The 72,089-nt window shown below is 44.0% G+C and overlaps 1 protein-coding gene across 3 annotated transcripts; it reads left to right on the forward strand.

The window, feature by feature from the left end:
* Positions 1 to 8,838: 8,838 nt before the first annotated feature.
* On the forward strand, positions 8,839 to 51,666 carry LOC146173626 (uncharacterized). Of its 3 annotated transcripts, none has more exons than XM_084583751.1 (9): positions 8,839 to 8,972; positions 24,041 to 24,222; positions 28,635 to 28,801; positions 29,350 to 29,412; positions 29,890 to 30,020; positions 32,566 to 32,621; positions 36,705 to 36,813; positions 47,124 to 47,189; positions 51,416 to 51,666. In XM_084583751.1, the coding sequence occupies exons 2-9, from the start codon at positions 24,159 to 24,161 to the stop codon at positions 51,468 to 51,470; spliced, it is 711 nt and encodes a 236-aa protein (XP_084439877.1). In that variant the 5' UTR covers positions 8,839 to 8,972; positions 24,041 to 24,158; the 3' UTR covers positions 51,471 to 51,666. The 3 variants fall into 3 exon arrangements, with proteins under 3 accessions (XP_084439877.1, XP_084439876.1, XP_084439878.1); XM_084583750.1 differs by lacking the exon at positions 8,839 to 8,972 and adding an exon at positions 20,266 to 20,315; XM_084583752.1 differs by lacking the exon at positions 8,839 to 8,972 and adding an exon at positions 20,301 to 20,400.
* The last annotated feature ends 20,423 nt before the right edge of the window (positions 51,667 to 72,089 follow it).

Consider the following 72,089-nt stretch of genomic DNA (forward strand, 5'->3'; position numbering starts at 1 on the left):
AATATTCACAGGAAATCGCAGAGGTAAACGAAGCGTACCCTCTAGGGCTTTGTGTTTGTACTCCGCATGCTACATCGTTCTTTTCGCGTAGCTAAACTATTAGGTTCAAAGCGATGCATAGATTCCGCGAGAAATATGTACCTGCATATTTTTCATACCTGAAAGCTCATATTAGACATACATAAAATCTTAACGCAGGCGTAGAAGTAGACTTCTAGAGGCGGAGTCGAACCTGAAGACTATTATCAGCAATTGACCACAATGAAGGAAAAGACAGAAGTAGCTGCTGCCATCACTGCAGACCGCTAAATATGCTTTCTTTAGAGTATTTTTTTTTTTTCAGAAATGGTATTCTTATCTCTTTTCAGACATTGCCCCCATTATCCAGAAGATAGGATAAAAGAAGAAGCATGAACGACTTATTAACCACGCTATTGTCTTTTTTTTTGTGATAAAATAAAAGGTTTTTATTTGAATTCTTAGTGTGAGAAGGCCGTGTACGAGACATGAGAAAAGCACTGGGGCCTATGACACTATTCAGACGTCAGCATTCGGCGCTTTGGCCCCAATGCGAATAAGTGTCGGCAGGAACGTACACCTCAGAAATATGAACAGCTGTTTGTTTAACCTTATAGTGGCGGAATTAGGTACTCCTTAGGTAAGCGTGGCCAGGCTACAAGGTTGTTTCTCAATATATAGTGGAGGCTTTACAGAACCCCAAACTGAAGAGACTCGAAAGTTCAAGACAGGTCTAATACGCCTGCTTTTTACCTTACACACATTTAAGCCCTAAGGGTAACAACTACTTCACTACACGGATACTAAGGAGCTTGGATCAGTGGAATGTTTTGGCACACACTATAGACACCGTTTCATTGTTGCATTATATTGGCCTTAGGGAAACAGTATCTATAAATTTATTTTCGACTCTCCAAATGCTGAATAATAACGGTCAGCATGTCCTCAATTTCTTGCTTGGACGCTGGCAGCACATTACTTTCGAAACGGTGCTCTAGCTACAGGGCCAGTGCAGACAAGACTATAAAATCAAGATAATCATAGGCCTTGGAAATAAATACAATTTCATCAAGATGTTCATAAAATACCATACAATATTCAGCACCAGGCTCACAGTTGGTGTCAGAAAGGCACTTCACCCTTTTTACATGTCGAGTGCAGAACAAACTTAGAAGATAGACTTGATCACGCATTGCAGTGTATGGTCATTTCGATAAATATGTTCATAACAGTATCTTACAATATTCCGCACTGGCGGAAGTATAAAAGTGATATAAAGAAAGCTTAACTTGCCGTCTTGTTAAAGGACTATGCTAGTAGAAGGCGAACTGGACGACGCCATGCATGTGATATGGGATGTCAATGCACATTAAAGAACCGCAGGTGGAGGAATTTTCCGGAGCCCTTGACTACAATGTTTCTGACGCATCCGTGTCCAAGAACTGGTTACCATAAATAACCGAGGTGTTAGGTTACTTTAACAGTTCTTTTATAAAAAACACCTTATTTTCCTTCTTTATTTCGCAGGTAATTCACATATCTAATCAAGCGTCTAACCAAACATAATACATGCTCAAAATCAATTCCTGGCTTGTGATGAAGGAAAACACAAATGCTTAGATATACAGCACTGGATTAATGCAGTTTTGTGCATTCAACACGGCTATTCCCATACCTATATATCTTAGTCAATATTATATTTAAAAACTAGTGTTCACTCCAGGTATTGCTTTATGATACGGCATAACATCGTTTATAAGCTTTTGTCTTAGTTCAACACACACAGACCAGTTTTTGAGGGAAAACAGTTGGCTACATTGAGACTGTCGAGCGATCTTTGTTTACGGAAGCGAAAGCTTCACTTCTATAGGTAGATAGAGCCGTCGGGTATGCGCTTTTCACCTTGAGGGAGGTTTAGATGTTAAACTTCTGTGTTAAGCCTGATGGTCGCCATGTGCTTTGGGGAGCATAGTCACATGGCGACCAAGTGACCTCTGTCAAGGTTAAGGTCGCTTGACCTAGCGGTCACCGTGTGACTTTGGGCATAGTCACGTACTCCACCAAGTGGTCGTGACCACTATCAAGCTGAAGGTTACGTGACATGCCGTCGGGAGGGATATTAGAGGTCCAACTTCTGTTTTAAGCCTGATGGTCTCCATGTGACTTTGGGACACAGTACGGCAGATTATGACTAGCAGCTTACGGGTATCGCTCAAGAGGAAAGTATACAACAGTTGCATCTTGCCTGTACTCACCTATGGGGCTGAAACGTGGAGGCTAACCAAGAGAGTTCTACTTAAGTTGAGGACAACCCAGAGGGCTATGGAACGAAAAATGGTAGGGGTAACATTAAGAGATAGCAAGCGTGCAGAGTGGGTCAGAGAAATAACTCAAGTTACCGACATTCTAGTAGAAATTAAGAAGAAGAAATGGACATGGGCAGGACATGAAGTACGAAGAGAGGATAACCGATGGTCGCTGAGGGTAAGAAACTGAATTCCAAGGGAAGGAAAGCGTAGCAGGGGGCGGCAGAAAGTTAGGTGGGCGGATGATATTAAGAAGTTTGCAGGGGTCAAGTGGATGCAGCTAGCACAGAACCGGGTTAAGTGGAGAAATATGGGAGAGGCCTTCGCCCTGCAGTGGGTATAATCAGGCTGATGATGATGATGATGATGATGACGACGGCAGTGCACCAAGTGGCCAGTGACCTCTGTAAAGGCCAAGGTAACGATATTTAGAGGTCGAACTTCTGTGTTAAGCCTGCTGGTCGCCATGTGACTTTGGGGCAGTCGCATTGGCCACTACGGGGCTCATGACCAGTGTCAAGGGAGGGGTCACAATATTTAGAGGTCGAACTTCTGTGGTAAGCCTGGTGATAAAATGTGACTTCGGGTTATAGTCACGTAGGCCATCAAGTGGCTCTTGACCTCGGTCAAAGTCAAGATAACAAGATGTAGATGGCAAGTCAGTTCAGGCGTTCAGTCGTGTCCGACTCTTCGTGACCCTATGGACCATGTCACGCCACGCTTTCCGGTCTCTCACTATCTTCTTAACATCACATAGCTTCATCTGCAATGCCTCGAGAATGCCATCTAACCATCGCGTTCGCTGCCTACCCTTTCTCCGGCGACCCTCAACCTTTGCCAACATCAAATCTTTCTCCAGCGACTCCTCTCTTCTCATCAGATGACCAAAGTAGCTGAGCTTTAACTTTAGAATTTGACCCTCCAATGAGCAGTCAGGGTTTATGGTCGACAATATCGACTGATTTGATCTTCTGGCAGTCCAATGAACTCTTAAGAGTCTTCGCCAGCACCACAATTCAAACGCGTCAATTCTTCGGCGGTCAGCCTTTTTCACAGTCCAACTCTCGCATCCATACATCACAACTGGAAAGACCATAGCACGGGTTATACGGATCTTGGTTGGCAGACTAATGTCTCTGCTCTTTACTAGGCGGTCAAGGCTAACCATTGCTCTCTTTCCCAGAAGCAGGCGTCTCCTAATTTCATGGCTGCAGTCTCCTTCCGAGGTAATCTTGGCGCCCAAGAACAGAAAATCTGTCACAGCTTCCACTTCTTGTCCATTGATGCTCCAGGACTTGATAGGGCAAGATGCCATGATCTTCGTCTTTTTAATGTTCAGTAAACCCAAACTTCTCACTCTCTTCTTGTACGCGCATCAAAAGTCTCTTGAGTTCCACTTCACTCTCTGCCATTAAAGTGATATCATCCGCATATCTAAGGTTGTTGATACGTTTTCCAGCAATCTTCACTCCAGCTGAAGACTCGTCCAGACCAGCCTTCCTCATGATGCACTCTGCATATAGGTTAAATAGGCAGGGCGACAGTATGCAGCCTTGCCTCACCCCTTTCTCAATCGGAAACCAATCAGTAAGACCATGCCCAGTTCTGACTGTGGCCTCTTGCCCTTCATAAAGGTTCCTGTGGAGACAGATGAGGTGAATTGGAACTCCCATCTCTTGGAGAGCTTGCCACAATCTGCTGTGATCTACGCAGTCAAACGCTTTCGCATAATCAATAAAGCAGAAGTAAATGGGTTTCTGGAACTCTCTTGCTTTTTCCATGATCCAGCGAAGGTTGGCAATTTGGTCTCTAGTTCCTCTGCCCTTGCGAAACCCAGCTTCACGTCCGGAAGCTCCCGATCCACATACTGCTGCAGCCTACCTTGCAGGATTTTTAACATCACCTTGCTAGCATGCGAAATAAGCGCGATCGTGCGGTAGTTGGAACAATCTTTGGCACTGCCTTTCTTTGGAATGGGGATGTAAACTGACCTTCTCCAATCCTGCGGCCACTGCAGGGTTGTCCAAATCTTTTGACATAATGTATGCAGTGTGTTAACAGCGTCGTGGTTGAGGTTTTGAAGCAACTCAGCTGGAATACCCTCAATTACGCTAGATTTGTTCTTAGCAAGGCTGGCGAAGGCCCATTCAACTTCACTCTTCAGGATGCCCGGCTCGAGATCAGTAATCACAACCGTCCTATGTTGGGTTTGCACATCCGGGTCCTTCTTGTACAGTTCTTCTGTGTATTCCTGCCACCTCTTCTTTATCTCTGAGGCTTCAGTGAGGTCCTTGCCTCGTTTGTCCTTTATCACGCTCAGCCTAGCACAGAAGCTTCCTTTGATTTCTTTGATTTCTTTGATTGCCTTATACAGAGCTCTTGTGTTCCTTAATTGGCTGTTGTCCTCAACTGCTTGACACTGTGTGTTCAGGAAGGCATTCTTATCTCTCCTTGCTATTTTCTGAAAATCCGCATTGAGAACCTTGTATCTTTCTCTTTCCCCCATACCTTTTGCCATCCTCCTTTCCTCAGCTATTTGCAAAGCCTCTTCAGATAACCAGTTTGCTTTTTTGCATTTCTTTTGCTTTGGAACTACCTTAGTAGCAACTTCTTGTATTATATCACGAACATCAGTCCACATCTCTTCGGGCTCTTTGTCTTCTAGATCTAATTCTTGAAATCGATTTATCACTTCACAGCATATTCTAATGGAATCTGATCCAGATCATACCTGAAAGGCCTTCTAGTTTTCTGCGCTTTCCTCAATCGAAGCTTAATTTTGGCAACAAGAAGCTGATGATCGGTGCCACAATCGGCCCCAGGCCTTGTTTTTACTGCTTGTATAGCGCTTCTCCTTCTCTGCCGGCAAATAATATAATCGATCTGATTCCTGTACAGACCGTGCGGTGAAATCCATGTGTACAGGCGCCTCTTGTGCTGTTGAAAATGAGTATTCGCTATGGTCAGGTTGTTTTCTTGACAGAACTCTACTAGCCTCTGCCCAGCTTCATTTGGCTCACCAAGACCGAACTTGCCTGTAATTCCGGATATTTCTTCACTCCCGACCTTAGCATTCCAGTCTCCTATGAGAAAAACGACGTCTGATGATGGGGTGCGGTCTAAAAGGCATTGTAGGTCCGCATAAAATCTCTCAACGTCAGCTTCTTCAGCAGCAGTGGTCGGTGCATAGACTTGGATAACTGTTATGTTGAAAGGGTGACCTTGGTTCCGAAGTGAAATCATTCGGTCGTTTTTGGGGTTGTACCCTAGCACTGCTTTGCCCATTCTTCTGTTTACTATGAGAGCGACCCCATTCCTTCTCTTGGATTCGTGCCCACAATAAAAGACATAATGGTCGCCGGAGTTAAATTCTCCCATTCCGGTCCACTTGAGCTCGCTGATACCCAAGATATCAATGTTCAATCGGTCCATTTCTCGCTTGACGATATCCAGTTGACCTTGCGTCATAGATCTTACATTCCATGTTGCTATGCGATATATCTCCTTGCAACATCGGACTTTCCGGTCGCTTCCCGAACACATCCACAACTGAGGGTCCTTTTGGCTTTCGCCCAGCCGCTTCATTCGTCCTGGAGCTACTAGGAATCGCCCTTTGTTCATCCCCAGTAACATGTGGGACGCCATAGGGTTTTCTTGGCAGGAAATACTGGAGTGGGTTGCCATTACCTTCTCCAGTGAATCACATTTTGTCAGAACTCTCTGCCGTGACCTGTCTATCTTGGGTGGCCCTACACAGCAGAGTTCACGACTTCATCGAGTTTCGCAAGCCCCTCCGCCACGACAAGGCAGTGATCCATGAAGGGGGTAGATGGCAAACGTCTGTGTTAAACCTGGTGGTAGCCATGCGACTGGGGCATTGTCACGTAGGCCAATGGCCCATGCCTACTGTCAATTTCAAGTGAGATGACGTCAGTTTGATGTGAAAGTAAAGGGCGCTAGAGGGACGATAAGTGCATAAATAGGAGCTCCGAGCTCTTGCCTAGGTTACAACATTGCGCGAGATGGAGGAGGACGAAGACCTTGCTACAGTAATACATTTGAACGCGAAGAAAGCACTTCGGAATGAGGCCCTAAAAAAAACGGCCTGCCGAAGGGACCGGCGAAGAACGGGCGTCACGTTTGGAGAAACGCGCAATGTGTTTAATCCAAGTTTGGCACGAGTGTAGCCATGTACACGAAGCTTTCGCTTCCCTCCAGGGTTAATCAATGTTAAACCATCAGCTAATGTTTTCGTTAAGGGCTCTTCAGTGTATTTTCCTCTCAGTATCTGGCTGTAACTTCAAGGGCAAAATGTTCACATGAATTATTTTGGTAAATCAGGAGGAAATGTATTTTTGGCATCCGTGTTACGCATGCACTATCCTATCACAGAAATTATACTGCTTTTATGTATCCGCACCTCACGCTGTTATATCGTCACGTGCCGGGGACAATCCCCATGCAGAAATTGAGTTGACTAGCACGCAGATAGAAAGAGGGCGTAAAGCTCTGTGTTGAAAATAATGGTGGTGATATGTGTAAAAGTACATGCACGCATGCACACTACCAGAAGGGCACTAAGGGAGAAGATAACTATAATAAATAAAATTATTTATTAGTACACGCAGCCACAATATCCACTCTTTTTGTGCAGTATAAGCTTTCCTGTTTGCTTTGGCACTGAAATTAGGCCTAACATTTTAGTCGTAGATCTAGTGTTTGTAGCTAGTAGTTTACCATTCCAACGAGCACGCAGTTTGCCATGCACACGCCTTACCCTGTTTGTTGCAAAACGAAAATGGTGTTTATTCCTCATACAAAACCTGTTGCTAAGGTCAGGGGAGGTCGCGGCCGGCAGTAAGCAGGGCAACCGGGAAGAGAAAGGACGACGTATGAAGGCGAAACGCACAATGGGACCCTGAGGTGGCAGCGCGCCTCGCTATTATACCCCCTGCGGGGAGCATTTTTCTCGACACTCGTGATCGAGGGAAAAGGTATCCGAGGCATTTACTGGAAGCCCAGCAACCAGGCGCGATATTCAAATGTGCTTTGCACGGGCCCCACAGCTGCTTCCTCAACGATATGGCTCAGTTTCCCACAACAGCCAGGCCAATGTCCGAGGCCGGGTCGGCGTCCAGTGTCGAAACAACACATTAGCGGCTATTCAAGCTTTGCCTTCAGCCCAGCCAAAGACGACAGGTGATGATGAATGTTTGCAAATGAACATGAGGTTCCCGTGCCCTCTGCAACAATGTCGAAAATCCTGGTCGCCCGATAGAAGTTATAGGTGGGGGCAAAATGCTTCAAACTGTACTCGTGCACTCTCTAGATACTTCGACAGCGCCAGCCAAAAACAGGAGATGGGATGCAGCGTCCATGCGATAGTGCACAGGAGACATTTGTTTCAAGCCTGTACACGGGGTAATCGAGCGGATGAGGAATTTCTCACAAATGCATGGGATGCGCGTCGGTGTGTAGACTAGAGCTTCATCGCCTGAGCAAGGCATAAAATATATTCATCCATACTAGTCTCCAAGGACAGGGCGCATTAGGAAGCAAAACGGGCCAAGAGCTGAATTAACATGTGAAGAAAAGATAGAACGCTCTTCCCGGAAAACAGTGAAAAGTAAAGCGCTAGAAGATAAATGTTAAAGCCAAAAATAGAAGATAAGCATATTAAGCCCACTTGCCCGAAAATAGCAACCGACAAAGTTTGAAAACTTAAAAAATCAACCATATATCCCATATATCAGGATGAGCATACAGTGCGTCAGCCTATATACGCGTTTAAATCTACTCTACTCATTCCATCTTCCCAATGGCGAGCAAACTATACTTGCACAATTGCGGACAAATTTTGCAGTCCATTTTTATTTCTATGAATGAAGGTGTTATAATAATTTCCACAACAACAATGCATTATTTGTCAAAAGTACTCTCGGGCATTCTGCTTTTGTTTCAAATTAAAATAAACTATTTTCGGGTTATAACAATTTACTCTTTTCAAACCAATGTCATGTCATCAAAACTCGAAACATTTAAAGCATCCCCTTCTCATCGTTTATAATGCCTTGAAAAAAACAAAATTTCAACTTTCTTGTTTCATGATCTTGCTCGCATTAGCGAATTTATGCATGCAGCGACAGCGTCAACGAATTTTTTTCAAGTTTCCATAAATTGAGTCTTCACGTTATAAAATGTGTTTTAAAGGTGATTTTCTTTTAGAACACATATATTTCATTAAACCTTATGTTTTCCGTCCAGAAGACTCACACAAGCAACTTTTCGTACTTTTTATTTTTCAACGCTCGCACACAGTGTACTTTGGAATGTCTTTCTCCAGCTTATATTATCAGTGTCTTCAATCTTTTATTCAACACACTCTAGCTTACTGTGCAACTGTTATAACTTTTTAACTTTTCCTTGACTGTGATTGAACGACATTCCAACATGAATATTTAAATATCGGAGCTACGCGCCTGCTTGCAAGATTATTTGAAGCTCGAGAAGCTTGTTCATTTTCAGCCAATATCCCTTGCACGTCTTCAAATATGAGTTCGTTATGTACGTCTAATACTAGTCTCTCCTTCCAGCAGCACTCTTCCGCGTAGCGCTTCGGACGTAACGTGCAAGGCTTCCTTACTGATAGTAAGTTGTGTTGATTTTTTACCGTTTTCGAATTTGTTTATGCACTTCAGCATCTATTCTCATTTTTTAGCTTTCTGATTGTAAGTACTAAGAATTGTTTTCACACACTGTCGGTATGCTCTTCCGGCTAAGAAACTTCCCCCTGGAAGTCCCTATAATGAGAAGCCAGGAGAGAAAAATATTAGAATGAATATAAGGAGCGCGAAGGTGCTTGTGTCCTGCGGCATAGTGGCTAAGTTTATTATTACGAAGCAAGTCACTGATGCCTTTCCTTCACATGTCGTCTAGCACAACCTTGTCTTGTTGTTTATCTCGTATATTTGGCTCACTGCCATTAGACTGCCGCATCAGATAGTGCACGTAGGGTATTTAAAATAGCAGTTCACTCCCCGTACTCAATTCCCTGCTGAAGCTACATTATGGCTAGATTTTGGATACGCTCACAATAAAGCCTCGTCATAACGCGGAAAGGCGATATGCCTTAGTATTGGAAAACTATTTAAGCTATTTCAGTAAGCGCCCTAAACACCTGAGCAAATATTTAGTAAGTCCTTTCACACGCTGCGACGACGTATGTCGTTTCTGTGGGACATATATGCCGCTTCTTCGCGAACTAACGACCACTTAATGCCAAGCAACCAGCCCAACTTTTGTTGCAATTGGGCAGGATAAGTGGTCGAAAACCATTCTGAAATGCTTTGGTAAAAACGTAATTCGGCAATTCGTTTTAATATTTTCTTCATGAAACGTCTTCTATCATATATAACATGTTTCATGTCTTTACTGTTACGCGATCAAAGAAGGAATGCTGGCTTCCTGCATTCCTTCATATTGTTTTAGTCGGCAATTCGGAACTTTCTTCGTCAAAGCAATTGTCAAAACCAATCTTAACTGATGATAGCACTTCCGATTACTTGCGCCTGTTCCACGCCCATACTTTTCATTCAAGTTGATGTCGGTATTGCTCATCATCGTCTCTCCCTCCCCAGTCAAGTACCAAACTCGTGCGTCACTACTCAAGAGCAAAACAATACAATATCAATCATTAAGCATCTGAGAATACAGCTTTATTCCTCGTCAACTTATCGTAAATTCACGCTTGATTATTTGCAGCCGCTGCAGTATTATTTTTATTTGTTTTGCAGAAAGAAATGAGGTTGTATACTGCCCCGACAGCTAGCTACGCCGCATCTGGTAGCATTGAAGATTAGATTTAATAAGTTCGAAATTATTCTTAGCGTCATTTATATCATTTGGGGTCGTCACATTTTTTTGTTTAAAATAAGTGAGTAAATGCAAAACTATAAATCGTTAAGAATTATGCGTGTGCCTTAGATTTTCACTAACATGAGCTCAGCGAACATTGGTTTTGTCGATGCTTTGGATGGGGCCGGTTGGTAATGTCTCATAACTTTGGCATGCGCTAACGTAATACAGAAAGCATGACACCAAACGACGAGCGCTTGTCTCTCTTGTGTTCTGTTGGAGCGTCCCTACGTTATGGCGGTCTTTCTCGTTTGACAGATTTTGTGAGCTGTACCTTGAAGTTCCGCCGGCTAGTGCACTCATGGGTTTGAAATTTCATTCTTTAACTGACATGCAATTCTATAGGTTAGGCCATTTCTTTTGGCAGTGTTTATGTTTGTAAACGCTGCGAAGGTCTTCACGAATGATATGATTGATGTTCTCACGAAGGTTATCTCCACTTGTAGGTGTGGTGTCGTAGTGGCTTGTACACAGCATTTCAAGAGGTCGGCTGTAGAGTGGCGTCCTTGCTTCTAAGGTTCTTTCGATATTCGCTGCTTCCTGGCAGAACTCGGCAACACGTTTTGGCAGCTGACGAAGTAGACCTGCAAATGGCTGATCTTTCACACCGCGCATCAACAAGTTGACATTGGTTACCTCAGTCAAGTCGAGATCTGCGGAGCCGATGAGGCGCTTCATCTCCTCAACGTATGCCAGGACTGGCTCATTTGAGAGCTCCCAAAAGTCGTCAAAAGCTCCGCTTTGAATTTCTGCCAGTCCTTCAATGAAATCTCATTATTTTCGAACCAGGTTCGTCCAGGTCCTCGATGAGCAAAGTAGACTTGCCCGAGCTTCGAAGCGTCTTTACAGCCATTGAATGATACCTCGCTGTCCAATAGGTGTATAGGTCAATAGGCCTTGTTCTAGGTAAAACACGCTTGTTGAGCCTGAAATTGTTTATTTTTGTTTATTTCTATATTTCTATAGTCAATGACTGTTCTTTGTTCTTTTTCTCTACCTATCGTTATTTTGTGATGTGCTCTATAGCTCTTATACTGTATCTAAAAGACATGCTACTCACTGATTTCATTCTCTCCGGTACTCTTTTTGTCTCAATTTGTGACTATTTTTTCCTCAATTTTATCTCATGGATTATTTTTCTTCTTTGGTGTTCCATCTGTGTGTGTTAAACTTGCGTGTTCATTCTTTCCTTCTTATTTTTGCTGCAGCACAAGGACCCTATTGTTGTTCCTGCGCACATCAAATAAAGGTGGAATAATAATAATAATAATAATAATAATAATAATAATAATAATAATAATAATAATAATAATAATAATAATAATAATAATAATAATAATAATAATAATAATAATAAGAAGAAGAAGAAGAAGAAGAAGAAGAAGAAGAATAATAATAAGAATAATAATAATAATAATAATAATAATATCATTATTTGCAAAAACGGCTCGCACATTATCGAGAAATATCTATCTCTAGAGAAGATTTAAAATGTCCTTATTGGTACCATTATTGGCCTAACTTGAGAATTTAATCAATAATGTATTTGTTATTGTCTTGTACTGAAGGCTGACTGCATTCCTCGTCCGAACAAACTTTTCATAATGAAGCTGGGCGCTGCTGTTTCGATACTTTTTATCATATTAAAGCATCTTAGAGAGTGCACGGTATGCAGATAGGCTGTATGTTTCCAAAAGACCCTAGTTGACGAAATCGCACGATCGAACGTTTGAAAATTTTGCGCAACGACCAACCAAACCTTTCAGCCAAGAAACAAGCGCCACTACCGATAACCTTGCAACCCGATGTAAGTACCAACCTGTAAAATGGATTCTTTCAATCCGTTTGCGAAAGCGTGCAAAAATTATTTTTTGTTCCTGTCTGAAGAAGACTGTTGTGAACCAGGCACGAAGAAACCAACAAAAAATACATAAGCGGGCTTTTTCAACTTGAAACTTGAGTACTGAGCCTCCCCCGGAACAATACTTCAATTTCAAAGCAAGCGTTCCTGCTTGACTATCGACCACGCTGTAATGTCTACCTCAAACTCAGCGACGTACAAAGTCATGCTCCGGTTGGTTGTCAGAGCAGGAGCAAGGACGAGGCGCTGGAACCGGACTTTGAAGTGAGATAGGAAACCTTTATGTACAATATTTATGTACAATATGTACAATATGGTAGTCCCTGCCTTTCTTTCTCATCTTCCTCCTCCTCCTCCTTTAAATGGTAGCGTTTTTCGTGGGAGACTGACTAGAGCAACCGTCTCCGTTTTTCCGATTTACGACACACACTTTTCCGTTTTATAGGGTTGATCCTCTATGTCTCCCAGATGGAAAGGCAGGGCAGTTTGTGAGGGAGTGTTTTTGTCATCGCACTCTCCCGCATTCTCACACACACGCACAAGCACTGTTCGCACACACGTTGACACGTCCCTGTCTGGTTCTGGCTGAGGGTGAGGAGGTGGCCGTCTAGACGGCGTAGGTGGCGCCAGCCGCTTCTCTCCGGGCGTGATTGCATATGGGCTGACAATCGGTCCAGGTGTCGCTGGGCTGCAGTCAGCTAGACCACTTAGCACCAAAGCTATCCCCGTGGCTCACCAGTGCCGTCGCTTGGGTCACCAGCACCCGGTGCGGAGGCGCGGCGCTGCACCTCCTCCCCCCCCCCCCCCCCGCTCCTCTCCCGTTCTGTCCCCGCGATTTAAGCATCGAATCGCAACTTCCTTTCTACCTCCTGTGTGCTCACGGTTTGCGTTCGCTTTGCACCCAATCACACCAGTGCGAGTGGCATTTTTTTTTCTTTTTAACACTTATACGCAACGATAGTGCCCCACGACTGATAATTCCGCAAAACATCCCATCAAAAGCACATCTATCCGAACAAAACAGAAACGTTAGCACGTGCAAGTTGCGAGAAAATTCACTGAGCAAGAGGCTTAAGGCCGGTGAGTTCCCAGTATCAGATCATAACAACAAAGTGGCCTTTGAACTATGCAATATGTAAACATTAGGCGTGTGAATCACTGTAGCCGTATGCGCATAAATATAACAAGGACGTGAAGTGGTAAATGCTACAATGACTAAAACGGAGTAGCAATGCAACTTCGTATTCATATTTAAATACTATCAAAAATAATTAGCGAAAAAAACGTGATAACCCGTATAGAAGCGCCTTTCTGTGTCCTTCTTGGGTTAGTGCTTATTACGCTGATTACATAAATTCAGCGTAATATTAGGTTTCCAGCGTGTAATGAACAACTACACTTATGCCGGTAATAATGGCTCAGAGGAAAAAAAATGGAAAACACAATCATAGACTACGCACGTTATCACGCGTGCAGGAATATGCACAGGAATGACAAGTGAGAACTAGAGAGGCGAATCTATAACTCAAGGAGAACTGAAAGACAAAGCAAATAATAAAGTCGTGAAACAGACAAGCCGCTAATCAGGACCTTTAATGAACATGCCAGAAAACACGACACTTTCAAACGTCACAAGGAGCAAAGAATTATGTCTGCCACATATACAAAATTTAAAAGGCTTACAGGTAGTCCTCGAACGCATTCGTTAAACAATCAAGAACCGACCAATTTACAAAAATTTTGAACACTCACGGCCAGTTTTCTTCCATGCAAATTATAACAAAAATATCACAGTTATTTTAAAAGCGGACATTCACGCAAAGAGTGCAAAGCGAAAGTACAATCAAGAACTGACCGATAAAAGTAAAATTTCGGTGGTACGAATTCGGTTGATACAAATTACGGGATGATACGAATTCCTGAAATTCCTCGCCGCAGTGCATTGCGTACAGTGTGCAAAATTTCGGATGCTCCGGTCACTCTTCCGCGTCACTACGAGCTTGAACGCGCGAACTGCGACCGCAACCAAGGTATTTATACCTTGCCGCAACCTTGAGCACTACGCGATCGCCACCCGCGTTGTATACGCATCACGAGCAGTTTACGGTGATGCGTGATCCGCATAGTCGCGCGCTGTACGCTTAGCGAGCAGTCTGCGGCGCCGCTCGGCCGGCGCATAACCATGTTTTGTCCTGCTAAGCCTATATAGTAACTCTAGTCGTGCTGTAACGCACCGCGAGGAGTCCGAGGAAGCCCGTGGCGCGCATGACGCCGACGTCGCGATTGCCTGTCGCGCTGTGACCGCGCGACCGTAATAAATCTTCTCCGGCGTAAACTGCTCTGTGCAACTGCCTTTCCCATGATTCTGCATACTTATTCTCTTTCGTTTTGATGATACCAATGTTCGGGTTATATGAATTCTTTCGAGACCCCGTGAGATTCGTACAACAGAGGTTTTACTGTTACATAATCTTTGAGCACTTAAAAACCACTTTTATTCCTGTAAGTTGTAACAAAAAAAAAATCACGGTTACATTAAAAGCAGATATTCACGGAATGTAAAGAAAAATCGAAACTCAAATCAAACTTTGCTTTCCTAGTGTTCAGGACTGCAAAACTGCTGATCACTTGATCAGAATCGGTGGTTTTTGCCAGCTCACTTTCAATCGATAATAATGCCAGATCTGATAGCCTAGACTGACCCATTGTAGATCTCAAGTAGATTTTTTTTGTATTAGCTTCAGCTTAGAAAAAATTCTCTCACATGATGCCACAGACAGACTTGTCGTGAGAAGTAGCTACATCCGAAATGACAGGTTAGGAAGGGAGTCTATAAAATCCCACTCTGTAATGAATGTCAAGAAGCCCAATGCTGCCCAACTGTTGGCGAATCCGAGGGCAATGCTGGCCGAGGTGTCTCCTCATCCTTTCGACAAGGAGAGCGGTGTCAGATAGTCCGTCATAGATTTCGGTAAGTTCCAGAATATAAACTTTCAGCTCTTCCTCAGTTGAATGAAGAAGGCTGTTTGCATCAACTGGTCCAAACATAGTTGCCAGATCTCGAATCGCTTTTGAATCCCTTGCAGAACTCGGCATAAAATCTATCAGTGCCCTCCTCATTTTTTTTCCAGTCAGCGCGTAGTGATCAGATTTGCCATCCCCTAAGCAACAGGCATTCCGTGTTTTTCGGCGTTTTGAAAGTGTGAGGCGGATGTGTGACTGGGCCGAGGAGCGAGAAATGTGCAGGAGATAATTGAACCAGACAAACGACTGAGAGATGCTGCCAGCGGTCCTAGCTTGGAAAAGGAGAGTGACGTGCACATAAACAAGAGGCGATGTGACGGCTCAGCCGCCGCCGACGGGTGTCGCCTAACGCGCTCCTCTGCAGGGGCTTCCGATGCGTGTCGGGTTAATGCTGGTCTTTCAGGGTTCACACACGTACACAAGTGCGGTCCAACGTTAAAATGGCGTGGAGTCTCTGGAATGTGTTTTCAAGCGCTCCTCACAAGAAATAATTTGTTCTACGATAAAGTCCCACTTGTCATTCAGTGTCTCCACCAATCCGCGCCTTTTCGAGTCTTTACACAAAATTTATTTCGCCCCCGTCCCTTCCCCCCTCTAACTACTGCACCCCCCTGAGCTTTGCACCCGGTGCGGACCGCACCCCCCTCGCGACGCCACTGTATTTTACCTGATTGCCCTTATGGAGGAGATCCTTACGATTGACTTTCACGCAAGAGCTTTTTTTGCTGCCAAAGCTTGCCCACTTATTAAAACGTTTACCGCTGCATAATACTCGGTTTTGGCCCAACAATAAAGTTATTGGGTGGCAGCGCCAACACCTATGCGCGGTGAGCGATGGCGAGTAGGATCGATTTAGGCGGCCATCAATCAAACATTTGAGGCAAGGACTACAAAATAAATCAAGGAAGTAAGCTCCAAAAACAAGGCGAATACCAGCACTTGTTACTGCTTTTGGGCAGAACTCCCGACATCCTTTCCGACAAAAAACAAAAATGACGATCACATGCGCTGCTGCCTATAAATAAAATAAAAATGTAAAGGTACAACCTGAAAGGAAAGGAAACTTCGGAGTAATGTTTTAGACTTCCTTTCAGTGAATTGTTTTTTTTTCAGATTAAGTGCCTTATACAGAAGGGGGGGACTGGAGGCGTCTGCTTTTGTGTAAACCTCGTGATTATTACAGACTCGCAATAAGCTTGCAGGTACTATGCCAATGGCAAGGTCAAGGTGGACGCTTTCTGAATTCTGACGAAATAAGCAAACCTAACATTACACCCGGTACCATGTTTTTTAATCTTTACGCATAACGTGCGCTGGATTACTGATGCAGTTTTAGCTAGTTTGCTGAATTTTTCGGACATCCTTAGCGTTTTATAACTCTGAAATGCTCTTTGCGCCAATATATATATATATACCTCTGATCGTTTTTAGATTATGAAAAGACTTTTAAAGGCTGACGTATGCACAAAGTAATTTACAATTCTTCAAGTAAGTCCTAAAGCTAATTGTCATCATCTAAGTTTCAACTGCTCTATCAAAATGAGCGAAGTTAAAGTGTCTACTCTCAACGGAAATAAAGTACAGAATCAATCATAAACCACTGAGAGCATGGAATGTCTTTTTTGCCACATTGTCGTCATTAATCAAAATAGAAAGTCAAACCCCGGTGTATGGCTGTGCTTCTAAAGCATTACAACACTTTAAAAAATACATTGATATTGTTCAATTTAACGGTAACTAATGAGATTGCCCGTAGCAACATAGACGATAATCTGTAACATTCCAACTGCTTCAGGAAGATTTTTTCAACGAACTGTGGTCCAAACGTTTTGTAAATAAATACAAAAAGTAACTGAATGCGAACAATGCTTCGAGTATCTTATATTTGAATAACAGGAAAAGATCTTTTTTTTATTTTTCGTTTCGCATACCATCTCTAGTTTCATATTTTATTAGCATTTGAAATTTCATTTGAAATGGACATAAAAATTCATGGCTCGCCGCTTTTTCCGGACATGATTTGAGCGAGAAACTGCATTGATATATATTTTCAACCATTTCAAAACGCCAACTGAAGTAAACTTTTTCGGATTCCTAAAAAACTACGAAAATAGGCACAGTAATAGTTTTCAGTGGTAGAGGCAATCTTATCGGCAACCGACAAAGACATCGGCATGATACTCAAATGAGCTTTTTGTTCTGCTGACTTGCGCTCGCTCAAGAACTCAGTAACCCGACGGCAGCAATAACAGATAGCTTGCGGTCGGATGACGAATTCCCGTTGCACTCGTCATTGCACAGTTTAAAGTCCGCGAACAAACATCTACACAAATGCACAAAAGTGGAATAGAACAACCTGGAGCATTGTGGAAACAGACGCGAGTCGCTGGAATCATTCCTACACTTCTCGCATGAGGCGCGCAAGTTACACCAATGTAAAAATGGGAACGTTTTCACTAAATATACATACTAAAAGTGTCCGGAAAACGTACGCTGTTTTTTTTTTTTTTTTTTCTTTACTATGCTTCTCCGTATGTTATATCCGTTGGCGACGTATATCACTTTCTACTGTTCATGTTAGTACCAGTTGTGATACATTGATTGAGATCTTTATTACTTTAGGCTCATAGCCGGGTCACTGACTCCCTCCACATAATCTCATCGCTTTATATGGTGAAAAACGTATTGCACCGAATCGCACGTCTCCATTCCATATAATTTTAGACAAAACTTGAAAGCGCTGACGTACTTGCTGCATAACTTCTTTTTGCTCAAGCTGATGTCAGCATTCCTAAAATAATTAAGGATTTTGACGCATTCAACTGACAGCTAAATCAATGTATATGCGCAAAGCATAAAGCTATATTTATAATTCTTGTTGCATTCAGAGCGTAGAATATGTTTGCTTTCAATCTTCTTTAATGCATCGCTGCAAATAATTTTTACCTCATTGTTCAGCGGCACGTTTAAAGTAATAGACTGTTTCTTTTTTAAAAATCAGCAACAATGAATATTGCCTCCACAAGCAGCCGAGCTCGTTATCAATTTGATAAATTTATTTCCGAAATGTGAATTGCTCTCAAATGCTTTCTTTTTCTTGTCTCTGCTCTGCACCTTTTAGAATGAAAAACAAACGCAACATCTAAAGAACCGTAGAACGAACCTCTCAGCGCTCTGTTTGCAGCTGCTTGTAGTAATTTTGCCGAATATTCCCCGTTCTTTTTTTGCCAATATTGCTTTGCTGAATATTGCTGTAATATATATACTTTCACGTCTCTATTTCAAACTTTCAATTTCTAGCTAGACGCTAGGAACACTTTGCTATTTGTCATCTTAGTATCGTAATATATTCTTCGGGTGGAAGAATGTTTCCGATTGTCACGAACAACAAAAAACACCACAGTATCATTTTCGAATTAGGTTTGCTTTTATTTGCGGCGTTTACGTATTTGAGGGCTCCGGGAACATCGACGACATGGAGTTTTTAACGTTCGCGAATCCGTTGCAAAGCCCCAATATTCTGTTTATGCAATGGCGCAGAGCAAATTTGAAGGGATCTATCGCAAATGATTAGCATTAATTGCACTGTTGTTCCCACAGTGTCATTGATTGTAAGGTTTTGGAATAAACGCCACTATATATTAATGACCTTAATACATTGCAAATGCGGGGTTACGCCGAGAAGTTTAAAAATTGGGGAGGCGTTTACCTTAAAAGTAACGCACGACAGCGTTTTTGGGTGCCGCAGAGGTAGGACATCCGGCTAGGGAGCAGCAAAAATTTGGTAGTGATGCTCCACCAAATCATTTTTTCTATTCAGCGGAATCACTTAGCTATGACAAAAGGCCCTTTGCACTAGTCTTGTCTGGACACAGCGCACACACTGTGGCATGCACCGTGTCAAAATATTGCAACATTCAAATAAAATCGAAGTTATTGACAAAAGCGATTGTTGCGTATTGCTTTCTTAATAATCAAGATTATCAACAGCCTCACTACGCCCATAACATCGCAGCGGCCACTCAGATATTTCCCCAACTAACTGGGTGAAGTTTCAGCTCTCAGAAAAGTTCTGCAAGATTCCCTGCAATATGAAGATATATCTCCGCCGTGTATATTACTTTATTATCTCCCTGGCTGCGTTTGCCTTCCCTTGATATGCGATCTCTTACTCCTAAATCTTCCTACACGGTACGCTACATGAACATGCCCATTTAGTTTTCCTTTCAGTTAGATATCATTGCCCTCTGTGTTGAGATCTATTCTTTCTTCTTCTTGCATCTTAAACTTACATACTTATTTGCCATTGAGTAGCCCGTTCCGTTGTCGTCTCTTTAAACTAAACCTTTTACTTTTGCCTCAACGCTTCTGCCCAAGATTTTGATTACTTGTAGGAGGCAGCTACTATACAATATTGTTTTCAGGGATGTATTCATTAAAAGCCAGATGACTCAACATATTACCTAGTGAATACGACCCAACCAATTATTTAAATTTTCGTCCTTTCACTCTAGTTTTCAAGATCTATTTTCACTACATACTATGAGTAAATGGCAGCAACAGTGTAGCCTCGCTAGAGGACATTAAAGATTACTCATCAGGGACAGCAAAATCAGGCCCCTCCGCAAGTCCAGCTGTTAAACTTAATTAATGCATGAATATCTTTCTTTTAATCACTTAATAATAGGGCAGCCCCGCAGTCGAACCGTACTTCTCTCACACTCCATGCGGTTAGTGGTCAATATCTACTCAATCAGAGCTTCATTTATTGCAATCCTTTTATTGCAATCATTGAGCAAAAGTTTTTCATTTTCTGCTCGAACCCCAGGATGACACGCACATCAACCCTGGCAACTCTATCTCCTCTGTTGCATTTGAATTGCTTAAAGTTATTTGAAAACATAAAGTAATGCATCAGTTAAGTCACATGAAACCTGGTGTAAAACCTTCATGAACAAGCAGTCTTGTGCATACTAATCATACCATGACACTCGCTGTTCTGAAGATACATTGTCGACTTTGTCGGCAGTCGAGATACGGCACTATCTGTCACCTCGGGAGACAATACCATGTGTAAAATCAGAATCATTAGAAAATAAATTTTAAAAATATGGTATGAAGATCTTTGCAGCTCAAATATCCCAGACAGTAATGTGAGCACCCATGAAGATTTCAAACCGAACATTTGCCAGGTGAGATATCCCTCCTAATCATTCGATCCTTGAGGAGCTTTCCTGGTTATATGAGGGCAGTGAAACCTTTATGATAGTTTCAAAGGTGCGTTGCTACTTACGAAAGTATACCTTTATAGAGCATGGTTCATTTTCGTTTGTTGAGAAACATTTTTCGCAGATATCTAATTACTTGGCTTTACCTAAATTTGCTTTTCTTCAAATCAGACATCTCAGTGCATCTGTTATGTCTTACTGTAACGTAAGTCTTGCGGATAACAGTTTCTAACTTATTCGATTCTTTCACACACACACACACACACACACACACACACACACACACACACACACACACACACACACACACACACACACACACACACACACACACACACACACACACACACACACACACACACACACACACACACACACACACACACACACACACACACACACACACACACACACACACACACTCACACACACACACACACACACACACACACACACACACACACACACACACACACACACACACATATATATATATATATATATATATATATATATATATATATATATATATATATATATATATATATCCTGCTAACTTGGCCGAAGGTTTTAAAAATGCAGCGTGCCCAGTGAAGCGAGTTGAGAGCTATTCAGGGTTCCCTATGCTAACCTCCTGTATCTTTTAGTTCTCCAAATTTAATTACGACTAATTATTTATTTTATTTATTACCTTGAGAGAAAAAATTATCAATAGAGAAGTTGTACATTTCAGAAACGGCTAGTTACATAGTTTTTAATGAAACTAGCTTTTACGTACACTGATACTGTTGCCAGCCGAATACGAGACCTGACTTCGGCGTTACTTTACAGCCTCGAGAAGAGTCTGAGACTACACAATCCGCTTTTATTGACCATGCTCCCTACGATGATACTGATTGTTCGCACTTGTTGAATTATTTAAAATAACAGCTGGTCGCGTGACCACTTGAATGACGTGGTCCCCACGCTGGATGCTGTTTTCGCTACGGCAACTGGTGGAACTTCACCGATTCCGTCAGCGCAAGCAAATATCACGTGAAAATTTTCGACCTTATGTAAACGGTCTTCGATATCATTCCGCCATGTGTTATATGAGACCTTCAACAGACAGCATGATCCGTGACGAACTACTAGAGGGAACAACTGCACAAAAGATTAGAGAACGCTTACTTTCCATGAGATCGACTCTCACTCTTCAACGTGCAGTTGACATTGGAAAGCAGATCGATCAAGCAGAAAAGCAATTAGAAATATTCACCGCCAGCGCTTCTGTCAACCATGCATGAGTAACATTCAACCATTCGCATAGTACCAGCTATCTTTGTGGTTCAGCTTCGCATCTCAAAATTTTCTCTGCATGCCCAGCAAGAGCCAGACACTGCCGCAAGGCAAGATGAATATTTTGCAAGAGTTAAAAAGAACCCTGCTGCATGAATGGTGCCGTGGAAGACGGCTGAGACAGCGCACGCCATCATAATCCTAAATATCAACGATCGCCATGTCCCACCGAAACAAAATCATACCATAGTTACGATAAGACAACGGCCTTTTCCTCTCATTGCGGACATTGGCACTACAGTCTGTCTGCTGAGCGAATAGCATTATCACAGATTCGTCGCGGATGTCTATGCACTGTGCTCACCTACTGTCCTCTGCAAAACTCGGGACAGCAGGTAAATATCGTCAGATAATTTTTGGCCGAAGTGACTCATAAGCATCGTCGGTTCAACGTCGACCTTCCGCAGCGTCACGTACGCAGACTAGCCCCCACCGCTCCCCGCCGAGCTACAGGAGCAGTTTTCTCCCATTCTCACGACGGGTCTTAGGCTCGTAAAGAACCTGATGCAGCCCATCCAGTTTTGCTCGTCCATGCCGCTGGTTTCTGCAAAACTGCGGCGCCTCTGCCTGAATCAGCGAGGGCACGTTTCCAAGGACTGACCCATCCGCAGTCGCCTACGATAATAGAACCCTTGTCCGCAACGGAATGGCTCTCCCCCATAGTCGTCATGCCGAAAAACATGGCTGCTGCCTATGTGCGTGGACCCCCGCGTGGCTCTCAAAGTTATCATCACAGATGCGTTTCCTCTCCCGCTTACGAAAAAGCTAATTCAATTAGCAGGTCGGGCAAGTGTTCTTTGAAGCTTCGCATATGGTGTCTGCACACCACCAAATTTAACTTACACCGCAGAGTCGTGACGTAACAACGTTTAATACGCTTGATGGGTTGTTCCGATTTAGAAGGGTATGTTTTGGTCTCGTGCTCTTGCGGTTTTTTAAAGAATAATAACAGCAACCATAGTTTTACATAAAGTGATAAAATTCCAATTAATAAAGGTGTTAAGCAAGGGGACATGATCTCTGCAGTGATATTTAAAGCTTGCTTAGAGGGTGTATATAAATACATTGAATGAGAGCAATTAGGCATCAAGGTCGATGGATAATATCTCAGTAATCTCCTATTCGCTGGTGACATTTACTTGTGTAACTCAGTGGACCAACTGCAACTAATCAATAATGATCTAGGCAAGAGAAGCAGAAAGGTAGGCTTAAATAGTAATATGAAGAAGAATAAGGTAATGTTGAACAGCCTGGTAAAGCTGCAGCAGTTTAATATAAATAGCGAAGCACATAAAGTGGTAGCCAATATGCCTACTTGGAAAGGTAGTAACCATTGATCCGGACCACGAAAGGAAAATAGGAGACTGCGAATGGAATGGAGCCCTTTTGGATGGTACTCATACAATATGACTAGCAGATAAGAGGAAAGTGTATAACATTTGCGTCCTACTAGTACTCGCCTATGGGGCTGAAACATGGAAGTTAACGAAAAGTGTAATACCTAAGTTTAGGACAACGCATAGGGGAGGGATATGAACCTGAATATGGTATATGTAACATTAAGTAATAAGCGTGCAGAGTGAGTAGCAAAATATCTCAAGTTAAGGATATTCTAGTCGAAATTGCGAAGCAATGGTCATGGACAGGACATGTAGTACGAAGACAGGATAACCGATGGTTTCTAAGAGTAAGCAAATAAATTCCAAGGGAAGGAAAGCGTAGCAAGGGACTGCGAAACTTGGGTGGGTGGATGAGGCCAAGACGTTCGCACGGGTCACATGGATGCAGCTAGTACAGAATCGGGTTAATGGGAGGAAAATGGAAGAGGCGAGCTAGCGCATTTATTGCTAAGGTCTGCTATTGTTGAAACGAGGAAGCAGTCGGCACAACGTGCGTTGTTGAGGCATTACAACTGAGGACACGATAGTGATCCGGGCATTTTACTCTCTGCTGCTTTCGCGCTCTTCGTGCTATCAACATTCAACTATTACCGTCATGCAAACTCGGATAATAATCTGCGAGGACTGAATTCTGAGCATTCTAGATATCGTGGAAGATGTGACTTTCTCTAGTTAATGATTTCTGCGCTTTCATCCTTTCCTAAAACCCTAATTCAGAGTACAGTGCCGGCATCCATCTGTTAAAAATTCTGCTACCATGCCTTTTCTTTTACCATTGCGTTACCTTGGTATATGCTTTATTTCTTGGAGGAGAAAGGGGGAGCTCGGCTTCGCTGAGGACTTCGGCTTTGAGCAACAGGGAACGGTTCCGGAATAATATCATTCACTATGAATTTTGACGCGCTTGTCAACGCTCGCTCATGTTTCTAAATGCCTTTTATTTCATTACAGCTCCTGCAGCGTGTTAACCTGGGTTCAAGCGCTGGATCTCGGTAAAATCATTATCAGCGGTGGAAACACTAGAGCAGGCACATGTGCTGGAAGAACCCACATAACCCGCGATATTTACATGTCTGGCATACTTCTCCTTCTCCTCTGCCTTCAGGAATGTATTGGCAGTCGTGCTCTAGCAGGTAGGTCTATTTGCATGTTCGCAACCCAACTATGGACTGATTTTCATTTTGCCGGCTAGTCACATTTATATAAGCAAGCACATCACCTGCCATACTTGGGCAGCGCCTCCTATTTTTAACATCTTTTGACAGACTAAGCAAATAAGATATTGTTACGTGGTGGCATGGCAAGCGATGAAACACGGCGACACAACAAAAGCAGAACGACGTGATGACATGATGATGAAATATGCCTTTTTTAGGCCAGCGGGCCTGGCGCGAGCGCTCCGCCCCGCCCCACTGCCCACATCGTCATCTCGTAGCATTACCCGGGGCCACCGAGAGATCGTCCCGATCGATTGCTAGAAATCCAATGCATGACGTGAAAATGAACACAGACACAGGATTGGGACATGAAACTCTGGACACCACAATGAATGCGAAGATGCGAAGAATGCTTCCACCGGAGCATAAAGACCAATCTTCACCTTTTGCCGTATGGACACGCCGAACGGCTTGGGCGGGGGTGCTGTCTTCGCTCGAGTGGTCGTGAGGTCGCTTCGTCGTGGGGTCGGTGGGGTCGGCTTTGGGCTCTTCCTGGTCGTCGTGTGTTGTGGTCAGGGCTGGGGACGAGGCTGGGAACAGCGGCTGGTAGGGTCTGAGGAGCAAAAAGGGCTGGGGCAGAGCTGGGCGGGGATCTCCACGGGCTTTCGGCAGATGGACCCAGCGTACGGTTGGCTTCGACGGTGCAAGGCGAGTATGGGGATGAACCACGCCTCCACTAAATGTTACGTGGTGGCATGACAAGCGATGAGACACGGTGACACAGCAGAAACAGAACGACGTGAGGACATGACGATGAAATATGCTTTTTTTGGCCGGCGGGCCTGGCGCGAGCGCTCCGCCCCACGCCACTGCCCGCATCGTCATCTTCGTAGCAATATGAATGGTTTTATCGCCTCTTCAGTCGTTAAAGGTAGGTATTGTCAGAGACAAGTTAGAGCACAGAAGGAAAATATATATGAAAGAACTGCACATGACATGGCACCAGGCACGAAAGGCCGAATAGCATGCAACGTGTTATAAAAATATATCCAGAAAACCACTCTCAGCCGAGTAGAAGCAAATAGAGGAACGCTTGATGCACTGATCCGCTTCCTTTTCGATGTAAAAAGCTTCGAGCAAAATTTTGCTTTTGTACTAAAACACCTGCCCAAAATATTTACTTCTTTAAATCCGCGTACAAACTTGTGTACCATTGCATGTTTCACTACGTTTGAGAGCGTATCTTGTTTCATTATCTTATCAGAATTATTTCTTAAACGGTCATTTAGGTAGTGCCCTGTCTGTCCGCAGGACAGGGGGATTATGTACACCACTCCTATAGCGCATCTAACAAATGCTTCTTGATGTTGGTTTTTGCAACCACGCTCGCCCTCAGAGCATATGCGGGGGCGAAGCTTTGCAAACTTATTTGGTGGACAGAAAGCAAGCGTCACAATGTGCCTGCTGGCCACGTTTTTGAGATTATGCGACACCTCATGAACATAGGGCATCACCTCTGGTTTGGCTTTCCCACGTTCAGAAGCATCCGCTTTTTGACAGGATTCACGTTTCTTTAGGAGAGTTTATATTTCAGCAACAGCCATTATGACTGAGCAAGCGGAGCCGGCAGCCCAAAGCCTAGGCACCTGATAGTGAAAGCTATCACCCATTTCGTGCGGACACGATTTGCAAAGCGCCGATTCCAAAACAGAGTGAAGCAATGGAGCTTTAGACAGTCCTGAAATTAAATGAGCCACAGGACAACAGTTTTTTTCACACGTGGGAAATACTCCCAACCAGTGTGTCCATGTGTCCCTTTACTACCTCGGCCTGGGGTCTAAAAATTAATTGCTTTATTCTGGGCGAGTTCTTGGGCGACAAAGAGACCTTTATCATTATTATTAGACGTGCATAACACATGTTGAAAATAATGTCCAAAAGAAACTCCACTGCCATTCTTCAAAAAGATAAAAAAATACCAACATAACTAAACACCTTTAAAACCGTATCTCTCATAAAAAACTGATCTAAAAGACAATCAACATGAGCTAAACATATCGCTCAAGCACAATAAGAATCACAATATGCCTTTTTGTTTTATGTGCGTCAAACAAGTTGGCTAAGGTTTGCGTCTGCACCCGCAAGTAAGGCGCTCGCGGTTGGAAAACACCACATCAGCATTATTTGTTAGATGTGCCATAGGAGTGGTGTACATGACCCCCCTGTCCCGCGGAAAATGTTATATCGCGCAGAGAAGGCGTTGCCTCAATCACCGTTCAAGGGATCATTTTCCATACACAATGAAGCAAGATAAGCTCACGAAGTTAGTGAAGCAAGAAATGCCATGCAAGTGCGTACCCGCCTTTGAAGAAGCAATGATTCGGGGCAGGAGTTTTATCACAAAAAGAAAAGTTCTTCTCGTAGCTTTTTACATCGAAACGAAAGAGGACACGTGAAGCAGCGAATCCTCTACAATCTTTTACTCGGCTGAGCCCGGTTTTCTGGATAAATGTTTATAACAAATGTTGCAAGGCTGACAGGCCTTCCGTGCCTGACCCAATGTCATGTGTTATTTCATATCTATTTTCTTTCTTTGTTATAACCTGCATCTGACTACAGCTACCTAAGAGGCGATAAAACCATTCATATTTGTTTTATTTAGTTTCTCAAAAAATGCCAAAGATAGCTGGCGCCGCCTAAGTGTGACATGTTATGTGACTGCTTTTATAAATGTGACTAGCAGACAAATTAAATCAGTTCATAGTAGCGTTCTTTTATGTCGTGCTCTTTTGTAGGGTTTTCCTATTTTGCTCTTTATTCTCTCCGACCATGATTCGCCAACTAGCATAGCACCAGGTTTTTGATGGAATGATGGCATTAGCCACTCCTGGCTGAGAGTGGGAGTGCTCCAACGAGCAATGTAGAGAGTCATCTCCCCTTAATTCGAACACGCAAGGCAGGCAGCCAGTTTTTTCAAATCGCCTTTGCACTCGATGCGGCAGCACTTCGAATCGAAGTGGCGTGGACCCAGAGGGATCTAGAAACGGTGCTTCACGTGGCCTGTCACTTGGCTTCAGTGCGCGTCCGGGTCAGACACAAAGAGGCTTTCAAGAAAACGAACACCTCGATTGTTTGTACTAAGTATCAATCACCCTTCAGGAGCAAATGTATGTTTTCGACAAATTGGCGAGGGGGAATAATTAAAACATCAGAAAAAAATTATTGAAATATAAATACGAGCGGATTATCCACAATAGATCCATCACATAAGTTCACCGCCTATTCGAGAGGTGCGCCGCCAAAGATGCTCACGCCGAGCACTCCTTCTCTCTCTTCCATGGCGACGCTGATACCTTGACCATATAGCACCATCTGATCGGCTCGAGCAGCCTCGGGCACATTGTTTAGGCTGATTCGCATCGTGGCTACTGTTCGAATGTGGTGGTCGACGCCCTACATTGCAACAGGCCTTGTTTCTCGAGGATCAATAAGAACACCTCCTTAACTTGGGGTATTGTCGTTGCTCCTGTGGCCACAGGATCCCCCTCGCCCTCTTTACCAATCCTCATATGGCCGCACTAGGGGCCGAGCCACACTAATGAAACTGCAAGGCTTCTCAGAGCAGAGCACGGTCTCCCAGTACTCTCTTCCGTTAACAACAGACAGATCGAGAGCTTAAATTATCCACATTGACAGCTGCATGAGTCTTTACTGATTTTATTCGGCTATTATACTGAGGACAAGCAGTAAGACAATTTTTTTTGTATAGTATAGCTTCTTGCAAACAGTCAACCATATTATTGGGGGGGGGGGGGGGGGGTGAGAACAACGAAAACAGCTTTGGAACGAACATAGTAGGTGTAACGCTACTAGAAAGGAAGCTTGCATAGTTGGTCAAAGAAATAACTCAAGTACAATTTTCTAGTGGTAATCAAAAAGGCAAAATCTATACGGAGATGGGACGTGTTTTGATGAAAGGATAATCAATGGTCGCTGATGATAAGAAATCGGATTCCAAGGGGTAGAAGTTGTAGCACAGAGGGAGAAAATTAGGTATGAGGATGATATTAGGAAGTCTGCAGCGGTCGACTAGGTGCAGCTAGCACAGTATCAGTGTTGATAACAAAAATCGCAAACAGTTTGTGACAACACTTATCCAGATGCCACCGCTTCGGTGCTTCGGAACAAGTTCGAATGAATGAAGGCACCATGGTAAGCTTACAGAAATCTATGCGCGGCACTGAAAATAGCTTTCACGGCTGCACTCCCAATATGCGCCCTATTGAGCGACTGAGGAAAGCTTCCTAGAAATGTTCATCATGCATTCAAAACTATTATTCTCAGTGAAAGGAAATGTATTGTTTTCTGACGCCTGTTCTTTATTTCAGGAAGCAAAAGGACACCTGAAGTGATTGGAGTAGGTGTCACAGCCCACGTCTCTGTATCCTACGATGAGTCATACAGTGTAACGCCCATTCTCGGAGCAGAACTACGTGATTCTGGTGGTGCAGACCAGGAACACATCTGGCCCGCATTCCATGCTCTCTTTGAAAAGGTATTGACAGAGCCTCAGTATCCGGTTCGAATGTTGAGCACGAATAATATATTTAAACTAGCATAAGTATTCGGCGAAAAGCGGTAGCGGACTCAAGACGAAGGAAGTAAACTTTACACTTCAGATCACTTTGATGACAAAGTAAGTCCTAGTGTGTTTTAAGTGCTACTGAACAAGCTTAGTTAGTTCTCCCTCGTTTAAAGAGGATACCAGGACCTATGGACCCTGAGTTAGCCATGCTACGCCTACACCATACACGCTTGTCCGCGCGGCTTGGTTAGAGCGGGATTTTGTCAAGTTTTGTAATATTTGGACATTTAGCATGGTAGATAAGAGATGCATGCTAATGACTATGTGTAACTCGAAAGCAAAAGTATAGCGCACCAAGTACGAATTTCTACTAACCACACTAAATCGATCCAAATTTTGCACCCAGACACCTAGATCTCGAAACATGTCAACAGGAGACATTGAATACCAATATTTCCTAACACATCTTCCTGCTTGAACTTGATTGTCGTCATATACTTTTTCTGTCGCTCTTCCAGGTTCAACGGCATTTTAACAATCAGTCAGTAATGATCAGGGTGAATCTTTTCAAAACGTCACAGGTAAGTCTTAGTCAGACCGATATAGAAGAAAGTTGACTGCAGCAGTAAACCCTGGAGGCACGTTATCCAGTTTCCATCCCACTCGTGCACCCGCAGTTTTCCTGTATAAACCAGATGTTTTTCGTTGCGTGAAGGGATTATCAGTTTAAATTGAATGGAATGACGGGCACCTGACTCACACCAAGTGAAGGCAAGACACATAATTAGAGATGGCGCTGCGGTGTAATGCTAAGCTTTAGAGATAAACTAATATCCTCCTTAATAATAATTAGAACTTTGTTAGCAGCACTGGTATTTGCAAGGATTGCTGATTAGGGCCCTCGTTTCTTCTTCGAACGAAAGTGTGGCAATAGGCAGCTACAGGCACTGTCGTAGAAATTATGGAGAAATAATAATATTTTTTAAAAGTTCGTGTCCTGAGCCCCACTAAAGGCGATTTCATAATTAATAACAATAACTTCTGATTTATTCCCACAGAACACAAGTATTCCTATCAAGTTTAAAGGAATGAACAAGTCAGTAGATGGTCCCCAGACACTACAAAACCTTATTAAGTGCGCAGAGTCTGCACATGACTCGAATGACACAATTTTCTACTTTTTAACTCAGTAAGTAACACCTTGAAAAATTATATTAGACAAGAGACATTAGACCAATATACTATTAAACATTCTTTATATGATGGTGTGAAAGAGCCGTCACGTGCAAGAAAGACTTAAAAATTTACAGTGTGGCCTGCTCCTACTAGTTAGCCGCCAAATATAATTTGGTGAGGATAGCATGCAGCCGGAGTGCAAGGATGATCAGGCAGATTATGCAGGTGAGATTTTTACCTAATTAAGCTCAATCTAACTGATTTGTGCAGCAGATCCTAGTTGGTCCAGCTGAGAGCAGCTGTGAACTTCTTCTGTCAAATCTAGCACTAGCTATATAACTCCTTCAGGCGCGAAATAAGCAATGCGACAAAAATTTTCTATCTAATGGGAGTAAGTTTCTTTGAGTCATTGTAACACATTTCAATCAATAAAATTAATTTTTTTTGTGCATCAAAAAAATTATTACGCATGCACAATGATGCACGAGTGCCAGAATGGCAACATTTCAGGTCTTGACTATCAATTAAGTTAGCTGCTAACAAAAATTCTATTTGCACTTTCACTGTTAGAAAAAGGCCCTTTTGCTACACCGAGACACCCAAAAGTCCAACATTGTTGAATTTCACATTTTGGTATGAAATTCCTAAATAGCAATTGGCGGCCGACAAACCAAAACCTCAGACTTGCGGCAAAAGATTCGGGATTTTGAGCTGCATCTTTGGTTCCTGAATCGGTTCCCAGAGTGGTTGGAGACATGCCTATGCCAGTGATTGAAACCGTCGTAACTGGTGGAGTTTGTGGGCATTAAGGTGGAGTTGTGTGCCCTCCGAGTACTAGTCAGCTGCGACGCGCCGCTTGGTCGCCCGCTATTTGGCCGCTCACCTTTAGTACTCGGGAGGCTCATGCAAAGAAGTTGCATGCTGATCTGTAAACGTGCAATCAGTGTTTGCAGGAGTAAAGTCCTTAGACATCCACTTCACATCCACTTTCTTTTTTCGTTTCGGTTCGGGTGGTTGGGGTGGCAAGAGCTCTTCATTCTCGCTGTCCTAGCAAGTGATACCTCTTGCTGTCTGTTCGCTCCCTCGAGGCTGTGGCAGAGTCTGTTGAAGTAAAAATATTTACCTGCTGAATGTTTTGTCTTCAAATTGGGGTTAGACGAACTCTTACTGATGCTTCCGCGGTCTTATACTGCTCACCATCGGAAAAGGCGCCATCGAAAACATTCCCATCAGCAATTTTCAGCAAACACTGCTCCGAAGATGACGTCGTGGTCATTAATCTTGACTGTGCAGGATCTTGCAGACCTATATTCCAGGTTGCGGGAATTCACGCGCGCTGTCCACGTTTGTGCATGCTTATTGTTTTCTCGTCGTTACACCTGTCTCGCGACACCACCACGAAGTAAGTATCATCATCGAAAATCATGCACTCAAATAAACAACAGAAAACAAACTCCATTTACTACTGAGCAAGAATGGCGGCAAAATGAATAAATATTACGTAGGAACTCACGTGCTGACCCGTAGAACACTGAGACGACCATCTTGACTGATTGTTTGTGGTCGAGATTCGCAGTAATAAACGAGATAGTGGTAGTAGTCCACTTGAGATGCGTCTACAAATAAGCACTCAGCGCCTGAATGCCCCAAACGTCAGTTTTGTCGTGGCTACGGCTGATAACATTACGTGTACAAACTTGAACACCACCGCTTAAGGGGAGATACACCTTCTGAAATGCTGCGCCATCCGGTTGATTGCCACTTTATCAGCGGAACTCTAAAAACTACAGCAATAAAGCATCTGAAAAAAAAGAAATGTTCGATTAGGTATTTTCTAGTCATGTGGTGGCGTAATTTTGGGCCATTTATCTCGAAATAGGACATTTTTAGCCACCAAAAAAAGTCTTAAATAGGCATATAGAGGCACTAACAACCAGAATATGCATTTAAAGGCACTATAAAACGAGTATTAACGTACTTTCAGCACCTCATTCATGCTAATATACACAATTGGCGCGCCTACGATGCCCTGAAAGAAATAGGTATTTGCCTAAAATCCTGAATCTAGGCCAAACCCATCCCAAAGACTTTAGGACGCTCGTACTTCTGCCTAATCGCGTAAGATTTCACCCGGCATTGATAGTTTTTTATATGATATACAGATTCAATCCCTCTGTAAGCAAGATACCACAATCAGGGGTGAAGCCTCAAGCGACACGGAGCTGCGAGTTTTTCCTGCTTAGGTTATGTACAGTGTTACAGACGGTGTAAGATTTAGTGCCAGAGACAGCGACTACTATTAATAGGGATTCTCTTTCTGAATGGACACTAAACAAGGAAAAAATTGAAAGAACAGCATAAAAAGAATGGCAAACTGAGAAAAATTAGAGTTTAGCCCTCTTGTTTAAAGTTTTTGAGAGGCACCTTTCTTTTCCCAACCAGTTCATTAAACAAAAGAAGTATGATGAAAGGCAGCAGTCACTTATAGGGGGATGTTCTCTAAGTGTATTTACCCGCTATCCAGACAGCGATAAATGTTGCACATTTCTGTTTTGTAGATACCCTGTTCTTGAAGAAAATAGACGTGGTGACAATGTGCCCCGCAGTTTAGGCGGTACGTATATTTATTGAGGCGAAAGCCTTTATAGCAGCATCGCTGTCGTCAGCAAAAGTGTCACGCTTTACGGCGGCCCTGATCGGTCGAGATGGGGATGACATCATGGAGGTCTCGACCAATCACAGAGCACCACCACAGTATGCGCGAATGCATGCCTTACATGGCCATATGCCAAACAATGAGCAATCACTAATCATGACTGAATACTTAATTACAATTGATGGTTGCTAGTTACTAATTAATTACTGTATATGTCTGATTAATTATATCTCATAATATATTAGACACTATAATCAATAATTAGTGTCTAATTGCTAATGCGTTGTTACTGATTGCTAATTGCTGGTAAATTTTTTTGTGACTAAATAATTAGTAATCGCTTATTTGCGATTGCCGCGTAAATAATAAATAATTACTCATTCATGCCGCACACCCGGTAAAATTAATCACACAACAGTAAACTTACAACAACTGCGAAGATACAAGGAGCGCGACCTCGTTACTGCCAAGCAGAATTCACTGAATAAATGCGCTCGCAGAATGTGAGAGTAGTGTCGCTCGCTTTACTTGTAGCAGCATTCATCGCTAAATGCGCAAAGTAGCTAGCAGAATGCAGCACTCAGGCTTTCGCCTTCCATCGCTTAAGTCGCCAAAGTCTTCTCGAATTTTTTATTATGTACACACAGCTTGGCTGGAAATATTGATAAATTGTTCCTGAACTGCAGAAATATAAAGTTGGATAAAATTCCCTATCAGATCTTAGCGCAGTTGTCAATGTAGTACAGCTATGATGACTCATTTTTCGTGAATATGTATACTACATCATGAAACTCGTGCCTACACACCGTGGGGTTTCAAAGCAAAGCACCTTTTTGTTGAAAAGCTGTAAAATTCAATTCACGAAAATTTTCACTCTGTCATATTTGAGCATAAAATACGCGTTCAACGATGGAAAGCATAATCTGGCATTACCTTTTTGCTTGTAACCGGCCATTGCGTTTTTGAGCGCTGTATTTCACAAGTTGAGCGAGGCTTGGGCTTTAAAATGGTACGTGACAGTGAGCGCAAAGAAACGCTTAGGCAGGTCAACAGGCGCGCTTTGGTATTGTCCTGTGAGACGTGTAGAGAGGTTATTTTTTGCGAAAATATGTGAAGGCATACGCTGCTCTTGTAAGGAGGTGAAAAGGGCTGAGCAGTGCATATTGTGGTGAAAGCAGCTTCTTTGAGGAAAAAATTGTAACATTTTATGCTTTAATTTGTTAGCTTGACGCGGATATTTTTATGAAATTTTTAAGGACTATCATCAGTAGACGAAACATGCAACAAATGAATTCAGTGGGGTGATGATTTTTTATGTTGGTGTATTATACATGGTTTAGTATTCTGAGTCTGCTTGTCAACGCCAATCACACAGAACACGTGGCTCTATATGCAATCTGCCTATATACGCAAAAACAAGTGCGCAAACAACGAGAAGTTTGTTAAACAACGAGAACATTATATTACCTTTAGAGTTAATTGCAAACACAGACAAAAAAGAAAGTATTGCAGGAACACATAAATGATCTGTTAACGGTATTGAGGCCACCTAGCCAGGAAAATTGATATAGCTTGTGTTTGACCACCAGATGGTTACCAAAGGAGGTGCAACCTGTACAGATATTTTGTCCAGTATATTTCTCTGCCTTTATGTTATTATGTTTTCTTATGCTCCTTTGGGTCCTAAATCCTATTTATTACACGCTTGCGATAAAAGGTTCAGATTTTAGTCACCGTCATGCGACTTCTTCCCTTCGAACGCGATAGCGTTTTGGGCCCCGTGTTGCAGAAAAGTCGATGTCGTCGTCGGCGGCCGCCGTCCCGCGTCGTCCGGTGTTGGCCGTGAGCGAAAAATCCCAGAAGCATTATAAATAAAAACGAGTCGGAAAAATCGTCCACCTGAGGAATCAAACGTGGGCCTCCGGGGTGCGAAACGAGCACGCTAAACACTCCGCCACGCCAGCTAGATGGTTTGAAATGGGCAAAGGCGCGTCTATTGATTGCGGTATTATCTCAGAAAAACGTCCCTTAGAGAAGTGTATTGTGGCGTATAATAATAATTATGAGCATGCAAATTACAGAATTAGAGAACACGCAGTTAAGAGAGTGGCAAATTACTTTTCCGCTGTATTTCCTCTTCGCTTGGCGTGCACGTAGCGCCATCATGCGTGTGGCGCACGGAATAAGATAGACAGGGCATGGACTAGCCCGTCTTGATGCGCTCACTAGTCTGTACTGCTTGTGGACCATCTAAAAAACCTAATTTCGAACAAACTTTATCCTTGCAAATATGGACGAGTACAGCCTATCGAAGGGAAATAAAATTTTAGCCAAAATATGTCTTTGCAGGCTTCAGATCCTATTTAGCCTGTAGTCCAGAAACTGCGGTATGTTGTCCGTCCTGCCGAGGCGCCTCATAAAACATGAAAGACCTATCATTGTGCGCTTCTTCTCGCTCAGAGTAATCAAGAGACCAGATAAAACAAGAATGGAGGCTGTCCTAAGAAGTCATGACCTGGCGAGGTTCAGGCTAGTTTGGATGCCTCTTTTTTGGCTGAGTGCAGGAAGCAAGCCATCCCGAATGGTACTCAGTGAAGCAGCTGACCTGAGGTAAAAATTCGTTTGTAGAGATAAAAGTAATCCATCATCTAAAAAAAAACACAGAGTCGAAAATAGCGCTTACCAGTCACACCGTACATGTGCCATGCATATCACATAAAATAACGATCGCCCTATCTCTATTTGAGTAAGTGCTCACATCGGCACTAAAGAAGTTACGGAGCGTATATGATAATATCACCAGTAAGAAACAGAATCACATGTATACGTTAGGTACGACGCTTGAATAACTGGCCTAGAGATCATACAAGATCTTTAAAAAAAACCATCGCCAGCTGTTTACAGATATCCTTCCTTGAGTGTACGCCTACGTTCATTCGAAGTATTTGACTCATTGATCAGCGTGCAACAGAATAGGTAGAGGCATCGCGCTTAAAACAGGAGTGAAGTATGCGGTAACGTTCAACCCGCTGCTTTTCGTGGCAGAAATATTCATCCCCATGATGGTCTTTTGTGAACTTAGTTACACAAATTCGTGTTTATTTTGCTTGATTTTCTGTCTACCTCATACATTTAGCTAAAGCGAAATGTATTTAAGTCATAACTATGCAATGCAATACTGTTCTCAGCCTTGCGTTGCGTTGCGCCCTTTTTGTATAAACAATATTGTTGTGGCTAAATTAAGGTATCTGTGTATTTAATAAAATAAAATATGCAAAAACAGAACCCTGCAGACACGTAACAAAAATGCGAGAACAGGCTGGCTTGAATGTTACCAAACAGTGTCACTATATCATGTCGCCAGCGAATCTCGTATGCTGAAGTTCAGGTATAAAGATATAAAGGAAAGGTGATCGTAACGGCAATCATAAGTGGTACAAATAGTGACTGTTTTCAAATAGTAATTACAAACATTTTTAGCAAGTTGTGTTCGAAGTTAAAACTAAGAAATAAAACCCTGTGTCGTATACGCACATAAGTGATGGAATTACTGAGCTTTTATTAGTGTAGGCCACGTCTGTGTAAAGTATAGCTAAATTGCTTTGCGCTCGTGAGACATTTTCAATTATGAAACTTATATTGCAAAAGCTATGAAACTTTGTCCTCCTGAAATTTATGCTTAACGCAGTAAAGATAAAGGCCCTGTTATCCAAAATATTCGATTTGATGTCGGCGTTGTCGCCTTCGGCGTTCTGAGCGAAAAATAACAGGCATTACACTGAATGTCTTAGCTACCTTCTGAGATACCCCGCCATTGACTGCCGTACGGTTGTAATGTCATGAGAGCGTATGAGATCCGCTAGGAGAGCCCTGGATGGGAACTGTTACCGCTGTCGCATCATATCCTAAGTGTACCACAAAAAGTTTTATTGCGAATGCCTCTTGGTTGGCTGTATGTTCCGCTATCAATATATACTAACTATAAAATACTTCCTAAATTGTTGATCTCGATATCGTCGCACTCTTTGCTTTTCATCGCAGAAATTTCCACTCGGGCAACGTTTTGCACCACGAGTGTAAGCGCAGCTGTGGTAAGGTATGACCTCACGAAGGGAGATTACTGGAGCACTGAGGAAGCTACAGCGCACATGTGTGTATACTGCTACAATTCTTACTCTATAACTTTAAAGACAGTGTCAGTGACGTCTTCTAAACACCAAACTCTTAAAAAAGACATTTTGTTCGCTTGGAATGTGATCTTTCAAATAATTGATATTATGCGGCACAGAGTTGCCCCTAATATATTTTATAATTTTTCTCTCCCTCTGCTTTAGGTTTTCCACAAATACTACTTAACTGGGGTCACCTCAGGCACGGCATGTAGAAATTCCATCCAGAGAATGTTTTGTTGCTCTTTGCGGAATTCTAGAAGCAATAATCTACAAGAATCAGTTTTTATTCAGTAAGTTATAGAACTATCAACGACCTACGTTATAAAAGGCCTTTAACATTACCAGCGGTTTTGTATCCGGCATTGAAAGGTACCATAAAAGAGGTATTGTTTACCCTATTGAATGACAATTTTCACGGGAATAAGAACAACACATCCACTAAAAGTATTCTCGGTCACGCAGATTTTACTTTTTGTACTCTTTCTTGACCAGATATTATAAAACATTTGCTGCAAAATCAAGCGGCTGGAAATATTTCGCCAGGCTGCCCTTCTATTCCGCAATAGACCAATAAAAACAGACACGCAAGTGCTAATGAACTTCTCTAAAATTGTATTCGATACTGCTTAGCGCGCCCGATGAAATAAAGGGACGCCAAAATGAAGTGAAATAATGCGATGAAACGACCCTTTTCTCGTCACCGGTAGTCTTGTAGATGTTATAAAAAAATAACTGACTACAATTGAAAATAATTTACCAGGAACGTAACTCATAGAGGTGGTCAGTTACAGCCCCCTAAACATTAGTCAACACGCAAAAAAGTAGTCGATTTACACTGTGTTATTTCCAACGAAAATAGTTTTTTACAAAAAAGGTTATTTAGTTTGCAATCACCTAGAATGCTGGTTAACTTATTCCTACAAGCTGTTACAATTGGTAGTTATTTCACAGATTGTCAGCACTTTTCTCAGATTTATTCTAGAAATCATTAGTAGCTATTGCATGCACCGGAAGTAAGAGCAGGATTACATGGAACATACACCTTGCGTACCATCTGGTATTTGCGAAAGTCGATGCTATGTATAGGAAACTGGGATAGCTTAAATGGGGAAATGTTAGGGAAGAAAACACCGCAAAACGTAAGTACAACGGGGAAAACGGACGAACACAGTACATATTCGTTTTTATTATCTAGGTCTTCTATGAAACGCTGAGCCTTATTGACGTTAGGGATGGATAAGACGCCAAGGACGCTACGCCAAAGAACACCTAAAGATGTTGTATAAGGGTGGTTCGCAGAGAGCATTAAACGTGGTTTCTGGTTTGTTGGTCAAGAGACGGGAGATGTATTTACTTTTTTATAGCTATCATTATCTTTTAAAGATCGCATCGCATAATAGTATTATCCCTAGTGCCGCGGCCGGACAATGATTTTAACGGCTATCTTGAAGTGTTTGCTTCCCACGAAGCCAAAGTAAACAGTTTCTTGTGGCACGGAATTTCCTGAGCTGGTGCTTTGGCTGTTTATCACTGTGTACACCTTCTCCACCAGACATAGAGGGAGAAACGCAGTTAGTGGCAACCTCACAAAATAGCGTATATGAAGCACACTGTAACTGCTTTGTTCTGCTTGGTTCGTTGTGTATATGAGATGTGCCTTCTAGATCATTTTCGTGCCAAAAGAGGGAGAGCGACCGGCGTTGTGGTATGGTTCCGTTTCTTGAAACACCTTATCTGAAGAGGGGCAGCCTTCGCGGCTGTCGTAAAAAAACCACGCTAAGCTGCCCTTTGACAATTATTGGCCCCTTTGACCCTCTTTACCGGCTATGCACGTCAAGTGATGTTTGAGCGTTGCCCCAATGTGCAGGGACCTGGAAAACATATTCTTTACTTATACAGGGCTGTACCAACATGCGAGCATTAGTTTCGGTTTGGTTATTGGTGTTTAACGTCCCAAAGCGCTATAAGAGACGCCGTAGTCGAGGGCTACGAAAATCTCGGCCACCTGAGGTTCTTTAACTTGGACTGACATCGCAAAGCAGACGGACGCGTTGATTTTCGCCTCCATCGAAAAGGGGCTGCCAGGGCCAGAATTCGTTCCCGCATACTTGAGCACAGTATAGTTGAGCGCCGAAACAAATGCACTACCACAGCGGGCAGTGCTCATTTTTTTCAAAGCCTGCCATATGTAGCCTTCTATATATAAAGCCATCCTCTTCAAAGAACTTGGCCTCTAGAGTCCTCGAGCACAATACCATAATAGATAAGACGATGTTGTCAATGCCTCATTACCAACAAAAAAGTATTCATATAAGCCCAGAAATGGTTGACGAAAGTTGGGTAGACTTTGAACAACACGCTGGCATGTCAAGCCGTGCTATTTCGCTTCATCATAAGACCCTCTGCGTGTTACCGGCCGCATGCAACATGAAACTACTGTATATGCAAGAGCGCTAGCTAACAGAATACAGCGTATAATTACACATTTTTTGCTGCCTGCACGTCCTGGCCCTCTTCATATGCGTGGCTTCAATTTTCAGCTGGCAGAATAAATGGTACTAGGGTTCCGACTGACTACGAGGGATTCATGAGCGGGCGCGTACCGGCAGATGACGTGGAACACAGCTATAGCATGGGCTCCCATGATCCAGACACTTGAGATCGAGAAGCGCTTGTTGCTGCTATAACGAGTAATAGAACAAGCATCATGACATAAGGCACATATTTTTATGGTCCCCAATATTGGGATAATCGCAAAGCATCTTGCTGCAATATAGAGTACCAGACGAACATTGTATATGGCACGCACTTATATGGTCCCCAATATTTGGATAATAGTAGCCCATCTTGCTGACATAAAGATTAGCAGAGCAAACATTACCACTTATTTGAAGATCGGAACGTATAGTTCTCTTTTCGACTGCACATTTTTTGTCACATCTTTTGACGTATGGAACAACCTGCGAGCCACCCTTGAGCAAAACGTCAACCAATCAAGCAAATCATTCGCTTTTAGAGCATTTATTATTAAGTTTTAAGAAAAGTGACTGTTTCACTTTAAGGAGAACATTACCGGAGTACAGAGCTTCACTCATAATTCAATTAAGAAACATTTTTACATCAACAAAGTACCGGTGCTCGCAAATACACCTGGTTATTACCGGGGTACAGTGTCGACGTAAAGCACGCGTAAAGCTACCTGATATTTCAGGAAAGCGTTCAGCACTCCACTGTATCAAGAAAATTTTCAAATAGAATCCTCAAGAGGGTCACGAGCAGAAGAAATGGAACGAGGGAGGATGGTCACATACGACTCATACACTCTTTCGTCATTAGTCACATTGCGTACGTTGCGGCATTCCACAACTGGTACTAGTGAGAAGCCAAGAAGAAGAAGAACAAAGTTTGTTTATTCATGAAAACAGGTATTACATAAATAATACAGAAGGAGGTCCCAGAGCTCAAGGCTGTATCGGGACCGCCTATGGATGGATGTATAAACTTATGAAAAATATTATTGGTACAGCAAAAGCAGTCAAAAGAGGCAAAACCGGCGAACACAATATGGTAAAAACAAAAAAGTAGGAATTAAATATAAGCTCGAAAATTTCATGCGCGGCCGGTATTGTTAAAATAAAGTATTTGAAAATTATATACAAAATGATACATCTTCCCAACGGGCATATGAAAACACTCATGAATTGAATGTGAACAAAGCGGTATGTATATAAAGAAAAAACTTGTTTGAAAGTTATGTGACACTATTGTGATAATACGGATAACAGTTGTTGTTTAAAACCGGACAGAGATGGGGATTGCTTGACATGAGAAGGGAGGTTATTCCAAATTTGTAAAGAAGCAAAAAGAGCCGTGTGCTTGCCGTAGTTTGTGCGAACGGTTGGTGATAGAAAAGTGTTGTCCTTAGCAAATCTTGTTTATTATTGGTGAGGGCCTCCCTGTTGATTACAATTGAGGGTATGGTGTTGTGCACAGCTTTATAAAGTAGGATTGCGAGACTAGAGGTAATCAGTGAAGCGATCGGTAAAATGCTGTGGCCGTGAAGAAGTGATAGCGCTCCGCTGCGGTATGAACTGTAGGTTATTATACGTATGGCCTGATTTTGAAGATGTTGCAGTTGATATAAATGTGATGGGTTTCCCCATCAAGTGATGCAGTAATTAAAATGACTATGAATGAATGCGCAGTAAAGAGCTATTAAAGTGTCACGATTGAAAAAGGGCCGCGCTTTTAGTACTGCTCTGATGCCAAAACCACATTTTTGTTTCAGGTTAGAAATGTGTCTATTGTATTTAAGGTTAGCATCCAGAGTAACGCCAAGAAATGTTAAATGTTCTGAAAGTTCAATGCAATGGGAATTAAAAGTGGTGGGATGTGAACGGGAACCTTTCCATTGGAGCTGAATACCATGAATGTTGTCTTAGAAGGGTTGATCTGCAAGCAGTTACGATGACACCAGTTTAAAATATTATTGCGATCAGTAGTCAGCATAGATGTTAATGAGTTGATTGATTTATCAGTAGCTAATATATTAGTGTAATCGGCATAAAGAAACGGTTCTGATTTAGCAAGACAACTAGGTATATCATTAATATATATTAAAAACAGCAGAGGGCCGAGAATAGAACCTTGAGGCACACCTGTATTAATTGTATTTAAGTTAGAGAGCACATTAGAAATCGACACGGCTTGTTTTCTGTCTAATAAGTAACTTTTGCTGAGATTGAGAGGCAGCCCTACTACCCCAACAGCTTCTAGTTTACTTAGTAATATAGAGTGGATGATAGAATCGAAAGTTTAAGTCAATAAATACTGCCCCGGCAAAGCATCCCTTATCAATGGCAAATTTAATTTTATCAGTGAAGGCAACCAATGCTAAGTTAGTTTAATATTTCGAGCGGAATCCAAACTGATGAGGTGTAAGTATATTGAACTTTGAGAAGTAACTAGTCAGGCGCTGTGCTATGCACCTTTCTGTAAGATGGTAAGATGGCAATGGGGCGGTAATTCGAGATACAATGACGGTCACCCTTCTTAAAAACTGGAATAATTTTAGCTTTCTTTAGCTGAGGCGGAAATAGTCTCGTTTCAAAGATGAGGTTAATAATATAAGAGAGAGGATCGACAATACGATGAGCGATCCATTTAATGTTAGTGGGGTGAAGGCGGTCAAGCCCTGCACTTGTATTTAGATTTAGAATACATGTTTGGATTTCCTGTGCGGTGACAGGAGATAAGAAAATTGATTCTGGGCAGCGTGGGAAAGGTGAAAGACGAGCATCAACTGGCAACGAGGTGTGATTGCAGTAGAAATCGTTGAATAAGTTTGCAATATCAAAGGGATGGTCGTAAACGGTGCCTGACGGCATGATTATTTTTTCAATTTGTAGATCATGGGTTTGTCTGTTTAAAAAAGTATTGAACACTTTCCCCTTTTCCCTTTGGTCATTTCCAAGGTGGTGAATTTTTTATTCATAATATTTTCTAGGAATCAAAAATATTTCCTATGAACCAAGGTCAATGTCCTCATCCGTAGGGTGTACACATTCCTAAGCCGGGGAAAGAACCAAAGTTAGAAAACCTAAGACCAATCTCTCTAGCATCGTGTGTGGGGAAGCTCATGGAACACGTAGTGCAAGCGAGATTAACAAAATACATGGAGGATGAAAACCTATGGCCGCATGAGATGGTAGGCTTCAGACCTAAGCTCAGCACGCAGGACATAATGCTCAGACTAAGACATGATATCATAGACAAGAAAGGGCTAGACACTAAGGCGATCCTAGGCCTAGACCTCACGAAGGCCTTCGATAATATCAGACATGACGCGGTACTAAAAGGTCTTGAGGAAGTAAACGTAGGCAAAAGAACATACAATTACATTAAGAACTTTCTTCAGGGCAGAAGGGCGGTGATTAAAGTTCAGGACGCAGAGTCTCCCAGCATAAGGCTAGGAAGCAAAGGAACTCCTCAAGGTGCCGTGTTATCTCCATTTCTATTCAACATAGCAATGAGAGGCCTCCCAGCTAAGCTGAATGAGATCTCTGGAATAAAGTTCAGCATGTATGCTGACAATATTAACATCTGGATGAACAATGGAAGTGATGCAGAAATTGAGTGGAGCCTGCAGAGAGCTGCAGGCGCCGTGGTGAAGTATGCAGCCGACAGAGGACTAGCATGCTCACCGCAGAAGTCGGAGCTCTTTAGGTACAACACCAACAGCACAGACAAAAAGCCAATAAACATCACAGTGGTAGTAGAGGACCTAGAGGTGCCGAAGGTCGAGGAGATGAGGGTCCTGGGTATGGTTATCAATCATAAAGGTAACAATACCAATACCATAAAGAAATTAGCAACATGTGCGGATCAAGTGCAAGGCATATTCAGAAGGATAACAGTAAAAGGGAGAGGCCTAAAAGAGAGAAGCCTCCTAAGAATATCACAGGCGTACATAACAAGCAGAATCTGGTATGGAACGCCGTACTTAAATATGAACAAAGAGAACATAGATAAACTAGACAGGATACTGAGGAAATGTGCCAAGAGGGCTCTGGGACCTCCCATATCCACATCAACGGAACGTCTTGAGAAAATGGGCATCCACAACAGATGGGCCGAGCTAGCTGAGGGAGTTAGAATAGCTCAGCGGGAGCGACTTAGCCAATCTGAAACAGGAAGAAAAATACTAGAATGGATAGACATCCAACCGGGATACACTGCTCATAAGACAGTGGATATCCCGGAAGAGATAAGAGCCAGGATACGCGTCCCGCCTATGCCAAAAAATATGCACCCCGAATATAACAAAGAGAGGCGTGGGCATAGAGCCAAAGCGTACGAGAAAAGAATGGGAGAACAACCAGCAGAACAAGTGGCCTACGTAGATGCTGCATGTGGACGGCAAGGAGCAGCCGTATCCGCAGTAGGCGACGGAACAGGAGCATATATAGTATCGGCTTCAAACCGCACGAGAGACGCCAACGCGGCGGAGGAATTGGCAGTAGCGATCGCTTCTGTCGGTACCAAGGCTAAATTAATAGTATGCGATAGCAACAATGCGGTCAGAAATTTTGGGAAGGGAAGATTATCAGAAGAAGCTAAACGAGTCCTCGAATCGAGGCCGCTTGAGCGCAACGTGGAAGTTATATGGATACCAGCACATGAATCCATTGCAGGGAATGAGGCTGCTCACGAGTTTGCCCGAGCTCTCTATCACCGGGCGGCTGCCGAGCAGCCCTCTTGCATGGATATAAAAGATAGCCTAATCTCGTATAAAGAGGTTACAGAGCACTATAAATTAAGCAGAAGGGTCTATCCGCCGCCAGACTATTCCCTCGGAAACGGGGAGGCAATTGCATGGAGGAGACTACAAGGGGGCAATCATATTAGTCCCTTTTGGGTATATGCAACAATTTCAAAAGATGGAAAGGATCTACATTGCAAAACATGTGGGAGATGGGGCACTCTAGATCATGTTATTTGGGAATGTAACAACAGCCCAGGAGCTAAAGAAAATATAGATAGAGACGCCTGGGAGACCCTGATGCGAAGCGAGAACCCCGCTCAGCAGCAGCAAGCCATCCGCCTGGCGGCTGAGGCGGTGAAGCAACAATGCATATTCACCAGACCTTAGTTCGCGAGGCTCCTCAATAAGGCTACATCAGGCCTGCGTGCCGGGGAGTCCGAAACGGAGCTTCTTTTAGGTGTAAATAAAGGTTTTCAACAACAACAACAAGATAGCACTGGGTCTGCCCGAATCCGCCGGGACGCACAGCTTGCTTCAGCTCGGGCTTCACAACATGCTTAGCGAAATTGCCGAGGCGCAGCACACTTCACAACAAGAAAGATTAACGGTACCGACAGCAGGCCGGCAGATCATGGAAAGTTTCGGCATCCGTTACCACGCGCAACAAGGCCAAAACGTCGCCATTCCGGAGGCAATCAGACAAAAGCTTAAGAGTCGACCTGATTCCCCGGAACGTCCACCCGGAAAACAACCGATGAAGAAGACTGGCCAGTGCTAGGGCTCTCCTACAACTGATTATTGATTTATAGGAAGGGAAAGGCGCGGTAACTGCCTCACTTGTTTTCTGTGGACACATCAACCGCGCCGTAAGGGAAGAGAGGAGGGTGGGAGTGAAGGTGGAAAGAGAGAAAGAGGAGCCGCAGTGGAGGGCTACAGAGTAATTTCGACCACCTGGGGATCTTTAACGTGTCTTTAGCGGTGTTCACAGAAAACAAGTGAGACAGTTACCTCGCCTTTCCCTTCCTATAAATAAATCAGTTAGTCCACAGAAAACAAGTGAGACAGTTACCGCGCCTTTCCCTTACTATAAACCAATAAAAAAAGCCTCTTCTGTCTGCACGAGCCAGCGGAGGTGGCTCAGCTACAGAGCCAGTAGCAGGCATGTGAATTTTCTTTTCCTTCTTCCTACAGCCACAACAACAACAACAGCAAAATCCCGCACGACGCTAACTCCGGAACCCTCCCGCCGCGGTTGGCCGCTGCCTCGTGCAGTCCCAGCCTCGGTAACTAACTCTGGGCTGCCCAGCAGGCCCGCAACGCGACGACGAGGCAACACTTCGACTTCCTCACGTGGAAGATCTAAGTCCCTGTCGGCGAAAGCTCTGCCGGACTATGAATAAAGTTACCAACCAAAGTGGTATCCTTTAGCCTCAGATTGTTGTTACAATGTGAAGAACAACTACGGGGTTTCCTCTCCTTGCAGTATCAAGCAGTATCCCTTTTTATTCCCTAGTGCACATGAGCTGCGTACTAGCCAACATATGCGTACTCCGAATTTTCTGTGATAATGAATATATGTAAAAAATAAAAGCGTTTAACTCCGTTAATTACGGAATATTATTCAGCAGCAGGAGGGTTTGAGAGGATTGTGTTTGCTGTGTCACAATAATGAAACGTTATTCTGCTGTGTTAATTTCGCTACCATTCTTCTAGAGCACACATTGCATGTGTGCTGCAGCACTAAAAGCTCCAAGAGCGCTGCAGAACCTTCAGTGGTCAAATGCGATGCCTGTGTTCGTGCTGCACACGGCACAGCGCGCGCTTCATATAAGTTAAGTTAAATTGGTTCACAGGAAGGGAAAGGCGCAGTAACTGTCACACTTGCTCTGTGGACACCCGAACCGCGCCGTAAGGGAAGGGAGGAAGGTGGGAATGAAAGTGGAAAGAGAGAAAGAGGAGCCGTAGTGGAGGGCTACGGAGTAATTTCGACCACCTGGGGATCTTTAACGTGCGCTGACATCGCACAGCACACGACGCTTCATATCGGGCAAAACAGCATTTCGTTGAACGCATATAAGTCCATCGGCGTTCTGTAATTGGTTTATAGAAAAGAAAACGCCGTTTCTGTCAAACGTCTTTTTGTGGACACCTGAGTCCCTCGGACAGGTCAAAGGTCATATCGGCTTTAGGCATCGGTTTTTTGAGACAGTTCGGGTAGTAGTGCTGCAGCACTAAAAATCTAGGTGGGTGCAGTGGTAAGTCGTGGTCGACTAGGAGTACCCAGGTTCGATCCCAACCGTGGGTGGCTGCGTCTCGATGGAGGCGAAACGAAGGGGTATCCGTGTGCTGTGTGATGTCAGCGTGTGTTAAAGATTCCCAGGTGGTCGAAATTACTCCGCAGCCCTCCACTACGGCCCCTCTTTTTTTCTACCCACTTTCACTCCCACCTTCATCCCTTCCCTTGCGGCGCGGTTCAGGTGTCTACGGCCCCGCCGGGGTGGTGCAGTGGTAAGACGCCCGACTACTGTGCCGGAGTACCCGATTTCGAACCCGACCTCGGCGGCTGCGTTTCGATGGAGGCGAAGCGAAGAGGCGTCCGTGTGCTGTGCGGTGTCAGCGCACGTTAAAAATCCCCAGGTGTCGAAATTGCTCCGTGGCCCTCCACTACGGCTCCTATTTCCTCTTTCACTCCCAACTTCCTCCCTTCATTTATGGCGTGGTTGCGATGTCCACAGAAAACAAGTGAGCCAGTTACCGCGCCTTTTCCTTCCTATAAAGAAATCAGATTCCCACCTTCCTCCCTTCTCTTACGGCGCGGTTCGGGTGTCCACAGAGCAAGTGTGACAGTTACTGCGCCTTTCCCTTCCTTTGTACCAATTTAACTTTATTACCAGGTGTCTACAGAACATGTGTGACAAATACTGCGCCTTGCCTTTCCCGTGTACCAATTATTTATTATATCTTCGACGTACTCATGCATTGTTGCGCTGTTCATATTTAAATGTTCTTGTTATTACATCACAGTATGGGCGTCAACACCGGAATACGTATCCGCCCGTGGGAACGAAAGGATATGAAACTCATATTCTCGTAAGTTAGAAACATCATCTTGCGCATTGAATCTGTGTAACAGTTGCGTTACCGTTGCTGGCATTTGCTTAAGGCTCTGCCTCTTCCGCATGTCCTGTAGTAAGGAATATGGCTTGCGTAACCTGCATCCTATCAGAGTTTATGTACTTACCATGCACTAGCATATGTTGTTTTATACTACTTGCATCGAATAAAATGTTTCGGATAAATTATTTTACCTTAATTTTCCTTTGCTCAAGCAATCTTGTAGTTCTCTCTTCCAGAATAAAGTTCAACGTTTAACGTACAGACGTATAGTAGTGAAAGCTTGGTGAGAGGAAAGGAACCTGGAATTAGTATATGTGCTGCCTTACATTCTACGAATGACAATCCCTGATGCGTCGGACGTAAGAATAGGCCCAGCGACAGGTATTAGCAAAAATTTCAAAATATTAAACAAACAGCGAAAAGCATCAGTGCTTGCCATGTTTGCTGTAAAGAAATATAGCGCGATCCTTAGTTGCCAGTGTATACTTATTCGCCTAAAGGCTCACATCTCTCACTTGGCTGCATGAAATCAAAATCGGTAAATCGTAATTCTAGACTAAAATATATTAAATACTCGGTCAATTATAGCAGCTCTTCAAAATTTCTTGGCTACTCGAGTGTACTGGCAGCAGCAGACTAGATATGGGAGGTTTTTTCCTGTATTTACAATCCTAAAGAGCAGAACAGTAATCTGGGAGGATTCACGAACAGTTGTTGTTAGTATGCTGTGGGGCTACTTGGTGATCGTGTTGAGAAGCAATAAAAACATTGGGCTAAATACACAACACAAAAATACGGAAACTTGGGCAAGACGAGCGTAATCTGACAAGTAATTCTGGGCTGAGCTCTTAATTCTAGTAATGTCGACGCATGTGCATCAATAAAAAATGTGCGCATTCATCGTACTTTAAAGGACAGAATTTGAGAAAAAAGCTTATTCGTTTCTTTACAACCCCACTGACACATCACTAACGGCGTTTTTAGCCTTCTCTATATAAAATCTCCTCATTTTTGCGTGGAACGGCATTTCCCTTCTAGAATCATTGTCTGCTGAAGATGTGGTAGACATTTGCAAATACTGCAGTGGTCAGACAGGTTTCTCCTATTGTAAGTACGTGCTGCCCTGCGTGAACACTTATTCAGCCCCCTATCTGGCCTAAATATGTTCGCTTTTCCGCTAGTCTGGTATTGTGTAAACAACACCGATCCCGTACTTAGAAAAATGCTTGCTATGCTTTTCAGCACAGCTACTTTTCCTATATTCATGCTTTGCAGTTCGAGCGCACAGCTGCCTTTGCCCCATCGGCGCCGAGAGCAGAATGGGTGCTGCGCACCAGTTGGTGATATTTTTCAGGCTGGGCGCTATCTCATTCATATAAATGCTACAATAGGTGCCAACGGTTGCTTTGAGCCCTTTAGTGCGCTCTTAGATCTCTTGTAGCAGGGATTCTCTTATTCTAGTCTAGATCGCAGAGGTGTAGCCTGTCGCGTGATATCGCGACAATTTGTTTTCAAAGCTTTTACTCATCTTGTGCAGGGGGGAGAATATTTTTGCATGTCCCCGGTGCGCAGTCTCGTGACACATGGTAACAAAGCCTAGATGTCACATACACGCATCTCGTGAAGCTTTTGTTTTCCTTGAGAAAGGCGAGATGCGGCGGAATGTAGAGTGAGTGCCAATTCTCTATTCAGTGCATTCGCAATCTTTAGTTTTTGTATCTTTTTCTCCATTGATTTGGTGGGGTGGGGAGTCGTGCGTCTGCTTCTTCACGACGCGCTGTAGGGATTTTTTGTTAGCTTTCGTCATTACAATGAAAAGGTGTAAGAGTACTGACCGTATGCGAGGCGCCAAATATATTGAATACCTGCGCACGAGTTATTTGCACACACGTGCACCCACACACATGCAGTTTTGTAGTGGCGGAGAAGAAATAACTGTATAGACTGAGAGCATCTTCGTAGGGCGCGTAAACGTTTACGTTGGCAATTAAGCTGTAAAATAATACATGATATTCCTTAGCATATGGAGAGACCATTTTCAATCACTATAGCTGTTTCAGAAAACGGCGTAAGTTAGGGTACAAAAGTGGCTATTGAGCCTTATGCTCTAACGCCCTGCGCACAGAATGAATCAGATCTTTAGCGCTCTCTTCGCTGCCGCACAAGCCAAAGTAGCGCATACCACACTTCCAGGAAAAAAAGGCAAGAAACAAGCATCTATACTGCTCTATACTTTGCCGAGAGCAAGTCCAGGCTATTATTCGTTTGAAATCGCGCTGTCTACTTTGGCTAGCCTGCTCGCCCCTCCTTTCATCTTTTCCGCACTGCTAAAAAAAGAAAAAAAAAAACACTGTTCTTTGCTGGTAGAACGACTAGCAGGTGCTAGCAGGTCCCATCCTCTAGCTCGAAGCCGCGCTCCGACGGTCACGCGCATCCTTTCATCCTTCCCGCGCATTGAACTTCAGAGACGTCGTGCAGTCGCCCTCTCACTCCCTCCTGTAGAAGAAAAAAACAAAAACACCAACAGGCATACCAAGAGGGACACACAGGAGTCATGTAGACCCTACGTCACTTTTGTTCCACGTGGATGTGCGCCTACGACCTGCAAAATATCCTCCCGCGCCGGCACGACTCAAGCCAATAGGCAGTAGCAGGGACTCCAAGTCAATAGGCAGCAATACTTCTCTTGATATCTCTTGAGCGTGAAAAATCTTATTTCCTCGTGGTCATGACAACGCCGAAGGAATTAGGAAACAGGAGTTTCGCTAAAAGGAACTCTTTATTGGGCTGACTTGCGGCCAAAGAAGAATCAAGCGAATCGGTTGTGGCGATGCAGGAAGCGTGCTTGGTGGCCGACGATCTACGAATGTCCATTGCATTTAGCAGTGCGCAATTAATAATCGGCGCAGAAACATCTAGATAAACCAGGAAGGGATACCAATGTATATATACACTCGTAGTGAAGGCTCCATGGTCAGCATAGGTTCAGAACATAATGGCTCATTTGCACTCAAGCGCCCCCTGAAACTTGGCAGGGGGGTAGGGGGGGGGGGGAATTATGTTAGTGACGTATAATGACGTCAGGACTATGTACAATCTTGGCATGAATCACAAAGGGTTATTTTTCTGGATGCTGCACCCGGCAGCATTTTCGAGGACGTCCTTTTGTGGGGTGCCTTTCATCCCTTGCTAACCTTTGTCGTTTTTTTGGGCTCGAATCCTGCTCTGTGAGGTCAGTTGACCATCAAACCCAGAAACTAGAAGACGGCACAGGAAGAGAGCATACCAGCACCCCTTCCAAAGGGGCAGGCTCAAATTACTTGCACAAGACTATATTTAAAGCGCTGATATAACTGCACAATTCACAATAGTGTGTCGAACAAGTGTAGCTCGAAAATATGCGTGCTCTATTATACCAATCCCACATACAGTGATAAAACATACAAGCAAAATGTAGAACAATGTCAGCACTGACCAATATTTGAGTGTTAGCAATGCACACACCTAAGGCAGACTAAATATGCAGACGAGCGCTCACGTGGAAATGTCATGCGGCAAACAAAGTAGTGTGATAACGACGGCATAGAGCACTCACTGTTGCGAGGTGCGTTAGTAATTCGTATGTCGCGAGCTCAGTTTTATAGCGCCAAGTGCTTTGAAAGAAGAACCAAGCATACCATAACGGCGCAGCAAGATAGCACTGGCCGCAGGTAGAACGAGGAAACGACGGACTTACAGAACTAGGAGCACCCTACCTAATAGCAATGACTGAGAAACAACTTGCATTCATGACGAGAACTTTACAATCGGCATATTTTTAGACAAGCAAGCGAACTTCGTACCATTTCCAGAAGCACCACCGCAGGCAGTTTGCCGGAAGCGATATGAATCGTTGCCTCCTTCGCAAGCACCGAGCAAGGCCAGCAGTCTCACCAATGCTGATGGAACATTAAAAGGGCATGTAACAAAGTGTGTTCAAAATTTAAAAAAAATAAAGTGCTTTATAAATATAACTTGTCTTTTTTGTAAAACAAGGTAAATTATACTTATTGTTGTGTTTGTGCAGAGCTTTTTTAATTTTTAGTTGAATAATTTATTTCTATGAGTGTTTCGATTCGGGAAACTTGATTGACTACCAATGTTACTTGTTACTTGTTTGCACTTGTATTTAAAGGGCGTTTTTTCTCACTTTCTTGCAGACGTTGCTACAATGACACAGCAAGAGAAAGCGAGGAGGAACCCATAGAAGTTTAATTCCAATTGTATACTGTGCAGGCTACCTTTCTCTTCGAAGAAAATACTCTAAATACATTCACGCCCTAATATCTTCAGAGATTGTTTTTTTCACAGCATTGAAAATAGCACTTAATATTTTCTTTTTAAGTGCACGTTTTCATAGGCGTGGTTCTTCTTTAAAATAAAAGCGGCAATATGTATCTTCGTATGCTCAAAACGGATGTCTCGTTAACTTCTCGAACTCCATGACAAGACAGAAGCAGCTGTGGCCACCCTTTCAGTCATACCACTATGCTAAAACGTTGAGGGGACACTGCAAGACGCTGCAGTTATTGATAATGACAATGATGGCATAAGCAATGATAAGGCAAGCGTATTCAGTTACTAATAACAATGAGAACAAATGGGATGCACCGTTTACACCATCAACGCTCAGGCTTTTGTATTTCTTCAATATAGATTTCGCAGCGTTCTCGAAATATTTTTGTGCCTTTTTATTAACGCATACATTCAAACGTTCTGCCAGTTTCTTAACCGACACCAACTAGGCGGCAACCTCCAAGCTAACATGAGCTTAGAATTAAAGAAAAAAGAGGAAATTTCCATAGACAATGATTTACTATGCTCCTTCCTGTCCTCAGTTAGCAACGTCTCATTTTCATCTTTCCATTTCACCATTCCAGATTTGAAAGTGACGAGGGCGCCGTTCACGTCGCTAGAGGACCCAGTATGTCAGGTATATATCCTGGTATCCTGGTAACCCGTAATGCTACCTATATAAAAGTTACAATCAATATCTGCATATAAATTCAACGTTACTTGATCGATGTTTTGATCAATCTTGGATGATGCTTACGTTACAACTCATGAAGGGCGTTTTATAAGCTACTTACGAAAGGGCCGCTTGTAACTCATACAGAAAATTGCTAAAACCCGGTTCTTATGGCTCTGAAACTGATAAAACGCACCTCTCCCATTACGGTAACCTATATTCGGCCCGCCAGTCCAGTCTAATTAAAAATAAAACTAGTTGTTTGTTTTTTAAGCACACTGCGCGCTTTTCTCGTCATACGATGGCCATCCAAAAGACGGAGAAGCTGGTATGACTATTTTCTTTATGTCGCAATCTTTTTTCCATTTGCATTTGGATGCGCGGGTGTTCTTCTCGTGCCCACTGCTGCCAATGAAAAAGTTTGTAACCATGCGGAATGAAATAGAATGGTGTGTTCAAAAAAGAGCGGTTATTGAGGTCCCATGACGATTTTTCGTTTTAATGAAATTTTAAATGTGTCGTGTACAAACGTTTTGCCTCAAAGAAATTGGCCTTAGGTTCTTAAGATATGGCGTATATTAGTAGGAAAAAGAAATTGTATATCGCAACAGGCGGAAAACGCCCTTTTTGCCATTTCAAACAGTTTTAAAATTGGGGACCTGCGGCTGGCGTACTAACATTTTCTCATCTATTTTTTTTTTGCCCACTAAATCTATCTAACATTCACTTTTACAGCAGTTAATAAACAGATGCTTTGTTGCTGCAAGTGATTTAGGAAATATCGCAAACACTGCTCCAGAAGCAATGCGCTACAAAAACGTATATTTTCAGCCTTAAATACGGGCATGATGCGTTATGATTTTAGCATTAGGCCTTTTCCCATTTATTATTCAGATAACTTTCTTAATTTCAGAGACTAATAGGTGCGTTCTAACAACGTATCAATTTCGCCCAAGATTCGAAAATAGTCATTTCAGTTGAGTCGTTCAGTCATGTCCGACTCTTCGTGACCCTATGGACCATGTCACGCCACGCTTTCCGGTCTCTCACTATCCTCCCAACACCCCATAATTTCATCTGCAGTGCCTCAAGGATGCCATCTAACCATCGCGTTCGCTGCCTACCCCTTCTCCGGCGACCCTCAACCTTTCCCAACATCAAATCTTTCTCCATCGACTCCTCTCTTCTCATCAGATGACCAAAGTAGCTGAGCTTTAACTTTAGAATTTGACCCTCCAATGAGCAGTCAGGGTTTATGGTCGACAATATCGACAGATTTGATCTTCTGGCAGTCCAAGGAACTCTCAAGAGTCTTCGCCAGCACCACAATTCAAACGCGTCAATTCTTCGGCGGTCAGCCTTTTTCACAGTCCAACTCTCGCATCCATACATCACAACTGGAAAGACCACAGCACGAGTTATACGGATCTCGGTTGGCAGACTAATGTCTCTGCTCTTTACTAGGCGGTCAAGGCTAACCATTGCTCTCTTTCCCAGAAGCAGGCGTCTCCTAATTTCATGGCTGCAGTCTCCTTCCGAGGTAACCTTCGAGCCCAAGAAGAGAAAATCTGTCACAGCTTCCTCATCTTGTCCATTGATGCTCCAGGACTTGATAGGGCAAGACGCCATGATCTTTGTCTTTTTAATGTTCAGTTTAAGCCCAAACTTCTCACTCTCTTCTTGTACGCGCATCAGCAGTCTCTTGAGTTCCACTTCACTTTCTGCCATTAAAGTGGTATCATCCGCATATCTAAGGTTGTTGATACGTTTTCCAGCAATCATCAGTCCAGCTCAAGACTCGTCCAGACCGGCCTTCCTCATGATGCACTCTGCATATAGGTTAAATAGGCAGGGCGACAGTATGCAGCCTTGCCTCACTCCTTTCTCAATCGGAAACCAATCAGTAAGACCATGCCCAGTTCTGACTGCTGCCTCTTGTCCTTCATACAGGTTCCTGAGGAGACAGATGAGGTGAATTGGAACTCCCATCTCTTGGAGAGCTTGCCACAATCTGCTGTGATCTACGCAGTCAAACGCTTTCGCATAATCAATAAAGCAGAAGTAGATGGGGTTCTGGAACTCTCTTGCTTTTTTCATGATCCAGCGAAGGTTGACAATTTGATCTCTAGTTCCTCTGCCCTTGCGAAACCCAGCTTGCACGTCCGGTAGCTCCCGATCTACATACTGCTGCAGCGTACCTTGGAGGCGTTTCAACATCACCTTGCTAGCATGCGAAATAAGCGCGATCGTGCGGTAGCTGGAACAATCTTTGGCACTGCCTTTCTTTGGAATGGGGATGTAAACTGACCTCCTCCTATCCTGTGGCCACTGCAAGGTTGTCCAAATGTTCTGACATAATGTATGCAGAATGTTAACAGCGTCATGGTTGAGGTTTTGAAGCAAATCAGCTGCAATCCCTATTGCAAAAACCAGCGTCTCCAGTGCGAAACCAGTAAGATTTTCGCGCTGGTTTTGCACTGGATCTGCTGGGCAAGCTGGAGGTCTGCGATATTCACGGTAGCAGTAACGGGAAGACACTGGCTGCACTGGTGCGATGGGAGAAAAACTCTGGGATTAGACTTTTGACGCTGGGTGTGTCGCTGGCATCCGCGATGCACTGGGAGGAGCGCTGTATGTGCGCTGGGCCGCACTGGTCCCAGTGCCCCAGTATAGCCGGTGCGACCTGCGGCGTCAGCCGGAGTAGCATCCCTCAGGGGCCAACAGGGCAACAGCGTACTACTCGCAATCGACCATCGGGGCGCATATGAAAAATATGGTTCAAGCAAGCGCTTTTTGCAGCGAAGTCGTTGCGCATTTGTAAGAAAACAAATGCAGTATCTTTTCTAGAGTTTCCATGTTTCGATAGGCCGTTTCGAGCGTTTCGAGAGCGACAACGATCGCTGCGCCTCGATCTCATAACAGACTGACGATTAACGCACTACTAAAGCTGGAATTGAATAATGTGGGATACCATGCATAACCAACTTCACAGCTGATCTTAAGGGCACTCTAACACAATGATTACTGCCAAAATGTTCAATGCGGGCTCAATCGCAGGCGAGCGTAGCCTGCACCACGGCCCAGTATCAACAGCAGAAAGAAAAACTAAAACGAGGAAGATAGTAGTTTACCGAGCGATGGGTCCATGAGAGAAAAAGCAACAACATACAGCGCTTGTAATACATAATATTTGGCGTGTTTCTCAAGCTTTTGCGCTCCTTCTTACTCTGCGTATCAAGCAGCCGAGCCCTCGGTCATCGCAACGCTTCCCGCAATGTTTACACACAAATAAGGTTTAGTTACAGGCAAATAGGGTCATCGCTGCGGCGCCTGCCGGTATTGAAGCTTGGTCGCACGTTTTTCCTTGAAGGCTTCTACTAAAGCTCCGTGTTCAGCGAAAATTACGCCCACGGTAGCAGAGCACCACCCAAGAGCCGGCGTTGGTAAATTTGCCAGCGATGTCATACTCCACATGTTAAAATGATTCCAGTGCACAAAACAGCGCGCATATGCACCCAGAACATTAGTTGCAAGTCGTGAGAGCAGACAGCAAGCTAAAATGATCAAGAAGTTGCAATTGTTAGAGCGGTAGCAATAGCCTGTAGACTGCAAAACATGAAGTCCCAACCTTATAAATGTGGGTCATGATATAAAATGCAAAAATGCTTATAGAAAATCCAGTTCTCGGCGTGGCCGAGTGGTTAGCGTGCTGAGCTAGTGATTGCTATGTACCTAGGGACTTAGTTCGAGGCACGCTTTTGTGCACTAATTTTTTTTATCTTTTTTTTTTACTTTTATTTAGGTTTTTTTTATGTACCTAACTTGTTTGGCTACTTTTTACTTTTTAAATTTTTTTTCCCACGCCTTTTTTTTTCGGGCGAACAGTGCCGCCAGCGCGGAGCGTCCCAGTATGCCGCGTCCCAGTGCGCCCAATGTCCAGCGTCATACTGGGACCATAATCAGGTATGGCGCTGGGGCGCTGGCTCCCAGTGGCACTGGTTTTTGCAATAGGGATGCCATCAATTCCACTAGCTTTGTTCTTAGCAAGGCTGGCTAAGGCCCATTCAACTTCACTCTTCAGTATGCCCAGCTCGAGATCAGTAATCACAACCGTCTTATGTTGGGTTTGCACATTCGGGTCCTTCTTGTACAGTTCTTCTGTGTATTCCTGCCACCTCTTCTTTATCTCTGAGGCTTCAGTGAGGTCCTTGCCTCGTTTGTCCTTTATCAGGCCCAGCTTAGCACAGAAGCTTTCTTTGATATCTTTGATTGTCTTATACAGAACTCTTGTGTTCTTTAATTGGCATTTGTCCTCAACTGCTTGGCACTGTATGTTCAGGAAGGCATTCTTATCTCTCCTTGCTATTTTCTGAAAATCCGCATTGAGAACCTTGTATCTTTCTCTTTCCCCCATAACTTTTGCCATCCTCCTTTCCTCAGCTATTTGCAAAGCCTCTTCAGATAACCAGTTTGCTTTCTTGCATTTCTTTTGCTTTGGAACTACTTAGTAGCAACTTCTTGTATTATATCACGAACATCAGTATTATATCACGAAAATAGTAAAAAGGCATAATTTTAATTCCAATTTAAAAGAAATATTCTTCATTATCTTTTTTATGAAAATCCCTCTCAAAAATCCCCAGTACCGGAAATATTACGGCTTGAAAACGTGCTGCAGAATATTGGTAAAATTATAAAAATAAGAATAAAACTTAGCGCTAATTTTGCAAATTGTCAATATTGTCACGTCTAGCCCAGTTAATCAACACAGAAGCGAAGGGTACCATCCTTTTTTTTCACAAGCATGACAGGAGACGGCCACGGACTGTTGGAGGGTTAGATGACACCATCACGAAGCATTTCCTGAACCTGTGTGTGAATCGCTTCACGTTCCGACGTTGAGATGCAGTACGGCTGCTGGCGTATAGGGCGGGCATCGTCGGGAGGAATTATACGGTGCTTCACAAGAGGCGTCTGCCGAATTTTCGATCATGTTGCGAAACAAGCACTGTATTTTAGAAGGAGAGAACGTACGTCGTGCTGCTGTGTTTCCGAGAAATCTGCACTAATATCCGGACGATCAAGGGATGAGTGCACATTTTTGACTTCTCCGAACGTAAAACATTCAGAAACGTCCGCTAAGGCGTCGGTGAATGCGATTGCGGTAGCGCGGAAAAGATGACGGGGCTCGTTCGTGAAGTTAGTCACCAGGAGCTCAGATCGGCCGTTACGGAGATGGATAAGACTCCGCGCCGAGGTGATGCCGTGGGTGAGTAAAAGGGACTGGTTGCCCTCAGCGACCGCCGTTCCGTCGCGCAGTTCATCGCAGTTAACGGCCACAAAAACACTGGAACGTGGCGGAATAGAAACGCCCTGGCGGAAATTCGAAGAGGGGCGTGGCTTTGGCCGTCTGCGGTGTCAGCATCATCCGCTTTCTCGGTCGAAAAGGTCACGGTACGCTTCCGGAAATCGATAATGGTCCCACACTCCCGAAGAAAATCGGCACCAAGGATACAGTCGCGGGAGCAGTCAGGTATTACAAGACAGCTGACAACAAACGTGGAGTTGCGAAGTTGGACTCTCGCCGTGCACTGACCGCTCGGAGTTACCACATGCCCGCCAGCGGTTCGAATCTGCGTGCCAGACCATGGCGTCATCACTTTTTTTAGAAGCGCCGCTAGCTTCCCGCTTAAAATCGAAAAATCAGCACCAGTGTCTACCAATGCGCTAACCTTAGAGCCGTCGAGGACCACGGGTATATCCAGCGAGAGTCTATCTTCACGTGTACGAACTGTCGTCGGAACCGTCAAGTCGCGGTCGCTCATAGGTGGCGTTGTCGGGGGGTCTTCGTCGCGTCGATTTGAAGCGGCCTCGCCCCCTGAGGTCGCTGTCTTTAGTTTTCCCGGCTCGGACTAGACGGCCGTCGCTGCGCCATCCAGGAGGAGCTGGGCTGCGAGGATAGTCGGCGTGGAGACGGAGATCGTAATTGTCGTCTAGAAGTTGGTGCCATGCGCTGCTGGGCAACGTAGTCCTCAATATCCCGGGGTCGTTGACCTCAAGGAGGGCTACGCATGTCGATGGGGAAACCCTTCTGTCCCAGTTGTCGATATGGACACTGTCGATACAAGTGGCCAGGTTCTCTGCAGTGGAAGTACAGGCGCTGCCGATTTGGGGCACGCCACAGGTCTGCCTTTCGGTGGGGTGGTCGGCGGTTGTCGACGTAGGTAGTAGACCGCTGCTAGAGCATCCTTTCCATCGTGACTGCCTCCGAAAGAAACTCGGCAACTGTGTTCGGCGGATTGCGCCCGAGCCCAGCGAACAGTTGTTCCTTAACGCCGTGCATGAGATGGCGTACCTTTTTCTCTTCGGGCATGGCCAGGTCAGATCGTCGGAACAGCCTAGTCATGTCCTCCACGTACATGGTTATGGTCTCGTTCGGCATCTGTATGCGAGAGCGTAAAGCCCTTTGCGCTCGTTCTCGGCGATCCGGGCTGGTGTAGGTGTCCAGGATGCAGAGGCAGAACTCGCGCCACGATGTTAGGGCGCCTTCGCGATTCTCGTACCAAGTACGAGGGCCATCTTCCAGGCTAAAGAAGACGTTCCTGAGCTTTGCGGCGTCGTCCCACTGATTAAATGTGGCGACGCGTTCAAACTGGGTGAGCCAGTGTTCGACGTCTTCCGTCTGACAGCCGTGGAAAGCCGTAGGCAGTCGTGGGTTCTGGAAAGTGTAATACGTTGGAGTTTGCATGACAGGTCGAGGGGCGGCTGCGGTGGTGAATTCCTACAGCCCGTGCTCAGGTGGTAGGCCTAGGTTGCTCCGGCTAGCGCGGTGTCAGGCGTGTCAATTGGCACAGGACCTGAATCCTGGGTATGCGGAGGAGTGCGGGACATATACTGAGATCGACACCCAGCACCTCCACCAAAATATGTCACGGACAACAGGGCTAGTCATGACAGACGACGGAACGAAGCTGTACCAGGAGGCAAAGTTCGGCGCATAGCACGCGAGTCAACTTCAGTGTCCTCTTTTTCCAGGCGCAGCAAGAACGTGGGGACACCAGGTGGCATTATTGAGCCCTACATTATGACAGGACTTCCTGCCAATAAAACTTTCTGCATACTATCCGGATCTAGTTCTCTATTTCTGAAAAAATTGGAAGCTCTATAATTGTTCGTCCTTTCTCCATATTAGTTTGCAATCAGCCAAAATTTAAAATGATCAAACAAGGCACAAATATCACAAAAATTTAAAAAACTGCTTTATTTTCGATTTTTATCGAAGTCTCACACAAACAATCGTAAGTACTTTTAAACATTCTGTACTAAAATGTATAGCAATATGGAAACTAGCAATATAAAAATAAGTATAAAACTGGACGCATGTTGTCATTCTATAGAAGTGCTATGGGCTTCCTTTTGAAGAGTAGGCGGCAAATGTTCAATTTAGTGTCGGCTGAATTTAGTTACAATATATCGTATGTAATATCTAAAGCCTTCTCAATGCTTGTAAAGTCATTTTAAGCTTGTTGGCAGTGTTGACGACTAGTTAACATGGAATAAATTCGCTATTTCTGGCAATTTCATGGGGGAATGCAAGTGACAGTTGAAATTTTCTGTACCTTGTATTTTGTGTTCCGAGGTACCCTGCTACTGAAACCAGTTGCTAATTATATTATTCTATTTCTACCTTATGAGCAAAATTGACAATACTCTCTTCTTGAAGACCTTTCTAATGTGCACATAATTACAATCATAAGCAAAACTCTTCGCAGCATGATATTTTCTTTATAGCAGCAGCACGAATGAGCTGAGAGGACGATGTTCCTGTCGACAGACCCATCTAGTTCAGAAAAAAGGCGGATCAACACGGAGCGATCCAACCGTCTCCCTAACTTGCAACCCATAGGCAACCCCTTATTTCTATAGTTCGTGATTTGGCATTGACTGATAGCGGCACCTTTCTACGTCGCCTCGCTTCAAGCACCGGAATTTCGCTTCATACGACGCCGGTAGCTCGGACGATGATGCGGTGCCGAATAAACGCTGCAATGTGGTCGGGTATGCACCACAGAGGGATGCTGTGGTCGCGTTACGATAAGCTGAAGCCTGAATGACGGCCGTTTAGGCCCGCTCGGGGGCGCGGCAAGCCAGCGCAGTTTTCCAACTTTCTCTTATCTAAGAACGTTGAAGAGGGGAAGACGAAAGAGGAAAATAAATAAGAAGGCTTAAGCACGTTTGTTAAAGATGCGTCATCTCGTTTCGCGATTGGGCGATGGAACAGAAACCAAGATGATTGCAAGCAGCGAGGACGTGTTTGGAGTCGTGCGTGGGCGGAGTACTGAAAATCATTGAGACTGCTGGCAATACATTGTTTTATCGGCATTGAAAATCAATTGCGAATACTGCGGACACTACCCGAAAGCAGACGGTAGGATAAACGAAATCGGCGAGTATCTTTGTGTGGAATTTTACGTCATGGTTGCTTGTGTAGTTTTATACTATACCTCGCTTCTTCACACGTGAATAAAGGGGGTCAAATTGAGCAACTGATTACAACTCTGTGTAGCGTATCTCATGCTTCGCCTGTGCATTAAAGGGCAATTTCGTGAGTAAACAATTTGGACGAAACAGCGAGGTCAGCAACTCGACAGGGAACGCATATGCAGGATTCCTTTCTTACATTAGAATTTCTGTCCTCACACGTGCCACACCGGGGCTTTTGGTAGCGACTACTGTGTATATTAAGGATGACGCAGTGCTGCCAACCAAATGTTGTATTCATTAAACATAACGTTTCAGAAGCAACATGCTTTCGTTTCCAGGTGGCTTCATGATAGGCTGCCCTGTGTTACCCTAACTGAAGTTGGAGGAACAGCCAGGGGATGCTGGGGAGGGGGATATTGGAGTCCGTTCTTTTCTTTACGTTTCAAGCAAGAAATGCTTTTGGTTACCACCACTCTCTGCAGGTATACATCGTACGAAGATGACACAGAACATGAAACTAAGCTTTTTAATAAATGCTTGCGTTTATTCCTTCTGTGCATTACCTCTCAAGTGCGAAGTGTACGGTCGACTGGAGTAAGCACGTGATGCTGGGCTATAAGCTCATGCAACCGCCGAGGTGGCATGTTCCCGGTGCTGAAGATGAAACCCTAAATCTCCAGAGAAACTTGCTTATGTGCATGCAAAGACAAAATATTGCGAAAGGCTGAAGCACTGTTTTAAAACTGATTTTACATCAGTTGACATCCGTATGACAGCCCCGAGGCTACGCTGTGAGATGAAGCATTTATTAGTAACAAATATATCTTAATTATTTCAACCTGGCTTGTTGGCATATATCTGAAGAGAGATGTAATATTCAGCCCTTGAAACAGGTGACTGTGATGTTTGTTTATGTTGCAGAGTGTGTTCATAAGTAGACTCTCTATTGGAAGAAATTTCGAAGGCACCGAGAATTAAAAAGGATATTTTCCACTGTGGCCAAAGCTGCCCCAGCAGTTAAAACAGAACGATGTGCTACTGCTGAGTTGCTGGTGTGCAGTTACATGGTTGCAATTATTAAAACAAGTGCCTTTTCAGTGGTTTCATTCTTGCTGTACATCTGATTATGTGGTTGTACATGGGTCGCATTCATTTGAGGGGCTTATCTGCATGCAGTTTGAATGGTGTTATCTACGACAAAGCAAGAATAAGGGCCCTGCTTGAGACCACACTTCCAGACCAGCTAAAATCGCACATGGGCCCTCTCTACAGTACTTCCCAGTGGAAGAAGTTGTAAGCTGAAAGCTTTTCTTGCATTATTAAGTTGCATAATAGTGTGCGATGTAATTTTATCAGGTTTGAGATTCTTAAAAGCAACGTGTAGAGTGACATCGCATGGATGTCTTGCTTGGCATAATATGATTAGCCAGGGTTGCCTAGAACCCCTTTGAAGCCTGGTCAGCCTAAACATTCCAGCTGTAGGTAACGTTTTTTCTCCAGTGCTCTTTGTCCATATGGTTGATTATAAAACGTCTTCAATATTCATTCATCATTTTGACAATTTAAACGGGGGGTCTGCAATAACACCACGAAAATATGGGAGATTATAAAACGTCTTCAATATTCATTCATCATTTTGACAACTTAAACGGGGGGTCTGCAATAACACCACGGAAATATGGGAGGCACATATAATAACACAGTTAAGGATGCTCTCCGCCACATCCACGGGATTGAAGATACTGGCTAACCTAAGACTACGAGATAGAATCCCGGAAAAAAATGCCCAAGTAAAACCGAAGTGAGGAATGCAATAACTAATAAGCCGTTGCCAAAAAAACATGCACTCTGCTTTTCATGAAGGCAGGGTAAAAGCAAGAGCACAGCCTATTCAGCCCAAGCTAGCAGGCTCTGAATACACTGTTCATGTAGACGCGACGGAATGCAAAGGAGGCAACTCTTCTTCAGTGAACAACTCAGGGAAGGCGGAGGAGGCGGCGGTCGCCATAGTGATGGTCAGACCCAAAGCTGTTACCATAACTAGTGATTCCAACGCCACTATATACAATTTTGTGGTAGGCATGATCTCCAAGGAGACAGAGCAAATTTTAAGACATCAAGACTGGAACCAAATAGAGGTGGAAATAATATTGATGCCTGCACACTTGGAGAACAGAGAAAACGAGTTGGCTCAAAGTGAAGCTCAACGTTATGTCAGCCGCGCAGTGAGCCAGGTTGATCCCTCCAATTTTTAGAGAGATGCAATCAAATCATTTCACGACTATACTAATTACTGCAAGCTAGTAAGGCGCATATATATTCTCCACTAGATATGAAATCTGAGAGAAGGCCAGAAATAACCTGGGGTCGGCTCCAGATGCAACCCTTCTTTAGCTCGTCTTAACTAGCGCACAAGTAGCAAAATAAATACAAATCCATTTGTGTACGAATTCGACGAGATAGCCGGGTATGATCACATATTCTTGAACTGCAGAATAGTACGGCCACCGAGGACCTACCACCAGTCCGTTCTCTAGAGCTATGGGCAGCTATGGGCAACTATACTAGCCAGCTCATAGCTGTTGACACAATGTTCTGGCTACTTAGTGGCCTTTTAAGGTCGCCGACAGCCACGGACTCGAGGCCATCTAAATGTAGTGCCCACATATCGCTCAATGCTAAAAATAAATATTTTCCAATCGATACAACTACTAATCCTGCAGCAGGTAGCCAAATGGGGGAAAAATAACCTCTAGTTATATGTAATATCGTTAAGTATCTGTCTACGAGAAATGAGTTTGTTTTAATAACCACTCTCATACAGTGTTTAACATTGCTCATTTTGTGAAATTCCTATTTTGCACCTCTCGGTTCAAGTGTAACATCGCTTTCAGTCCAGTATTGTGGCCTGTAACTGCTACAGGACTGTTTGAGAGGAGTAAAAAAGAAAACCCTTACGGAAATGCCCATATCCGGACTTATAAAAAAAAATCCAGATCAGGTATATCAGGAATTGGGCAGATATGGTATATTAGGACAGATCAGGGCCACATAAGGCATATCAGCACAATTCCTTATTTGGAGTACCACATAAGACATATCTGGTTGTATATGCCTTATCTGCTCAATTCCCGATTTCGAGTACCAAATAAGGCATATCTGGTCAGGTATGCCCTATTTACCCAATTCCTGATTTAAAGATATTGCCCGCATTGCACTCTGTTGGAACTTATCAAAAACTTTCAAGGGAAGGTCACTCACAGTCTGATAATAGGGATGTGGGGCTTCATGTGGCTGCACTGACATTCCTATAAGTATGCAGCCACATGATGCTTTGTGAGCCATCCATATTTTGTGTTCCCTCCGATAATACACATATTTCAACGGCGTATGCATGCGTGCGCTAGCGCAATGTCTCAAAATATTTGTCTCTTCTCTTGCGTTGTAATATCAACTTTATAAGCATTTAGGCAATATTTTATGGGATGAACTTCAGGTCGAATCGATCGGTGAAACAATTAATCACATCATGGCTGGTTGAAACTAAAACTATTGCAATAATACCTTAGGAAATACATTTTACTAGAACAAGCGGGGAAAGCTTGTAATTTAAGGGCTGCAAAATGCAAAGGAGGGTATCATTGTAGGCAAGAGTGCAGAAATGCCGTCGCTAAAAGCACTTCTTAGTGCTGTTTACTGCTTGGTGTGGTTAAGCTCTTGTGCAGTGTTTCATGCTGTTTCAATCGCTTAGTAAGTATATTGGTGATACGGTTTGTATAGCAAGAGAAGAAAGTTGCATGGGCACTTTTTGATAACTGACTCGTTCTTTTTTGCAGTTTTAATTTCAATAATAGCTTGCACAAAACACTGCTACAGTATATTTTGGAAATACATGGCCATTGAGACCAATTTTCACAATAAATTCGTGCACAATAGTACTGCGGGCCTCAAGGTAAATCTGTCAAAACCACCTCAAGAGTAAAAGATTTGCTACATGTGTACCAAAATTTTCCAGGCCTGGTTACGAAGTGTCCAAAAAAATGTGATGGTGCGTTGGTCCCCAAATACGAATAAGGACGAAGAACCCTCTAGCTGCAAGCGCACGATCATAAAGCGACGGCGGCCTCCACCATCTCAAGAAAATCGTATGGTGTTGATGGCTGGGAAGCATTTGTTTTCGCGAGGTTGAAGAAAGATGAAAGATCCCGCACCTGTATGGCTAACGCCTATATCAGCCATCACGGTGGCTATTGTGTTTAGAAATTGGGGGCGTGAAAGAGGAAAAGAAATGGTGTGGGAAATAACGAGAACTTCTGAGACTATCCCATATCCTTGTGGTTGAAAATGGGTTGATCCTGGGGTAATGTAATGTCGGGCGAACACTTCGTGCGAGGCAGTGCCGTTACATAGCATAGCTTGGTCCAGCGCCCTCCGTCCAGGCATATAGATGCGTGACGCTGCGAAACATCTACTCTTGTGGCCCCGACTCTGACGACCTCTGGCGCTGCATGGTAATACACACAAAAAAAAAAAAAACAATACACACACAATAGAATTAGACCAAGGCGTTAACACAGGTAATGCGCTCGCTACCAACTGCCTGTTTTTAGGGTACGAAGAAGCAGCCTTCACACAAAACGTGGGGTTACAGTATCAAGAAGTAAACAAAAGATTCAGAGAAAATGCGAAGAAATACAGAAAGAAAAAAATTAAATGAATATAAAACGCAAATAATGACAAATTAGGTCTAACTTCTTGCCACATTGTCCAAAATGAGAAGTATCACCTCCTTGCTGTTGAGCGTTCCCACTTTCTCTTACAAGCCACAAGCTCAGGGAAAAAGAAAGAGGGAGAGAGAACGGAAGGAAGAGAGATTGAGAGACTAGGCGTCGAACCGCTGACAGCGAAATCTGGGTTTGCGAACAGAAGTGCTACGCACTATAAAGTAGGCACAGCACCGGACATTTGCTGTCTGATAACTCGGCATTGTTTCATTTGCCAAAGTATATTCCAGTGATAGTCGGGCGTGGGATATGGTAAGACAATTCACAATTCGAAAAGAAAGACTCACGAACTGTCTACAATAATTCTTGTCAACCATTCATGGTTCGAATTCGGTCTCCCCACCAAGTCAAATATTTTCCTCTACAACTTAATTAATTTTCGGAATACGTGTATTCTAATGACGTTTCAGTCGTGTTGCAAATACGTTTATTTGTCCATATGACGCCCAAATTCGCTCGAATCGCTCGGCCTATCAGGCGTTTCTGAGAGCTCTGGTTGCCTCTGGGAGTTTCTGATTGGACGTCCAAGCCCGCATGCAAATTTTGAATGGTATTTCCAGTCGCTGAACTACCGAATAAGTGCATTTGCACAAAAATATTTCCTGAAGTATATGCGAGTCTATGTTTCCTCCACCATTTTTTGGGACCATGTAAAGTGCGGGGCCTGTTCAAGACGTGAAAAAAATTAAGCTGTAGTTTTTACTTCTGTTGATTGTTCGGTCGACTACGTGGCGGGAGTTTTTCTGGTAAACAGTGGTGGCAAGAAAGGATGAAGTCATGTAATGCAATGGTATGAAGCCTATCGCAGGTGAAGAGAAAAACAGTGCTGTTTTAAACTTCGTCTCCCCTAGGTGTCATGACGATGCTTGCTTTCACTAGATACTATATCTATCAACTGGCCCAAAAGTTGAAATTATAACGGGGGAGGAGATTTTAAGCAGAGAGCCTTTCCTGACTCATTAGTGGCGCGTATAGTTTTCGTAACCAGAAAGTGTCTAACTTTAATAGTTGACCAATCACTAGTTAAGCAATGATAATTTGAAATTAAGCATGGATTTGTAATTAGGTAATTTTTACTGCACAGCTTCGTGACGAGAAAGTGTCCATCTGTAATACCTAACCATTAATTACTAAGGGGTAATAAATGCAAAATACTACCTAAATACTAACTGTTCATTGTGAGCTACTTATATATTAAACACTACTTGGTGATTGACAGTAATTGCAGCTAAACAGGAATTAGTATTTAGGCTCCACTGCGCCTCGGCAGAGGGGATGACAGGTGCGGTTGCTCTTCACTGTCTTCCATCCGACGCCGTACAGAGAGGATGCGAGATGAGGTTTCGCCCTAACATACGTATATAGACTTAAGCGGCCCCTATAATTAGTGTCCCTCGGAGAGTGCACTGTTTGCTGTGCAAACATGATGAACCACTGAACATATTTTTACGTAGTGACAAGGAAGAGGACGGCACAACATGGTGACAGGATGAATGATGATTTATCGGCTGGCATAGAGCGAGGGCTCCTCTCGCGCCACTGCCGATCTTCGCAACACTTCCCGAGGCCACCGAGCGGTCGTCCCGATCAGTTCATTGAAGTTGGCGGGAACGTGATGGTGAGCATGATCGAAAAAAGACAGAAGAGAATGATGCGCTTGCCACCACGATCATGCTTAGATGATCCGCCTCCCCTAGAGCTCTTCAGCCATCCGCCACCAAAGCATCCGTGGGCCCGATATCTCGAGGTCACATCGGGCGGGTGGGCGGGGTGGGGGTTGCATGTACGTGTCTTTCGGTTCTTCGGTTCCGTCGGGTCCTTGATCTGGTCTCTGGTCAGTTCGTGTGTGCGCCTTGTCTTCAGATCCAGGTTGGGGGCGGGGCGGTGGTGGTTGCGGCTGGTCGGGTCTGGGCAGGGAGGACTGGGGCGAAGTTCGCGGCGATATCACGGGGCTCTCGGTCGATAGTCGCCGCTTACAGTAGCGTCGATGCTCCAGGGCGAGAATGGGGATGACGTACGCCCCACTCCCAACCACAATGTTACGTGGTGACAAGCAAGAAGACGGCGCAACATAGTGACAGAATTAACAATGATTTAATGTCTGGCCTAGCGCGAGGATTCCTCTCGCGCCACTGCCAATCTTCTTTTTCGTAAATGTATTTATTTCGACTACAGAGGCACAGCCTTTTTTCTAAGACTCTCAGAAGTAATCCAAAGGTATCTCAAGAAGAAATTTCGTCTTGACACCTATGGCATCAGATACTTTCCAACTTAATACAAGGGCAGTACTCCATATTACCTTATAGTGGCATTCGGCCTGCATAATGTATGAAAAAGTTAAATGGTGGTGCATCACGCAGATTGTGACGCGCCAGAAGTGATGGGATAGTTTAAAAAAGCTGAAATATTCAGACGTAAAAACTCATCAGCTGACTGACTCCCGCGTGATGCGCACTTAAAAACTGTGGAGTTATTTAGGTCGTGTTAGGTCATTCACATACGAGTTCTGAATTTCGTGAATATTCTATGTATTTGTGAGGAAGTCCTTTAAAACCCACCAATCGAAGGGTTGATTTAGTGATATCAAGCAAACACACGACCAGACCGGTCAAACAAGCACATATTTTTTCTGCAAACACATTAGACTAGACACAAAACAACAAATAAGAAATAACGAGCTTAACAGAAAAGACGAAGACGAATACGAAATAATAACACTCACCAGACGCTAGAAGAATGAAGTCCATGTGGACGCTCCCGGTTCCGTGGGCGCGGAGTGCAAGGAACGTCCGGTGTTCACAGGTTGTTGGGTGAGCGGCGGCAGGAGTCGCTCGACGAGGCGAGAGGCCACAGGTTGCCGTCACGAGGAAGAGATGCCCGATTTCCAAATACATCTATCCAGCGCACCCAGCGCAACGCGCGAACGTGCGTACTGGCTACGTGCTCCAGGAGCACAAACGGAGTTGGCCGCTCACATATCTGGTCACCCGGGTCATAGAACAGTTGAGACGCAATCAGCAGGATCTCCGTAGCCACTCCGAGGTCTGGTATTCCGGGTCGTACGCCAAGCGGGACGCGATCAGCCGCAGCTAATTGAACACTCGTCCTCCAGCAACGCTGCTCCGCCGATCTCTGTCTTACGGGTCACACTGTGTTAGGCAACCCGTCGACTCCCCTGGAATCGAGGAAAATATCATTAGCAAAGAGAGCTGGGAAGCACTGCTGCGGAGCGATGACCCCGCTGGGCAGCAACAAGCCGTCCACCTGGGGACCAAGGCCGCGAAGAGACAAAATCTCTTGGGTAGCCTTTAGGCGCGCAGGCTCTGGTCCCCATCCCCTAGGCCTTCGTGTCGTGGGTGGGGAGTAAGGGGCATCCATTTAAGGTGAACAATAAAAGTTGTTATCCATCCATCTGCCTGCACGCGCCAAATACTCGCGTCGTCTTCTCTTCTCCCTCGTGTTGGGAGTTGCCGACACCGGGTGGCGCTAGCGCATTACAAGCATTGAGTGCAATAAAGCACACACCGAGTTTTATTACGAAAGCAATACTACTCTAGGTCTCGAGCCTTAAGCGCGGCGCGACCGCACCTATGGCACTCTGCCGTCACACCCCACGTGACACTACGGTTAGAGCTGGGCACGTTAATATGGCTTGGTTAAAGCAGGGCTTTATATGTGGGCTGGCAGGAGTTGCCAACTTGTGTCTCTCGTTTCGCATGGGACGGTTATGTCAGACCCAGCCTTCTAGGACCATGGCATTCACGTTACCCCGATAGTCCAGTAAGGCACGTTCATACGGGTTGGTTAAAGGGGTATTCACACGGAGTAGAAAACCAGCCCTCTGGACGGCGATGTTGTGAAAACGAGCCGCCTTTGGGCACCTGAACCGGTTTCCCGGGGGCCCCTCGGGGGTAGGGGGCTTACTATCGGCTGACACAAAATCTCCCCCGGGAGGAGGGGTGTCCGCTGCGTTTTCTTCGCTCTGCGGGAAGCGCATTTTTGTAGCTGGTTGTGGTGTGGTGGGGTGCTCTTTGCTGTGACGAGGCTATTGTAACGCACTAAGAAATATTTTCACTGGCTGAAGAGCACCCACTATGTCTGTCGGTACGTCGGTCGCGATGCTGAGTGCAATAAAGCAATCTCGAGTATGTTTGTGTGGAAGATCATAGCGAAGTGGATGGTCGTACGTCACTCTATCTATTTGCGGGAGGAATAATTAGTATAGAGTGTTCGTAGTAAATAAATTAAAACGGCTGGCATCCAATGTCCCCGCAAGCAGTCTTCGAACAACAGTGACAATTCTAATCTACATTGTTTCCCTTCAACCATTTATCACGTACAGCCTTCGCGTTTGTAGTGCGATAACCCAACATGATAGTCAGAATATCTGTCGCACAAAACTCATTGCGCAAATTATTGCTAACATGCCGTCGCATATGCAAACTGATGCATAAGTACTTTATAACTTACCATTAATAGGTCAGTCACTTTATACACTCTTATACTTTTACGCTTGCATAAGACTGCTCTTCTGGTAACATTGACTGTATGCTTAAAATGCTCCATTTAATTTGATACACGCCTGCTTATCCAGGGCAAGACCGCAACTTTTGGTCCTTTCCACTTTAACGCACCACTAATCATACGCAATCATTGTGCTGCAACTTCCCGAAGCAACTGAACAGTCTTGCGAAACATGGCATGACCACAGAAAAACATGCAAAATAATTAGCTGTAATGCCTCACCTTTCAGTGTAATGTTTTTCTTGGAGTTGTTGCATCTTTTGTTTCGCACTCACGTTTTTTTTTTTTTTGCAACAAGTTTCCTGTAACATTTCTTTCCTGCCAAGTTCAGCGCCTGTGATTCGTAAAATGCTACTGACATAGCGGTATGTAATTATTTTGTTCTAATACATTGCTTTTTGTGTGCAAACTAGAAATCTCATACTACCTCCCCGAATGCTCAAGCCCGGTCGCCGCGTGAAGATTAGGTACAGGGAGCTTTGCAAGCTGCGGTTGGCAGCCTTTTATTATTTGTCGTGCGTTGTAGTACTGAGCAAAGTAAATAAAATACTTTGTTTTCAATTAACTTTTCAAGTAACTGCACTCCTAATCTAGGCATCTAGTAGTAATGAAAAAAAGACTGAGGGTATGCGTACTTATCTATTCCTGTCGTCGCTCTAATGCCTACATTGTCTATATGCTCTTATTTTGACATTGATAAATATCCTCGCTACTTCATCGTGAACCTGTCTACGGTTTCCTCGTGCCTTCTCCGCCCCGTCCAGACTACCAGAGTTCACAATTTCAGCAATGCACATTGAACCCGACTGCGGCGAAGGAGAAGTGCTGATTTGGCAGAAGACGACAACTCAGGCTTCTCATTTTATGGTGTAGTTTGTGGGTTTAACGTCCCAAAGCAGCTCAGGCTATAAGACGCATCGTAGTAACGTCGCTGAAAGCCTTGAATTTCTTTGCAGAATTTCCTTTCATGGTTACAACTTCACCGTTCTTTGCCCACAAATTGTTCCTCCCGATGCTGTGATTGCTCCCCCGGGTGAATGCCGCTTAACGTGAACTTTGGTTTGAAACCCAATAACATTAAACTTATTCTATTGATATCTTATTTTCTCCGACACGTTTCTACATTAAGGTATTCAATTCTGTCTGGGGGTGGCGGCTTTTCCTAAATGTGAGAACGTAGGCGCTGCCTGCCTCGCCCCTTCGCCGCAGTCGGCTTCAATGTGCATTGCTGAAATTTGAACTCTGGTAAAATATCCTCGCTACTTCACCTTGAACCTGTCTACGATTTCCTCGTGCCTTCTCCACCCCATCCACACTACCAGAGTTCAAAATTTCAGCAATGCACATTGAACCCGACAGCGGCGAAGAAGCGAGGCAGGCAGCGCAGACACCGCTCTCCTCTTGTACTTCGTCGCCCGTGTGAATGCTGGAGCAAGGGAGGGGGTTCTGCCGGCCGGCGTTGCCCCCGCATCTCCTCCCCTAAAGGCTCCCCCGTGTGAATGCCGCTTAAAGAGGACTTCGGTTTGAAACCCAATAAAGTTAAACTTATTTTATTAATATCTTATTTTCTCCGACAGGTTTCTACATTAAGGTATTCAATTCTGTTTGGGGGTGGCTGCTTTCCGACTGAAGGAGCAAAATTTGCTGTGGCGTAAAAATACCCTTTACTTTCTTGGTGCCTATAGCTGCAGGCTCCCTTGTAATATATATATCACACGCGCCCCTCATTTTCCCTAAATTATTTGGCTCACGCCACCTACCCCGGAAAGCGGCCGGGATCCGCGCGGGATGCACAGCGGAGGCTGGGAATTTTCAAACTGAAGATGGTTCTAGTAAGTTTGCCCGAGGTGGCGGCCTGGCGGCTGCCCGCCGAAAACAGGAAGTATGAACGGTACAAGGCCGAGCGAAAGGCGGAGTCTGGAGCATTGAGAAGGGCGCGTGACCAAGAGACGGCATCGAGACGTGGAGCGGCATGCCCTGGCCTAACTGGAAGGCGATGCGCTTATGGAAGACGACTTGAAGGCCCGCCGTGTGACCGATCACGTAATTAAAATAAGTGAAACCTGTACCTCT

This window comes from Amblyomma maculatum, chromosome 11, assembly GCF_055883805.1.
Source record: "Amblyomma maculatum isolate TAMU_Amacu chromosome 11, ASM5588380v1, whole genome shotgun sequence".
Lineage (NCBI taxonomy): Eukaryota > Metazoa > Arthropoda > Arachnida > Ixodida > Ixodidae > Amblyomma > Amblyomma maculatum.

Coding starts and splice junctions, on each gene's coding strand:
- LOC146173626 (XM_084583750.1), top strand. CDS start 20,287: ATGAAGATTTCAAACCGAACATTTGCCAG. Junction 29,413..29,889: donor ATCTTTTCAAAACGTCACAG/GTAAGTCTTAGT, acceptor TTATTCCCACAG/AACACAAGTATTCCTATCAA. Junction 47,190..51,415: donor GATATGAAACTCATATTCTC/GTAAGTTAGAAA, acceptor ACTTTCTTGCAG/ACGTTGCTACAATGACACAG.